A 72,089-nucleotide genomic window follows, 5' to 3' on the forward strand; every position below is an offset into this window, starting at 1 on the left:
TGAGACATCTTCCTTTGTAAATATTGGCGTACTTTTGTATTTGAAAATTTCTCGAAAATACCAGAGAAGACTTATAGAGATGTCTTCTCTGATGAGCAAGCAAGTTTTACAATTGACTAAAATTTTGCAGATTTTTGACATTTTTAGAAGTCTTTTTACAATAACATGAAGTCTTCTCACTGTTGTAAGAAACCTGTTTATTTTAGTTTTGAAATTGACCATATTTGACTTTTTAAGAAAAGACTTCTATATAGAAGTCTTATGCTGGAAGACTTCTATAGAAATCTTCTTTCATAACCAAAAGTTTGACAAAAAAAGAATAAAATTCGAGAAGGTTTCTTGAAAAGTCTTTGTCGAAATATTTCTGAAGAAGTCTTCTAATTATAATCAAATGGTTTACAATTTATTGTCATTTGAAAAAAACTAACCGACGCATATTTCTTAGGAAGTCTTCGGAGGCTTCATGTGACTGCAAGAGAACTTCTCCGAAAGTTTTCTATGAAAATTCAAATATCTACAAAACTTAGGTCAATTGCAAAACAAAAATTTATATGATCTAAACTCCATTTTTTTTGTTATAAAGAAAAGTTAGAATACCTCTAGAGAAGTCTTCTATAAAAAACACAAAAATAGTCAATTGCAAAAGTAGCATATGTTCCTGTTTATCTTTAATATACCATGGATTTTACAAGTTTTCAGCCATGGTATATAACCTTTTAAGAGTCTATTGACTATAAGTCTTCGTCGTTTTTATCGTAAAGTTTCAACGATAACTCCGATCGAGACGAAATAAGAGACAGTTTGATCGAGACCCGAAGGAGGGAGTTCTAGACATGAGAATGCATGGTGCGGGACTGATCTAACTCGGAAAAGGCAGATTTGGACAAGACTGATCCAACTCGCCATTGGGCGAGTTGGAGACGGAACATCCAACTCGCCCAATGGTGAGTTGGATTTTGTTGATCCAACTCGCTGTTGGGCGAGTTGGATTTGGTGCATCCAACTCGCCCAACAGCGAGTTGGATTGATTGGTCTGACTAGCCGTTGGGCGAGTTCGGTGTGGCTTGTCCATTTTGCCTGACGACGGGTCGAACGATCCATGGTTCCGTTTCTTCGATGCTCGGGAATAGTCCGTTCGAGGATTGAATGATCCTTTGAGAGGAGCTTGTCGTGTGATGACAATTTAAAAATAAAAAAGTTTCAGTTTTCTGTATTCTTATTTTCTTTAGAAAGATTTCTCGAGAACTTTCTGACACTGATTTCGTCGTTACCCAATTTGACCTCATCAGTTAGCCCCCCAACTCGCAAGTTTTGAGTTCGATTCTTGTGTGCAGCTAGATAGGTTAGGCAAGTTAGGCGGAATCAATGGTTGAAACTGGTCTGCTCACTTTACTGAAAGTGGAATGCGATAAGATTGGGGCTGCACCTTGAAAAGGCTTCCTACGTACCCTTGTCGAAGGGATCATGTATTTCATAGTTCGTCTTGGAGTTAAGGTTCTTATGACCTGTTTTCCAGTGAGACCTTTACGGTCTAGTTGTGTATCATGTAGAGATTATAGGGCATGTTGTTGCCGATGGCATTCTATATCGGACCTTTGTCGGCCTCGAGAGTAGCCTTGCTTTTGCCGAGTGTGGCCACATTTATGTTTTTTGGATTAGCAGTGTGTGGCTTTGAATCCCTTCCGTTTCACGGCTTCTTTTTAATGAATTTAGTTTAGCATTTTAAGAGCATGTTTGTATTCGAATGAATGTTTAGGGAAGATTAGGAGTTGTCATCTCATATTCTAACTCTTTGATAGATCGTCGTATTTTTCGTTCGTTCTAGGCGAAGGAATTCGCAAAGTTTTAATTTTGTGAAGATTCGTGAATGTCGGAATATACAAAGAGGCAGCTTTTGGGATCTCGTATAGTCAAATACCATGCCTTGAGATGTTAAAGACCAGTGTGCTGAGTTTAGGGTAAGACCTAGGTTTACCGTCGGTTTTAGGGTGTGCGATGACTACTTCAGCTTACGTATTCCCGTATGCGATCTCAACCTTATTCGTACCGATTTAAAGTCCTCGATAGGTTATCGGCTTATTCGACTTGTCTGGTAAGAATCGAGCATCTCTCCACTACAATTTCTAAGTCGAGGAAGTGCTGACCAAATTTCTTGATTTCTTTTATAGCGCTATTATCCTTGTGTCTGATGTCTGAGAGCTATCTCTATGAGATGGCTGGGTCTGTTTAGGACGTTAAGAATTTTTTGTGATCAGAAACAAACATAATGGTAGATATTAACGTTTCGGAGCGTATGACTGATTGGTCTTCCAAGAAGGTGTCTTTATCGAGGAAGGTAATTTTGTCAAAAAACGGTTCTTCAGGCGTCTGCGACATCTCGTGATGCTGAAGATTGGTTTTCTTTCGTATGCCGCGTTTCGTGCTTGAAAGGTTCGCGGGCTTGAAGATGTTTCGGGGTATTGCAAGAGTTTAGTTTTAACCTTGCGTTGGAGAAACATTTTGGTTTGTCTACGGATATTCGCAGCCAAAGTTGTTGTTCATGTTTGGATGTTAAGTATTTTGATTTATGATACAGGAATTAGGACCAAGGGGTCGCGTGAAGTTGTCCCTGAGAAGAAGCGTTTTCCTTCACTATGCTTTGTGAAGAGTTGGTCCCCGGAGATTTATTCGTATATTTTTAAAGATGTTTCGTATAGCTTTAGGAGAGATGTTACGATTTTTTTCCTTACATACCATGTTTTACGAGTAAAACGTTGCGGGCTTAAAGTGAATCGTAGAGTATATGGAACTTGATCGATTTTTGACAAGTTCAAGTTTTTCGTTAACCGTTTGGTTGTTAGGACTGATTTTCTTTGTAAAGTCTTTATCATATGATTTCTGTTTCTGGGTTATATGCTAATTTTTTTTGCGTAATCGTCACTTGGTGTTTTAAACAACTCGTGGATTGTCATTTAGCCAATAAGTGATCGGATGGAGCGGTGGTTGCTCAAATGTTTTGGCTTGGCATGAAGGATGTGGTCAGCCGCATACCCGAGGACATCACAGGTGAAGGATTAGACCGTGGCACATTCGTGTTAACATTTGCGTCATGTTAATTAAAGACGACGCTAGGATTGTGACTTGGTGATTTTCAGGTTGACGACTTGGAATATGTCGGTTTTCAAGAAATTTTTTAGAAATGAATCGATTTTAAGACGACGTTCGTGTCTCTAGTTCTTTCTTTCTTTCTTTAAGAAGAGAGCTGAGAATGTGTGGCGATCGTTTCTCGGTTTTACGAGAGCTTAGATCGGTTTGCAAGATCTGTCTGAAAGGTAAAGGAACAATAGATTAAAAAAATAGCCTAAGACTTAGTTTACTAGACTATCCACCTAGATTCTAAGTTCCCAAGAGTTTATGGCAATCTTCGAAGAGTTTTTATTTCTTAGTACCTTCCTATGAAAATTCCAAGTCTGATTTCAGAAAATTCCAAGTCGGACATACCTTAGCTTTCTCAAAGAATTGGATTTGCCTCTTCTCCGTTTGGCTTACTCATTACCCATTCCTCTTCTCGTGTCTGTCCACCACTTACGGATAGTAAGGATATCGATTCTTCATGGAGTTCTTTACTTTCCTAGCTGTGTTGAGGATGAATCTTGTCTTGCGGTTTTAGTTCAGAAATTCGTATTTTTACGATCTAGATCTCCGTATCATTGGTTTTACGAAAATGAATAGGCGTCTCGTCCAAAGTCTTTTGGCGTTTGCGAGTGGCCAAGGTGACCAGGAGATGCCAAGGGCGATTAGGAAGATTCGTTGGGCGATCGGGAACACTCGTTGGACGTTGAAGCTTTTGTGAGAGGTCACTGGCAATGAAGCAAATGAGAGAGGACGGTGAGACCATGTAGAGAGGTTGATAGGTGGAGTTCACCTTCCAGCTCCCGCTCCATCTCTTTCCTTCTCCGAGAGTCTTTTTGAACGATCTTGTTTGTCTTTACGAATGGTGTTTCGTAAAATATTATCAAGTTTAATCTTATGAAGGTTATTCCGCAAAGTTTTATCGAGTTTAAACTTTCCGAAAGCTATTTCGTAAAATGTTGTCGAGTTTAAGTTTAAGAGGGTTATTTCGTGAATTGTCGTCGAGTTTAATTCTACAAAAGCTGTTTCGTAAAATGTCGTCGAGTTTTAATTTTACGAAAGTTTTTTCGCGAAATGTTATCGAGTTTAATTCAACAAAATATGTTTTGAAGAATGTCGTGTATTTAATTTTACAAAGGCTGTTTCGTGAAATGTTGTCAAGCATTTTACAAAAGTTATTTCATAAAGTTATTTTTGAGTTCGACTGCATGAGAGACGTGACGAGGTTAATTATCGCAACCAAACTTTAATCAGGAGTTTTACTCTTTTCCGTGGGATTGTTCCGTGGAATTTTCGAGTAGTTTTTTCGAAGTAAGATTTAGGTGGCAAACATCAACGATCCACGGAATATGTTACTATTGAAGCGGCACTTGAATTTTTACGAAATCTTAGGTTCCAGAAAACGTTTTAGCTGTGAGGATGCGGTCTCTCGTTTTGCTTTGTTTGTTTTCGTCAGCCGTTTTTAGGTTTCGAGTGATTTTATAGAAATCAACTTCGTTTCTCCGAAAGTTATTCAGAGGAAGTACAGCCATGGGGGATTGTGTAACCGATTTGCTGTGCTTCCTTTTTCCGTTAGTAATCTACAGTTTTTCCGAATGTTATTATGAAAAAGTACAGCGGTGAGTTATGTACCCGATTTGTTGTGCTTCCTTTTTTCACGAGCAATCTAGGTTTTTCCGTGGTATCGGGGAGGGCAATGTTATTTTTCCGAAAAGTTTTCGGAAAACATCCTTTTGTAAAACCCTTATGCATTGAGATTTATTTAGCCCGGTAATGAGACGAATCTTACGGGGTTTGATAAAATTTATCGTTACCCTTTCTGTTTAGACAGAGAAATCCTGAGCTCGTTTCATTGCTCTTCATGTGGCGAAAAGTCGCGACTAGGTTTTTATTTTCTCAAGAACTGCGGCGTTTGCGTAAGCGTTGGCCATAGGCGCAGTCGCTTTTGGAGTTGTTTTACCAGTTTGTTGAGCTGCGAGATTGTCTTTCATATTCCAAGACATCGTTTTGATCAAGCGTTTAGATCAAATTAGGAACCGAAATTCGCACTGTAGATTTCCGTCAAATTAGGAACGTTAGGAAAACCGTAAATTTGCAGAGGTCCCGGATCTCTGCAAGTGCCAACGACAAGTGACCAAACAAATGCGAAAAATATGAAAAGATTACAAAAATAATTTACAGAGAAAGTAGATCTTTATTTCGAATCCGCGTAAGAGCGTTGCGATTATTACAAAAGATTATAAGAGCTTCGGCCGCAAGAGCTGTCAGCGAGTTTCCTAGTTCTAGCCACCAAAAACCTTAAACCACCAAAAATCTTTTTCGATAATAACAAACGAAAAAGATACAAGAAAGGTTTTGATTGATTTCGGACTGAACCTTATGAAAGGCTGCCTACGTACCCCTTTCAAGGATCAAGCCGAACGTAGTACAATTGAAAAGATTTGAACAAGAGATCGAACCGCCTGGGCGAGTTCGTCTAGTATGAGTGCAAGTCATAGAAACCGAACTTGTCAAGAATAAAAGAATTGTCCCCCGCGCTCCCCTCCTTGGCTCCCCTTATATATGCCTTTAAGGTCGGCTGTCTTTCCTTTTCTGCCCCTGATTCGAATTTATCCTCTTGTCGAAATATTCCAATTTTCTTTATCTTCATGATTATCCCTTGAAACTTGACATTTATCTTCGAACTTGACATTTTTCTTCAAACTTTACATTTATCTTCAAACTTTACATTTATCTCTTCTCACGAGTATTCGATAAACCGTGATAGTGACTTTGGGCCGATTCTCGTAAAAAATCATAAGTGGGCTTTTGCCGCGTTTTAGACTTTTTGGGGCCATTTTTCGAGTAAAATGTTTTTACAATTTCTTTCGGAATAATTTCCTTCAGTACGACGTCAGTTTTACGAAATAGTAGAAATCAGTCGTATAGCCGAGATAACCATGGTGTTAAGTTAACCGCTATTGTTTTATACGATTGATTCGAACTTATATGAGAAAATAAGTCTTCGTCGTTTTTATCGTAAAGTTTCAACGGTAACTCCGATCGAGACGAAACACGAGACAGTTTTATCGAGACCCGGAGGAGGGAGTTCCAGAGACGAGAATGCGTGGTGCGGGACTGATCTTACTCGACGAAGGCGGATTTGAACAAGACTGATCCAACTCGTCGTTGGGCGATTTGGATTTGGTTGATACAACTCGCTGTTGGGCGAGTTGGAAGTGGTTCATACAACTCGCCGTTGGGCGAGTTGGATATGGTGCGTCCAACTCGCCCAACGGCGAGTTGGATCGATTGGTCTGACTCGCCATTGGGGGATTTGGGTGTGGCTTGCCCATTTCTCTTGACGACGAGTCGAACGATCCATGGTTATGTTGCTTCGATGCTCGGGAATAGTCCGTTTGAGGATTGAATGATCCGTTGAGAGGAGCTTGTAGTGTGATGACCATTTTAAAATACGAAGTTTTAGTTTTCCGTATTCTTATTTTCTTTAGAAAGATTTCTTGGGAACTTTCCGACATTGATTTTGTCGTTACCGATTTTGACCCCAACAATTTCCTAATCCCTTTAAACTTGCTTCTCAAACTATCTTTAAGCTTAATCCAACAAACTCAATGGGATTAGGAAACTTGCTTCTCAAACTATCTTTAAGCTTAATCGAACATTCTCTCGTTTAAATTTAAAATTCTTCATCTCTATGTTTTTCATGCCGATGTACCCTCTCATTTCTTTAAAACGAATCTGTCCTAGTGCCTTAGTCAGAATGTCTGCTTTTTGCTTGTCTCCTTGTACGCATTCATCTTCTAATTTCCCGTTCTCCACGCACTCTCGAATAAAATGATACCTCTTGCGTATATGTTTGATTTTCCCATGAAATACTGGATTTATCGTCAAAGCGATCGCAGACTGGTTATCAATGCATGTCACTACTACCTTCTCACATAGCTGGCCGATTAGTTCACTCAAAAGACCTTGGAGCCATATTGCTTGTCTTTAAGCTTCTGTACTGGCCATAAATTCGTACCAAAGGTGATCTTTCGAATAAATCGTAAAAACGCTAAGTCAAAATACATCCCGAAAGGGTTTTAGACGCGGTTAAAAAGCTCACTTACGATTTTGGATGAAATTGAGCCCAAGGTTACTATGACGGTCTATCGATTATTCGCAGGAGAAGATAAATGTCAAGTCTCGAAGATAAATGTGAAGTCTCAAGAGATAATCATGAAGATCGAGAAAAATGGAATATTTCCGCAAGAAGATAAACTTGACTCAGGGGCAGAAAAGGAAATCCCCAACTGACCTAGGAGGAGTATATAAGGGATGCCTAGGCGAGAGGCGCAAGGCTGATTATTTTAGATTCTAGAACTCTCTGCACTTAGAAACCTTAGGCTTTATTCTTGACAAGTTTGGTTTCTAGGACTGGCACTCGATTACTAGACGAGCTCGCCCAGGCAGTTCGATCTCTTGTTCAAACTCTTTTATTGAACTACGTTCGGTTTGATCCTCGAAAGGGGTATGTAGACAACCTTTCATAAGGTCCGGTCCGAAATCAATCAAAACCTTTTTTGTATCTTTTTTTTTTTGTTGTTATCGAGCTGCGAGTAAACTAAGTTTAAGGTTTTTGGTGTCTACGACTAGGAAACTCGCTGACAGCTCTTGCGGCCGAAGCCTTTATAATCTTTTGTGACAATCGCAACGCTCTTACTTGGATTCGAAATAAAGATCTATTTTCTCTGTAAATTCGTTTTATTATCTTTTCATATTTTATATTTTACATATCTTCAGAACTCGACAACACTCTAAATCGACCATTTTCTTTCTCTTTTTCTTTCTCTTTCTCTTTCCATCTCTCTCCCTCTCTAGCCACGTTTTTGAACTGGCTTTGGTGTGTAATGGACGTCTGAAAACTGAAGGGAGGCATTGGGTATTTATAGAAATCGCTGGCCAGTGATGAGAGGCCACACGATCGACTGTCTGTCATTCCGCATGCTTCCGATCCCATGCGCGGCGACACATAATGCCCACTTTTCTTGCTGCATGTCTGCGTCGCATGCGTTGCGACACCTCATGCCTCCCTGTCCGACCAGATGTCCATCATCATGTCTTGGTCGCATGCACGGCGACATCAGGTAAATCATTCTAAATCCATGAATTTAACATATAAATTTATCTATTGATCGATTCTAGACATTATTTGAAACAAATTCCACTTCATGTTTAAAGTGATGTGCGCATACCATGTTGTTTGTGGGGGAAGTTTCCTAAGAAAATGGAAACTCATAGAGAGGAAGCACAGTTTGGAGTGGTTGTGTGTTTGATAAAATTTGCAAAAATCGGGTTATTTAGAGGTATGAATTACATACTTTTATTTTATTATATTTATTTTGGATGATTACATTTTATTTTTTCAGGTAATCTACAAATATCAAATGCTTATGATTCCTCAAAATTGGTGTTCAACCCTATCATAAAGGAAGCATAAGAGTTAAAAGAAGTGTAATTTTTTAAAACCTTATAATGATTTATTATTATAAAAGGATTAATCGTTCACTATTACATTGAACCGCTGATTGATTATTCTTATGTGTGTGTCTAATGGAATTTTAGTTACAAACTTAATGATGATTCTATGAATATTGTTGAGACAAATGATGAAGGGGAATAAATCGTTCCTGAAGCAAACACTGAGTGTAACGACCCAAATCTCGGCCCGAAAAAAATTAGCTCAGTAAAACCTAATTACATTGCAGAAAACCATAAAGTTTTCTTATTTAAGATGGGATTTCGTGGTGGCCTCTGACAGAGACTTTTGGGGATGGCAAAGCCCTGCCGAAACGTCACCGTAACAGCCACAAATAGCCACCATGAAAGAGAAGCCATACCACCATCCGAAAAGAGAGAGTAGAGCTCTGCAGACACGTTTTGGGGGAACAGAAGAACGATCGATAAAATATGAGTATTTCGAAGCTAAATTTTGAGGTTTGTTCTACACTCATAGATCTATGTGTATCAGAAAGCAGATCGTCATTTGGAATTTTTATCTAAGAGTTATGGTTGTTTCTTTGGGACTGATATCTACAGATCGGATCCGCGAACAGTCAACTTCATCAACGTTTTACCGTTGATACGGAAGGAACCAGGGAACGGGCGAAATATCTTTGGAAATATCTTGATGCCAGATTTTCAGATCATCTATCCGATCATCAAATCGACTTACGGTTAGAGAGTTATTGATGTTTTTTCTTGGCGAAGAATAAAGCTGTTGAGTTGCAGAGACAGTTCCGACCAGTCTCGGTGTAAGTGAGAAACGGTCAAAAGAAACAAAATCTTTCAGTCTGAAAATTTGTCAGTAAGTAGGTAATTATCTTACCTATCATCTTCTGCAAGCGGATCATTATTCTGAGTTATTTTCTGAGAGTTATGCTTGTTTTCGTGAGAGGTGTTGGTGCAGTTTGCGTTTACGACCAGCCTGGAGATGAAGTTACTTTGGTTAAGCAAATGGTGTCCGATCGGAGTAAACTTGGTGTCTATGGATAGAGGACATATAGGACTACATTATGACTGGGGGGATCTAAAAGTTAATGGTCAATTCTTGAGGTATTCATCTGTTTGTTCTATGGTTCAGCTTTGCCAGAATATCATATTGATCTAGTTTCTGAGAGCTCCGGAGTTGCTTTGTTAGAGCCGTCAAGTTCCATTCGGCGTTTCCCCAGGTTTCTTCAGAACTCGTGGCAAAGTTGAGGGTCTATTCCGTAAATCCCGTACCAGTGTAGAATTCTCTCTATCGTAGTTTAGATTTCGAATCATGATCCGTCTGTTTGAATTGAGTCTTAATTGTTAGTTAATTCATTCATAAACTGGAACTAGAGGTCTAGAGGATTCAACCTTTGATTGGATTGTGTGATGTTAAGAGATGCGATATATATATGTATGTATACATAGTTATTAGTAGGGACTATGTGCGGGGGCGGGGGCTCAGAGATGTCTGGGCTAGCGACGCTACTTTGATTGTGCGGCCGGGGGTTCAGAGACGTCTGGACTTGCGATGCTACTGGTGCGGGCGTGTGGTGCAGAGACGTTTGTACCATGGACGCTACTTGAGAGGGCGGGGGTAGAGAGACAGACTGTACTAGCGACGCTACGTATTATATATCCATATGAGGAGATGTGGGGTTTATGGACTAGCTATATGCTATCATCGCATTGTGTGTGTTTGTGTATTTGATGCTTTAGGCGTCTTGTTTGTTAATGTTAGAGCTAAACTTCCATAGTGGGAGTTCTATTTACTCAAATCAGTGGTTTGCGTGTTTAGCATCCCATACCTCATGGAGTAACTCCCCTGTTACTCACCCCTCCTATTCCTTCCCCTTTCAAATGAGACTAACGAGTAGGAGTGATTGCTATCGGGCTGGTGCTTTGGGAATTTTATTTTTTTCTTTTTCAGACTTGCGGATTTTATGCTTTTATCGATATTTTCGGGATTTGTTATGTTATTTGGAGTTATGGCTATTTATTGGATTTACGACTTTGGAGTTGACTTTTGAGAAGTAATAAATGGAGATTTCAGACTTTTTATTTATTTAAGTTATTTCGAAAAATACGGGTGTTACAATTTGGTATCAGAGCGGGGTTCCATCCCGGCTTAGACCCGGGATGGCGATTTGTTGGGACGTGGTTTCGACTCGGTTTTGACTCAGTTTTTATTCGGTTTAATCGATTTTAAAAGATTTTTGAATCTGGGGATTTGGGAGTTTTAAAAGAAGAAAAATACAGCACCTTTCCGTTCAGTGACTTTTAATCCAATTGTCTTTTTATTGACGATGAGTAAAACTCATCGTCATCTGCTCTCTAGCTAACAGGGTTTCGGCCAGATGTTCGAGAGATGGATGATGTCACAGTTTGATAGATTGCTCAGGTGTGTATCAGTTTCGTCTGTCGTGTTCGAAGATTGTCCGCATGTGGACATGTGATGTTGTTGCCACCACCCAAACTTCAAGCCATCGCTCCACGAGTTTTTGTTATTGGAGATTATGTCGTATGAGATGTGAACCATGAGTTGGCATGTGTTATTCGTGTGTATGAGTATATTTACTGCCTTGGAGGCATGGTTATTTTGTAAACTCGTGGGGATCACTTTTGGATTGGGGTGCGACAGCTTGCGTTGTGTGATATTGGAGTTACGCTTGGTATGTTTTCCAGTTTTTGGCAGTGTTGATCATTTCAGAGATGTGTCACTTCGGACAGCTGACATAGAAACGCTGGGAGCTATTTATATTGATTGCGGTGTACCAGTTATGCTTGGAGGGCCGATTGGTTCAGAGACTCGTTAGATATGGAGTTGTGTTTTGCGATATCATTCTTGGGATGGACTTGTTATCACGACATCGAGTACTGTTGGATTGCCTGAGGGCAAGAATTCACATTTCTGGAGCAGAGCAGATTTTATTTGCATGCATGCTACATGCAGAGGAGTTATTGGATACGGGGAGTAAATGGATTTTGGTGATCATTTCCATGGTCAACATGAGTTGCAGGATCTTCTAGTTATCTCAGAGTATGGAGATGTATTTGAAGCCTTTGGAAGGGCCGTCACCAGCCAGAGGAGATATTCTTACGATCGAGTTGGATTCAGGGACGACACTGGTTTCACGAGTTCTAGACCGATTAGCGCCAGCAAAGATGGCTGAGCTGAAAGAACGTATGGAAGATTCATCCGACAAGAGATTTATCCGGCCGAATAATTCGCCGTGGGGAGCACCAGTGTTGTTTGTAAAGAAAAAAATGATGGAGTTTCAGGCTTTGTATTGACTACATAGACTTGACCATGGTAACCATCATATTGATGAGTTGTTGAATTAGCTGCATGGAGGTTCATGGTTCTCGAGGGTTGTCTTGGCATCAGGTTCATAAGATTGCTATAGTTGAGGAGTATGTACGGAATGTGGGTTTCCGTATACGTTATGGATATTATGAGTTTTGGTGATATCATTTTGGATCGACGAATGCACCGATAGCATTTGAGAAGCTTATGAATGATGTCTTTCCCGAACACTTGGACAAGTGCGCGATTGTACTCATCGACGACCCCATTGAGTTATTCTTGGAGTAGAGGGAGCATGATGAGCATTTGCGGATTGTGTATTGATGCATGAGGATCAGGTCATTCCATATACATTGCATTAGTTGAGACCTCACGAGACCCACTACCATATTCATGATTCGTAGTGGCTACAGTGGTATTTGCGTTATAGTTTTCGGGATTGTAATTGTACAGGAAGGAAGTTCAGATTCTCTGGGATCATTGGAGTCTGAAATCTATCTTCATTCATTAAAACTTCTACTTGGACAGTGCAGTTGGATTGATAGCAGGCTACAGTTTGGATATTGCATACCATCTGGTAATGCCAATCAGGTGGCAGATGCCTTGAGTAGACGCGGTAACGATGTGTCAGGAACCAAGGAGGTTCAGGAGCTTACTGGGACACTTGCTAGTCTCAGATTGTGTGCAGTTACCGCAGAGGGAGAAACTGCTGGTCTTGAAACATTGGAGCAGGCAGATTTATTATGGAGGATACGCAGAGCTCAGGATAGTGATGATGATTTGGTTAAGTAGATTGAGATCGAGAGTATTGGATATCATAAGTGTTGAGCGGGATAGTTTTGAGCGGGATGTACCTGTACCAAAACCGAGTTGTGTGTTGGACGATAAGCTGTTAAGAAAAGGGATCTCACAGTAAATACATCACTTGTGTTTCTCTACCCATCGGGAACACCAAGGGGTACAAAGATATGAAGTTTTAACTATAATTGGTCTAGTATGAAGAGAGTTGTAGCTTCATTACGTCACAGTGTCAGACATGTCAGATGACTATGACAGAGGATCAGTTATCTATCATGTTATTTTTGAGCTTGCTTTTGCCGGAGTGGAAATGAGACATGGTGATTATGGACATTGTTATTGGAATTTAAATCACCATATGTGGAAAGGATGCCACATGGGTAGTCATGGATAGACTTACCAAGTCAGCCGATTTCCTAAGTAATTAAAAAGACAGTCAGAGCTAATCAGTTGGAGCAGACCTACATTATTGAGTTTGGGAGGTTTTATGGATGTCAACATTGTATCGGATTGGTATTCGAAGTTCACTTCTACATTTTTGGAGCATTCAGAAGGAACTTGGGACAAAGTTCCACAGGAATACAACTTATTATCAGCATACAGATGGTTAGTCAAAGAGGACTATTCAGACTTAGAGGACATGCTCAGGGATTGCATCTTCTAGTGTGATGGAAGATCCGAAAGCATTACATCTAGCAGAGTTTGCCTACATCGACAACTATCGTTCGAGCATTGAGATGACACCGTATGAGGCTATTTATGGTAGGCCTTGTCGTATACCACTTTGTTGGACCAAAGTGAGGGAGTGACATGAGTTAGAACTATTAATGGTTCAAGAGATGGTATAGCAAATGGACATGCTTAAGGATTGGCTTTGGGACGCCCATGACGGCAGAGGATTTATGCAGCTAAGCGTCGTAAGGATTTGGAGTTACATATGGGCAATCTAGTATACCTGAAAATAATGACATTTCAGGGAGGACTTAAGACTCATAAGCTGAAGCAACTAAAACCGAGGTATATTGGATTGTATCCTCCGGTGGAGCGAATTGGAGCAGTTGATTGCAGTTATTTTATCAGCACTGTATTAGACTTCCATGACGTGATCCAAGTGAGATCAAATTCAGGTGAGGATTGACTATCCGAAGATTTATTTTTTTAGGACGGTATTGGACAGCCGACTCAGGATTTGAATTCGAGGATGAATTCCTCGTAAGTGGGAAAGAATTGTAACGACCCAAATCTCGGCCCGGAAAAATTTAGCCCAATAAGACTCAATTACATTGCAGAAAACCCTAAAATATCCTTATTTAAGATGGGATTTCGTGGTGGCCTCTGACAGAGACTTTTGGGGATGGCAAAGCCCTGCCGAAACGTCACCGGAACAGCCACAAATAACCACCATGAAAGAGAAGCCATCCCACCATCCGAAAAGAGAGAGTAGAGCTCTGCAGACACGTTTTGGGGGAACAGAAGAACGATCGATCAAATATGAGTATTTCAAAGCTAAATTTTGAGGTTGTTCTAAACTCATAGATCTATGTGTATCAGAATACTGATCGTCATTTGGAATTTTTATCTAAGAGTTATGGTTGTTTCTTTGGGACTGATATCTACAGATCGGATCCGCGAACAGTCAACTTAATCAGTGTTTTACCGTTGATACGGAAGGAACCAGGGACGGGCGGGATATCATTGGAAAGATCTTGATTCCACCTTTTCAGATCATCTATCCGATCGTCAAATCGACTTACAGTTAGAAAGTTATTGACGTTTCTTCTTGGCGAAGAATAAAGCTGTTGAGTTGCAGAGACAGTTCCGACCAATCTCGGAGTAAGTGAGAAACGGTCGAAAGAAACAAAATTTTCAGTCTGAAAATTTGTCAGTAAGTAGGAAATTCTCTTATCTATCATCTCCTGCAAGCGGATCGTTATTCCGAGTTATTTTCTGAGAGTTATGCTTGTTTTCGTGAGAGGTGTTGGTGCAGTTTGTGTTTACCACCAGCCTGGAGATGAAGCTACTTTAGTTAAGCAAATGGTGTCCGATTGGAGTAAACTTGGTGTCTATGAATAGAGGACATATAGGACTACATTATGACCGGAGGGATCTAAAAGGTAACGGTCAATTATTGAGTTATTCATCTGTTTGTTCTATGGTTCAGCTCTGCCAGAATATCATATTGATCTAATTTCAGAGAGCTCCGGAGTTGCTTTGTTAGAGCCGTCAAGGTCCATTCGGTGCTTCCTCAGGTTTCTTCAGAACTCGTGGCAAAGGTGAGGGTCTATTCTGTAAATCTCGTACCAGTGTAGAATTCTCTCTATCGTAGTTTAGATTTCGAATCATGATCCATCTGTTTGAATTGAGTCTTGATTGTTAGTTAGTTAATTCATTGTAAACTGGAACTAGGGGTCTACAGGATTCAAACTTTGGTTGGATTGTGTGATGTTAAGAGATGTGATATATATATATGTATGTATACATAGTTATTAGTAGGGACTATGTGCGGGGGCGGGGGCTCAGAGATGTATGGGCTAGCAACGCTACTTTGATTGTGCGGGCAGGGGTTCAGAGACGTCTGGACTGGCGATACTATTGGTGCGGGCGTGTGGTGCAGAGACGTTTGTACCATGGACGCTACTTGAGAGGGCATGGGTACAGAGACAGACTGTACTAGCGACGCTACGTATTATATATCCATATGAGGAGATGCGGGGTGTATGGACTAGCTATATGCTATCATCGTATTGTGTGTGTTTGTGTATTTGATGCTTTAGGCGTCTTGTTTGTTAATGTTAGAGCTGAACTTCCATAGTGGGAGTTCTATTTACTCAAGTCAGTGGTTTGTGTGTTTAGCATCCTATACCTCTCGGAGTAACTCCCCTGTTACTCACCCCTCCTATTCCTTCCCCCTTCAGATGAGACTGACGAGTAGAAGTGATTGCTCTTGGGCTGGTGCTTTGGAAATTTTATTTCTTTCTTTTTTAGACTTGCGGATATTATGCTTTTATCGATATTTTCGGGATTTATTATGTTATTTGGAGTTATGACTATTTATTGAATTTACGACTTTGGAGTTGACTTTTGAGAAGTAATAAATGAAGATTTCATACTTTTTATTTATTTAATTTATTTCGAAAAATACGGGTGTTACACTCAGACTCCACAGAAAGTGGACACTTGGAAAGAATACGAGGACAAGACAATTTCTGAGATACTAGGATGCACACATGTTTACTTCATGAACGATCAATGTATTGCTAATAGCTAAATGTTTTGTATATTGGTGATTATTAATTGTGTCCATTTGTCTACAGGTTGAAAAGTGCAAGGTTGTTGCTACAATCTATGCTATAGACACATGACTTTTAAAGTCCTCGAGCCAGACATTAACAGATCCATCATATCAAAACCATTATTATGGTGTGAGAATTGCAAAAAGAATGTGATAAATGTTTCACCAAAGTAATTTCCAAATACTTCTATGTTATTTGAAATTGATAAGTACGCATGCGTATGCTTACATTATGGTTATTTCCAATTAGGTTTAAGCACATGTATTAAACCGGTGACCCTATCCTAACTTTGTTCATATTTCTATGTTTGTCCATATTCCATTTATTATTCTATTTGTATAGTATTATATTTATAACTTTGTACTGAAAACAAACCAAACTGAAATATAATATATATCAGAAAATATTTTGAACCATTACACATAAAATATATTAGAAGTCAGAATATAATAAAATTCACTGAGAAAATTATGTAATAATTGTTCAAAAAAATTTAACTTCATAATGTACAAAAAAAAAAATCAAAACCCAAATTTTATAGCAAACTTTGCGTTAGAATAAAAAAACATAATTCAAGTTTGCAAACGAATAAAAACCCGCCCGTCCGGGCGGATCATGATCTAGTTTTTTATTAAATCTTTTAGTATTTTGTTATTAATACTATTAAAACAGAACACCATTTTTTGAGGTGCCCTCCTCTTTTAAAAGTATTTACAACTCTCTACCACTGGTTTAGTTTTAGGCTATGCTTTAAATTAAAATCAGAATTTTTCTATTTTTTTTAATTCAGAAACAACACATAATTTACAGCTACGTAATCATATTAATATCGTAATACATTGGCTGATATCCTGGAAACATATTTTATCATTAAGTATCAAAGTAACAGTTACGTTTTATACAAGCTTCTATTTCATCAACACTGATTTATATGTCTTTAGAGTAGATGTACCATGTCTTTCTATATTGAGGAATGATGTTCCAGCAATACCCAAGCATCAATGTAATAAGGATTCTGCAAGCTTCATAAAAAATGTAGATACATGTGTGTTAATATCAGATTATTTACCATTCATCCCTTCCAAACTATGGTTTGCTTACAAACAATTACACCAGAAGACCTATGTGTTGCATTTTCAAATATAGTCAACCAAATTATTTAAATCCGCATACTTACTCAAATTAAATATCAGCCAATACAAACCAATAGATCAAAACCTATAATCTTGGCAAATAAACTAAATATCCGGAATAACCTACAATATGGAATTTAATAAATTGTTTGTACCGACTTTTGAAGAAACAATATCTATATTTTAGGAGATTTTAAGAAAACCATAAAGAATATACCAAATCATAAATACAAGGGCGATTTTTTTGGATTTTACATGAAAAATATCAATAACAACCAAGCAAAACAAGCAACCGCATAATTTGGAAACTTAAATCTATATTATAATCACTACAAGAAAACGTAGCAGTAACAACGGCGGTTTACGACGAAATTATTTCCTCGTAACTTTACATGGGTTTTACAACGCAATTACGACGAGACATTATTTCGTCGTAAACTCCATGGTAATTTACGACGAAAGGATTTCGTCGTAAAGTCAATGTAAGTTTACGACGAAAGTACGTGGAATGCGAAATAGTTGTAAACGTTACATCGACATTACAACGAATCATGTTACCGTTATATAAAGGTGAAAACGTGCATTCAATGTGCTTTAACTTACCTAAATTCGTTGTAAAGTCGTTGTAAATGTTCCATGTAAAATCCATGTAAAACTTTTCTTGTAAAATCATTGTTATATTTCTCTATATATATATGTCATTTCCCACAACTCTCTTCTTCACAACACACAACTCTCTTCCTCTCGAACCTGATGGCGTTTAGACTATGTTCCTCATTCAGCCACCAATTACTATTTCGAAGATGACGATAAGGAACATGAGTCATTCGTCTGTCTGCCAATTCAGTGGAGCGACAAGGAGAAGTGGACGGAAGTGCAGTTGGTTTATACTTGAAAGGAACCTCCAACCATCGTCAAAGGTTCCTCTCAAGTACAAACCAGCTGCACTTCCGTCCACTTTCTCCTTGTCATTCCACTGAATTGGCAGACAGACGAACGACACAGGTTCCTTATCGTCGTCTTAGAAATAGTAACTGGTGGCTTAACAACGCAATTACGACGAAACCAACGAAACCAAATTTCGTCGTAAACGCCATGTAATATTACGACGCAAGTACGTCGAAAAGTAAACTTTACATCGACATTACAACGAATCATGTTACCGTTATATTTAGGTGAAAACGTGTATTCAATGTGCTTTAACTTACCTAATTTCGTCGTAAATTCGTTGTAAATAATATGTTAAAACCATGTAAAATCCATGTAAAATATTCCTTGTAAAATCGTTGTTATTTTTCAACTACCTAACTCGAAAATTTCTCTATATATATGTCATTTCCCACAACTCTCTTCCTCACAACACACAAACGGGAGAAAAAAAATCCGAAAAAAAATCAGAAAAAAAAAGATTTGAAAAAAAAATCTAAGAAAAAATGGCCGGTGGCGGTAGTATTTACGAGTTACGGAGTTGGATGTATTTGCACAAAGATTCCGACGGGAGGGTGACAAACGCATTTCTGAGCGGGCTAGAGACATTCATGCACCAGGCGGGCTGTACACCGATCACACAGGAAAGCGGTAAGATGTTCTGCCCCTGTCGGAAATGCAAGAATTCAAAATTTGCACGTAGTGAAACTGTATGGAAGCATTTAGTAAACAGAGGATTTACACCACAGTACTACATTTGGTATCAACATGGAGAGGGTTATGGGGGAAATGAAGCTAGTAGTAGTAATAATAATTTTGAGGATGGTCATCATAGTGAAGAACCGAATCATTTGCATAATGGATATAATTATCATCAAGATCATGAGCAGATGGTAGATCATGATAGGGTTCAAGATATGATTAGTGATGCATTTTTAGAAACAACTACAACAATAGCTGATGGAACTGGAAATGTAGAAGAACCTAATTTGGATGCAAAAAGGTTTTATGAAATGCTAGATGCTGCAAATCAACCAATCTACACTGGTTGTAGAGAAGGTCTCTCTAAATTGTCTCTAGCAGCTAGGATGATGAATATTAAAACGGATCATAATTTACCTGAGAATTGCATGGATGCATGGGCGGAGTTGTTTAAAGAGTATTTGCCAGAAGACAACGTGTCTGCTGAATCTTATTATGAGATTCAGAAATTGGTTTATAGTCTTGGGTTGCCTTCGGAGATGATTGATGTTTGCATCGACAACTGCATGATCTACTGGAAAGAAGATGACAAGTTAGAAGAGTGTCGATTCTGCAAAAAACCACGATTCAAACCGCAAGGCCGTGGGAGGAATAGGGTACCGTACCAAAGGATGTGGTACCTACCAATTACAGACAGATTGAAAAGATTATATCAATCTGAGAGGACTGCTGCATCGATGAGGTGGCATGCGGAACATGTCCAGAGAGATGGTGAGGTTGCACATCCATCAGACGCAAGAGCGTGGAAACATTTCAACAAGGTACACGCAGATTTTGCTACAAATATTCGGAATGTCTATCTTGGGTTATGCACCGATGGATTTTCTCCATTTGGAATGTCTGGTAGACAATATTCTTTGTGGCCAGTCATTCTTACGCCGTACAATTTACCGCCGGATATGTGCATGGAACAAGAATTTCTATTTTTGACCATATTAATCCCTGGGCCGAAGCATCCAAAACGGTCTCTTGATGTTTTTCTTCAACCGTTGATAGAAGAGCTAAAGCAATTGTGGTCAGAAGGGGTGTGGACGTACGATTGTTCCTTGAAAAACAATTTTACGATGCGAGCAGTTCTGCTGTGGACGATAAGTGATTTCCCTGCTTATGGGATGTTGTCTGGCTGGACAACACATGGAAGATTATCTTGTCCATATTGTCTTGGATCGACGGATGCTTTTCAACTGAAGAATGGTAGGAAGAGTTGTTGGTTTGACTGTCATCGTCGCTTTCTTCCACTTGCCCATCCGTACAGAAGAAATAAGACATTGTTTCGGCACAAAAAAATTGTCAGAGACGGTCCTCCTCCATATCTCACCGGCCAGCAGATCGAAGCAGACATTGATTATTACGGAGCTCAGGAAACAGTTAAAGTTGGAGGAAATTGGCATGTTCCTGGAAATATGCCTGATGGATATGGTGTGTCTCACAATTGGCATAAGAAGAGTATATTTTGGGAGCTACCCTATTGGAAGGATCTTCTCTTACGCCACAATCTGGATGTCATGCATATTGAGAAGAACTTTTTTGAGAACATCATGAATACATTACTTAACGTCCCTGGGAAGACAAAAGATAACAAAAAGTCAAGGATGGACTTACCTGATATTTGCTCAAGAAGTGAGTTACATATCAAGAGCAATGGAAACGTTCCTGTTCCCATCTTCCGGTTGTCATCAGAAGCCAAAACAACCTTGTTTGACTGGGTTGCATCAGAAGTTAAGTTTCCTGATGGTTATGTTTCAAATCTGTCAAAATGTGTTGAACGAGGTCAAAAGTTCTCCGGAATGAAGAGTCATGATTGTCATGTGTTTATGCAACGACTTCTTCCATTTGCTTTTGCCGAGCTCCTTCCAGCAAATGTCCATGAAGCACTTGCAGGTAATTATAAAACGTTAATATATATACATATGTTATGAAATGTTATTAATTTGATTACTTTTGCAATATACAGCCATCGGCGCTTTTTTCAGAGATCTCAGCACACGTACGTTCAAGGAAGAAGTCATCGAACAACTTCATCATAACATTCCGATCATATTGTGCAACCTGGAGAAGATATTTCCTCCTTCATTTTTTGACGTCATGGAGCATCTAGTTGTCCACCTACCATATGAAGCATTGCTTCGTGGACCTGTTCACAACGGATGGATGTATCCGTATGAGCGACAGATGAAACATTTGAAGGGGAAAGCAAGAAATCTTGCAAAGGTGGAAGGTTCAATAGTTGCGGGAAGTTTGACAGCCGAAACATCTAACTTCACATCATACTACTTTGCTCCAACTGTTCGTACGAGGAAAAGAGTTCCTAGAAGATATGATGATGGTGGAGTACCGACATCATATCCAATTGATGGTGTTCCTGACATTTTCTGCGAAATTGCAAGGTTTGGTGGTAAAACGAAAGAAGTATGGTGGTCATGTGAAGAGGATAAACATAGTGCCCACACTTATATTCTGCTCAACTGCGAGGATGCAATGACCCGTTACTTTGAAAGGTAAATATTTTTGTGAATGTTAATTATATGAATTGCAGTTAATTATGTATGACTTGATTATTTGTTTAATTTGCAGCATGTTTGTATCTCAAGTTGAAGAAGCAATACCAGGAATATCTGCAACTGATGTGGAGACACGTAAAGATAAGCACTTTGTCAAGTGGTTAAAATCACAGGTACGTAATATATCTCATACATTGATTAATTAAGTAAGTGTTTTGATACTTCAATATTAATTAAGAATAACTGCTTTTTGCAGGTTGATTACGACGATCCTTATTATCCCGTATGGTTTCACGAATTGGTTCAAGGTCCAGTTGCAAAGGTCACCACATCACCTATGTATTTCACACGAGGATTTACCTTTCACACATACGAGTATGGGAGACATCGGGCAACGAGTAACTACGGAATATGTGTGAAAGGTGAAACGGACTTTTACGGGATCTTGCAGGAGATTATTGAAGTGGAATTTCCGGGGTTATTGAAGCTAAAATGCGTCCTCTTCAAATGTGAATGGTTCGATCCTGTTGTGAACCGAGGGATTCGGTATAACAAATTTGGTGTTGTGGATGTCAATTTTGGGAGAAGATACAACAAATTTGAGCCTTTCATTTTAGCTTCACAAGCCGAGCAAGTAAGCTTCCTTCCTTATCCTCGGCTTCGAACTTCCGGGATAAACTGGTTAGCTGCTATCAAAATTACACCTCGTGGACGCATTGTCGCTGGAGAAGAACCGCCCTTGCAAGAAGAAGACGCTATCAATGAAGTTGAGGTACCAGAACAACCAACTGATGAAATCCTTTTGATCGACCCGCAAAACTTTCAATATGAAGATATTCCCGAAGATGCGACAGATGAAGCACGTGAAGACGAGTTCGAGAGAAGCGACGATGATGATTGTAATGATAGTGATGAGAACGAAAACGATTTAGAGTGATGTAATATTGATGAGAACGAAAACGATTTAGAGTGATGTAATATATGTCTCTGATGTTGTATTTCTCTATTGTAACGTATGTTTAAAGATATATTGTTTTTTTACCATCCTAATGTATGTGTAACAAATGTTGTTTTATATAATATGTATTTGTGTTAATTTTAAAAAAATTATTTGGAGTTGGAGAAAGAGCACAAAGTAGTAGAGAAGAAGAGATATGATGTTAGATGATATGTGACTTTGGGGTTTAGGGATTTCATTCTCGGTGTTTAGGGTTAAGCGTTGTAAAATCGTCGTAAACCGATTTTTCGACGTAATTTCGTCGTAAATGGAAAAACGCGGGCCTGGTAACTTCGTCGTAAACGTGGGCCTTGTAAATTCGTCGTAAACCAATGTTTCGACGTAATTTCGTCGTAAATCGAAAAACACGGGCCTGGTAACTTCGTCGTAAATGGAAAAACACGGGCCTGGTAACTTCGTCGTAATGTTACGAGGAAGTTACGAGGAAACCGTTTTTATATATATGGGAGAAGTCGAAGATACGAGCAGTGCTCGTATCTTCCTCCCTAACTCCTCTCCCCCTCTAAGGTAACTTTCTCTCTCTATCTTTTTTTTTTTTTTTTTTATAGTTTAGGTTGTTAGTTTAGGTGATTAGTTTAGGGAATTAGTTTAGGTGATTAGTTAACGGAATTAGTTTAGATGATTAGTTTAGAAAATTATTTTAAACAATTCGTTTAGGATATATATTAATTTAATTTTTTTAAATTTTCTAGATGGCTCCTAGACCGAGACCAGCAGCTCCTGCACCTACGTATGCGGATTTGTTTGGCGATGGATCTTCCTCTAGCGGTCCATCGTCTTCTTCCGGGACAGTTCCAGACTCTCACACATCTCGGAGAGTTCCTTCGACCCCTCCTCCTCTTCCATCTCAGATGCCTCCCCCACGAGCTCCACCTGTCGCCCCGGATCAGCCTGCCCCACCGGCTGCAGTTCATCCCGATTTGCGGGTGCCAGCTCATGCACCATTCGCAAGATACACCGTCGAGGATTTGCTTGCCCAGCCCGGACGAGAGGGTTTACACGTTCTGGACCCCGATAGACCCCCGGGTACTTATTGGTAAGTACATAAAATTATTAATTTTAAATTTAAAATCTTTGATCAATTTTTTTAACAAATTTGTTATATTTGCAGGTTTGGGGCTAACAACCGTGTTAGCCGGAGCGTTTCAGAGACGATGAAGGGATATTATGACGGCCCTTATCCCAACTGGACCATGACTCCCGATCACGTCAAGACGACGTGGTTTAAATGTTTTGCGGTAATTATATTTACATATTATTAATATTTATATTGTTAATTAAATAATTATTATTTTTTTTTTCTAATCTTTTAAAATGTTTGTTTTTTCAGCAAAGGTGGAACTGGTCCGTAGGAATCACCGAGAGGGTGAAGAGCGAATTTATTGCAAAGGCGAAAACTCGTCTTTGCAACACCGTCTCCGATTGGAAGGACAAGTGGGAGATTTACGGCTATGAGGGGAAGCCGAGCGGGGTCACAAAGGAAGCATGGGATGGCCTCATCACCTATTGGAACGAACCCAGCTCCATCCGCAAAGCCAACTCCTGCTCCGCTTCCCGAAGAACGAGGGATAAAGATGGCCATTTGCCCATGGTTCATAGATCCGGCCAAAAACCCCATGCCGGAATTCGTCTCGAAGCTGTAAGTTTTATTTAAATTTATAATTTTCATTATTTTAAACTTGTATTTATTAATTATATTTAATTTATTTATTATTGTTGTTTATTAGTTGGAGAAGACGGGAGTTTTGCCATCTCTCTCGGACTTATTCAAGATGACTCACGCCTCACCAGATGGGGTTTTTGTGGATCCTGCATCCGAGAAACTCTTCAACGCTGTGGCGTCTCGGGTTGAAGAGCAAGAGACGCAACTTACCCAACAGTCTGCAGATGGATTACCCGTCAAGTTGTCAACCGTAGAGGTCGACCGGATCTTCGAGGAGGTAAAATTTAATAATTTTAATTTTTTTTCTTTATTTTATTATTAACTCTAAATACGGTTTTATATATATACATATAGGTGGCTCCTAGAAAGAAGGGAAGGACGGTTGGAATAGGTTCCGTTAACGAAGTTGCAAGGGCGACTTCGTCATACTATTCGAGACGGGACCAGGACAACGACCGGATGCAGGCTCGCATGGATACCCAGCAGCAGCGTTTGGACTCTCTCGAGGGTTTGCTGGATGTGATGGCGGTGGGAAATCCAACTTTGCAGAGAGCTTTGGCGGAGAGACGAGCAGCTCTCGGGATGAGCCAGCCGGATCCCGAAGCAGGAACGTCTACAGACCCGAACCCCTCAGCCAACTACTTCGATGACCATGATGTTGGCCTTTAGTTTCCTTTTTTAATTTCTTTTGTTTTGTATAAAAAATTTAAATTCTATTTAATTAATGAATTTATAGTTTTAAAAAAAAATTATTTGGTTTCATATTTAATTTTATTTCAAATATTTTAAATTTTAAAATTATTGTTTTATTAAATTTATATAATTATTATAATTAATTAATATTTTAAATATGGAGATGTAAATTCGTTGTAAAATTCCACGTTAAGTCCTCGTAACGTTTACGAGGAATTTACATGAAGTCGTTGTAAAGTCCTCGTAAAATTTACATCGACTTTACGTGGAAGCCTTACGTGGCTTTTACAACGAACTATTACGAGGTATTTACATCGTCGTTTACGAGGGCATTACGACGAATAGTTTCCTTCCGCTTTACGAGGAATTGACTTCCTCGTAAACGTAACTAGGACTTTACGACGAAACCTCCGTTACGACGAGCGTTTAACAACGAAACGCGTATCGATGTTAATTCGTCGTAAAGCCCCTATTACGACGAATTTACAACGAATACCGCCCTCGTAAAAAATATGTTTTCTTGTAGTGAATAAATCAGATTATACTCCTAACAGTATTGATTTGGAATATCTTTAACCCCCAATCCTTTTTGCTATATATACATCATATTAAACTCATATCAAATACGCAGATTTAAAAAAATAGTAATCATACAATGTCTTCTAAGAAAAAGTTGGTGTACCTTGATGAGATTAGGCCATGGAAAACAACTTGGTTTATTGAAGCCAAAGTCATACACACCTGGAAACCTTCTAATACCGGATTTGGTGAGACTTTAGAGATCATATTGGCAGACAAAAATGTATGACTGCCGTATTTTTAAATGCACAAGAGTAACTGAATAGTTTTTCTTGAATTATGAATAATGTGTTATTCTTAAAAATAACTTCCAGGGTATCAAGGTTCATGCTACTTGTAGGAAGAACTATTTGAAATCTTTGGGGGATCAATGTATTGTTGGCGAATGGAAGAGTATTGAAAACTTCCAAGTTAGTGAACCTGGAAAACATTTCCGACCAACAAAACTCATGTACAAGATAATTTTCATCAACCAGAAGGTTATTAAACCGTATGATTTCGAAGACGATGACATGTTTCTATCCTTAGCAGAATTCGATTCTGTTTTGAGTGGAAGATTAGAGACTGAGTTTTTAATTGGTACTTTTCTTTTTTTTATTCATTTTGCTGTCATCGTCTTCAAAATTCCAGTATATTAATCTTAATTATTTTGGGAAATGTAGACATCGTTGGACAAGCCATAGATGTTGGAGAGCTTCAAATTCTCCAATCTAACGGAAAAGAGTTAAGAAAAATCGAGTTCACCTTGAGAAACATCAGGTAAATCATTCTAAATCCATGAATTTAACATATAAATTTATCTATTGTTCGATTCTAGACATTATTTGAAACAAATTCCATTTCATGTTTATAGTGATGTGCGCATACCATGTTGTTTGTGGGGGAAGTTTGCTGAGAAAATGGAAACTCATAGAGAGGAAGCACAGTTTGGAGTGGTTGTGTGTTTGATAAGATTTGCAAAAATCTGGTCATTTAGAGGTATGAATTACATACTTTTATTTTATTATATTTATTTTGGATGATTACGTTTTCTTTTTCAGGTAATCTACAAATATCAAATTCTTATGATTCCTCAAAATTGGTGTTCAACCTTATCATAAAGGAAGCAGAAGAGTTAAAAGAAGTGGAATTTTTTAAAACCGTATAATGATTTATTGTTATAAAAGGGTTAATCGTTCACTATTTCATTGAACCGCTGATTGATTATTCTTATGTGTGTGTCTAATGGAATTTTAGTTACAAACTTAATGATGATTCTATGAGTATTGTTGAGACAAATGATGAAGGGAAACAAATCGTTCCTGAAGCAAACACTGAGACTCCACAGAAAGTGGACACTTGGAAAGAATACGAGGACAAGACAATTTCTGAGATACTAGGATGCACACAAGTTTACTTCATGAACGATCAATGTATTGTTAATAGCTAAATGTTTTGTATATTGGTGATTATTAATTGTGTCCATTTGTCTACAGGCTCAAAAGTGCAAGGTTGTTGCTACAATCTATGCTATAGGTACTGATTATGCATTGTATTATTTTGGATGTGATGTGTATCAACACATGACTTTTAAAGTCCTCGAGCCAGACAGCAACAGGCCCATCATATCAAAACCATTATTCTGTGTGAGAATTGCAAAAAGAATGTGATAAATGTTTCACCAAAGTAATTTCCAAATACTTCTATGTTATTTGAAATTGATAAGTACGCATGCGTATGCTTACATTATGGTTATTTCCTATCCTAACTTTGTTCATATTTCTATGTTTGTCCATATTCCATATATTATTCTATTTGTATAGTATTATATTTATAACTTTGTACTGAAAACAAACCAAACTGAAATATAATATATATCAGAAAATATTTTGAACCATTACACATAAAATATATTAGACGTCAGAATATAATAAAATTCACTGAGCAAATTATGTAATAATTGTTCAAAAAAATAACTTCATAAGGTACCAAAAAAAAAATCAAAACCCAAGTTTTATAGCAAATTTTGCCTTACAATAAAAAAACATAATTCACGTTTGCAAACGAATAAAAACCTGTCCGCCCAGGCGGGTCATGATCTAGTTTCTTATTAAATCTTTTAGTATTTTGTTAACTAGTTTAAGACATTGACGTTAACTATCCATCATAATTTTAAAGGTTGCACAATTTGTAAATAAATTATTAAAAAAATTATAGGAATTGATTATTATAATTTTTTACAAAATTGAACAATATATTCTTCCTAAACATTTTCTATATAATCGTAGCACGCAAATGACTATATCATCCGCATAATATGACTAGAATGTATTGACAATTTTTGTCATCATTGTTCGTAAGTAATTCATACCTATATACCTACAGATTAGCTAAAGATTGATTGTAGTCAAAAGTTTTAAATTAGCAATGAAGGGTTACAATTATTTGTGTTGCTAATTAATTATTAATAATATATATTTTAACAAATACCGTATCATAATGAGAATTTACGTGATTATATATATATAATATTCATCATCAAATATCACAGTGTTGTAAATTTTAAACAATTGCTTATTTGTTTTATGTTTATATGATTTTGTCACACTATTGAATGAGTGCAGAGAGAAACTCTCTTTATGCATTGTTTATATGGCCCTTAATACTAGGGTGGGCACTTCGGTTAAATTCTCGGTTTGGTTCGGGTTCGATTCGGTTTGGTTAGTTCGGTTCTAGTATAATAAACCATAGTTAGTTTGGTTTGGTTCGGTTTGTGTTCGGTTTGGTTTATATTCGGTTCGGTTTGTATGTGGTTCGATTCAGTTCGCTTTGTTTTTTGGATCAGTTTAATTAGGGTTTTCTTAATTTATTTTTTTAAGAGAAGTTATTTTTTAAAACATAAATTATGTAAACGTAAACTATGTGACGTAAATTCAATATAAAACTGAAATAAAAACCTTTTAAAAAGTCACAAAAATATATAAGAATTCAAACAAATGAAAACAAAATGAATAAAAAAACTGAAATAAAAACCTTTTAAAAAGTCACAAAAATATATAAGAATTAAAACAATGAAAACAAAATAAAAAAACCAACATCATTAGTAATGTCTCTTATATAATTATTAAGTTGATACTAGTAAAAATGTGATCGTTTGATTGCAATTCATCAAACAGTTCCAAACTTTTACCAATTGGCGCTAAACTTTTTATCCAACTTTTGTTTTCTTTCTCCATTTCCGTCGCTTACACCCAAAACTATTTTTAACTAGTGGTTTGTCCGCGCTACGTCAATTGTGTCTATCAAAATTTGTTTGTGTTTGAAATTTTTTTTCTAGGTGATATTGAAACACAAAACTTGTATTTGGGTGGCTTTTCAATAGGGCCGAGAGTTCATGGTTAGTGTAGTAGGTAATGATTGGATGATCTTGAGTGGGTTGATGGCGAGCATCTAGAATTTCAGATTTCTGTGAAGTTTTTCTTCCTCTTCAACCTCAGCAACATGGTGGACGTAGCTCAGGCTTTGGTGAGTGTCAATGTTTGTAAATTGAGCTAATAGCCTCGTCAAATTGGTTACACTGCTTTGAGGTTTATTGGAGAAGATATGATTGTATTAAGGAGCCCATTGTTTTAGTAATTGAGGAAAGTGTTGTGATGATAATGATTAACTCACACTCTGCTATAAAGGAGTCATGGTTGTATTTATAATATTGAACGCCACCGATCTTTAAAGCGTTAAAGCGCGAGGGTGAGTTCAATTATTTATGCCACTCAATTTTGTATTCATAGTGGGCTATTGCAGTCATTAACTGTAAAGATGTATGTTTAAGTAATGTTTTGAAAACCGAACCGATTAATAATTTGGTAATATCACTCGGCAACTTTTCGGACCAGTTCAATGTTTTTGTTAATAATAAATTTAGTATATACATATACAAATATATATATATATGTGGAAATCTACATTATAATGAGCCAGTTTCATCAGTTTCATCACTCCTGATGCGACACGTCAGCAGGAAAGTAGATCTCACTTTTAAAAAGTGTGAAAAAATGTCAAATCTGTGGCTCGAACCCGGGTTATAGTGATGTAAACACCAACATTTATACCACTAAACTAAATGATACTTGTACTTTGATTACCGAAACTAATATATATTTATGAAGGATTTCTTATAGTGGATCCCACACATAACTGTAATATTTTAATACTCACGTGTAACTTTGATCATCGAAACCTATTTAGTAAAATCCGCATTCTGCCCCAATAAAATTTATAAGTGGGCTAAATATCTTTTGTATGTATCTACGATTTTTATAGTACTCTGTCTCCACCGATAAACCGAAGCATTACCTTTTAGCTTATCAAGTTTTTTTTTGAAACTTTTCATCTTTCACCTCTCTATATCTCCAACGATCAGTTATGGTACCGTTTCACCTCTGAAACGATCCGTCTCAGTATATATAATTCCTCAAACAAACCTTGAGACCCATATCTCTTATTAAATTACTCCTAAATTGACCTGTCGCAGCTTTTAGCCAACCTTCGAAGATGTCAGCCTCCAGTGTTGTTGTTGCTTAATCGGTCGTTGTCCCCGCCACCTTTCTCCGCCTAGAACATAGTACCCAGGAAAAGGTATTGACAATTTGACTTTCTATGGAATACTATATACCATATTTGTTTAATCAATATTCAAGCTATCAGTTTAAATACTTTAAGCATATGTTTCTCTGGGCAGAATTTCGAGATCCACGGTTCTATCCCAGTTCGTGTGAATCACTACCATCCATTGCTACGATAGGGGGTCGATCGTGAAAGTTGATTGATCGCTTTGAAGTTGTCCGATTAACTAATATGATGTAAACTCTATTCTGTTGGGCTATAACGGAAAGTTATTTGGTTGCTAGGACTAACAGAGGCTGCAAGGCTGGGTACGTCTCAGGCGGAGCTGAAGGACGGTACAACTAGAGCGCCTATTTTCCAGTTTCTTTTCGTGCCAACGTGCTATGGAACTTAAGCCTTCCTAGGAGAATCCAGATCACTTCGAAACGTCGGCTATCATTTTCAACAGGTACCACCAAGATGTAAAAAAATTTATGTTTGTGGTGTGGTTTGACTCAAGATTGAAACTTTTGCTGATGAAATAATGATTTTGTGGATGCATGTCAATTAGATTTACGAGGCTACAAACTGTACACTGTACATTGGCAGGGAAAAAATGGCTATGTATGGTTCAGCTGTAACACCGGTGTGGTGCAATGGGGATGGACATGGTAACCAAAGGTGTGCATAATGTTATTGAGTTCCTCAGCAATGATTCCCCTGACATGGATGTGATCGAAATCTCTGGTGAGTTCCTTTTGTATGTTATTGGTTTGATTTTAAAACAATGCCTTTTAGCTTAGTGTCATCTTGAGACTTACAAACTTGAAATTTATTGGTGAGATAACTTCTTCTCCGACATTAACAAACCTACTGCGGTGAACTGCATCGAGGGACATGGCATTAATTAGAAGAGAGATAGGGAACAAGGTGTTGAAAACGAGTGTGTCTGGCTTGGTGGAGCTCAATATACTCAAGAACCTCACCGTCTATGTTGTTGCAGGCTCTCTAGATCGATTCAAATCTCATGCCAGCAACATAGTGTTTGATGTATTCATAGCTACTTGCTAAGATCCAGCCCAAAACATGGAGAGCTCTCAAATTTATGGAAGCCATTAATAGCAATCACCGTACCTCCTTCACTATCTCCACCATCACTGAAGATACCATCATAGAGAACCATGGCAAGGTTGTCTAATTTTACTTGTCATCACGTTCATGTATTTCAGGAGCACAGTGAGAACATTCTTCCAAGCAGTGAAGGTGACGTAGGATTGGCAGCATCATCGGGCCCGTCTGTTTTGGGAGACAAGGTCGATGAGGAATGTGCTGCAGCAGATCCTCCAGAGATTTCAGACGCTTAGAACAACCGCAAGCGCTGCCGTGAGTGATTGGAAATATCTATTATATTCCTATCAGCCCGTCAACGTCTTTTCTATGCATTTTTAAAAATTGCTATTATCTTTGTTTCCCATCATAAACTTTGGATATTTTTTTCCTTGCATGTTTTCTCTGTTCGGAGATTTTATATCTATTTTGGATTATTAATGAAACGTCGACGGGTTCTAACTCATACAAGATTTGTCAGTGGTGTATTTTTTTGGTTTACCTATTTCTGACATTTTTTTTGTCCACCATAAACTATTTTAACAAAGTCGAGTAAAACTCTATAAATAAATAATTTTGCAACTGTATAATTTTATAAATTTTTCTAGAGTTATTAATTTTTTTTAAAAAAATAGTTTATTACAATTCTATATTTTTGAAATTAATTTAGGTAAAATAAGAAAATAATTTAATTTATTGTTCGATAAATTGTTTAATTTTTTGAATTCAAACTTTATATTTTGTTCCTTACACTATTTGTTTTATATACTAACAACTACCTAAGTAAATACTAAACAACTTATAAACTTTATCTTTTGAACATGAAAGCGCTAATAACGCTAATGATCGATCAAATCATTACGAAAATAATGCATATGAATTCGCCGGTCATTCTTATATCAACTTAATCAAAATGTGTGACTTCCAAATGTTATGTTCATCACCATTATATACAATACGGAAAAACAAAAGTGGAAAAAAATAAACGACAAAATCCCGTACACAAAACTACACAACGATCAATAACTTATCCGGCTCCGCGCTTGCGCGGGGGCTATACCCCTAGTATGATTAACGGGAGAGTACACCTAGAAACCTTTAATGTTATAAATGAAACATATAATTAAAATAATTTTTAAATAATAATGTTTGTGATCATTATTGTTTTACGCTTTACTGCGATTCCTTTTTTTTATAGTGGTATATATATATATAGTTTATAATAAATCTTATCATCAATAGATAATAATTTGTAGTATATGTGTATAACGAAGAGAAGGAAACAAATGTACCAAAAAAACTAAAAAGGGAAAGAAATGATTTTGGTTTTCAAACAAAACGCTAAGAATCTGTAATCAAATTAATAAGTTATCATTTCTATATCAAAATTAAAAAAACGACGTTTAAGTATTTTTGTTGAACATGTTTTATTTATTGATCCGAGTCGTAGGTTTAGCCGGTTTTTAACCAGTTTTAGCTGTTTAATTCAAATCTGAGTTTTAAATCAACTCGGACTTTGTTTATTTAACGATTCATGGTTGATCTTGTCTGGTTTCTAAAACACTGGTTTAAAGGAATTGTCTGTAGTATGTTACACAAAATCGGAAGCAGGTACGTGGAATCGAAATCGTATAGAAGCGTAGATGCGAGATTTCTTAAAAATTAGGAAGCATGTACGTGTTGGAAGCGTATATTTAAATATATATATATATATATATATATATATATGAACTTACAAATATCTTTATAAAAATTATGACTAAAATATATAAATCAAAATATTAAATCACATATTCTTTTTTAATAATTTTATTCTATTTAGTTGATTCATATTTTAATTATTAAAATACTAACAAATTAAGCTTATAAAATGTTACCAAATATAATTATGTTTAATAGTTCACAAATATCTGTCACCATGTATTTGAATATATATGCTAGATTTCTTACAAAAAGTTATTATGCTCAAAGACAATTTATAGTAATAGTTTTGATATGTGCATGTTTTTATTCTCTCTATCGTTATACTGTTAATTATGAATTTTATATCAAACAAAAAAATATATTTTTTATTTAGTCAGATACTGAGTTTTTAAAATGGTAACATGATTCCTAAATGGAAGCATAAGGTTCCAACATGTTTTTAAATATATATTTTTATAAACATATTGGAAGCGAGATTTCCGTAGCTTCCGAGAGCTTCCGGTTCAAGCGTTTTGACGTAGCTTTTGTGTTACCTACTGTTTCCGTTTGAGTGAACAAATATTTGTTAGAACATGATTATTGGGAGGTTCTTAGGGTGCAGTTTTTAGCGGAATATAAGAACCCGTCTCTTAACTTTTAACTAAAAAAAGCTAAGAACGTCTCTTAAAACTCTTATTTAAGAACCGATTCTTAGCTTTTTTAATTAAAAGTTAAAAGTCAGGTTCTTATATTCTGCTAAAAACCCACCTTAAGACCCATCTAATAATCATGCTCTTGATAACCTCAAAAATATTCGTTAGCGAGATACCTCAGGTGGCCTAGCGGCAGTACTGAAGGGATTCTCACACACGACTGCCAGAGGTCGCGGATTCGATACTCTGTCGGCGGGGTGGTACTGAAACCTCTCCAAAAAAATCCTACGGGGTTTTCCTGGATGCGGGGCCTTTCGGGGTGGGGTCAGTCACTATAAAAAGTTTACCCACAACAGTTTTGAGATACCTCAGGTGGCCTAGCGGTAGTACTGAAGGGATTCTCACACACGACTGCCAGAGGTTGCGGGTTCGATACTCTGTCGGCGGGGTGGTACTGAAACCTCTCCAAAAAAACCCTACGGGGTTTTCTTGGATGCGGGGCCTTTCGGGGTGGGGTCAGTCACTATAAAAAGTTTACCCACAACAGTTTTTAACCGGGCCTCGTGGTCTGGTGGTATAGGAACCTCGGCTGAGGTGCCCGCCATCACGACTTCGAGCCCCGGCCACAGCGGATTTAACATCCCTTCCGTTGGGGCGCTGGACCCCCTACGGGGGATAGTTGGGAATGTGGCTGCCCAGATACCAGAGTTATCAAAAAAAAAATATTCGTTAGCCAACTTTGGTAATAAAAATATTCTTAAAACGTAATAACGGGCCGTTTGCTGGAGCCCACGAAATGGGTGTTGCTAGTTTCAGTTTGTGTTGAGAAAAAGTCGCTAGACAAACTACATGTGAAGGAATGCGGTCTACAGTGGAACATGATACGGTTTGGAGATTAAACAAAAGAAGTTATGATATGTTTGGTACCGTCTATTGAGTTATTCGGTACCCTGGGTTTTTTAAAAGTCATATTAGTGGTCTTGCGGGATTTTGGTCATTTGTATACTCTCAAACGCAGCTATACTGGTGTCATTGAATCAACGCAGAACATGCAGTGGATTCTCTCACTGGGGAAATGATGGGTAGATCCAAAGACCAAGCGCCAGGGGTTTGAGACAATGAAAAGTCCAAAAGAAATGATTGAAACCCCCAAGCGAACGATCCCGTCAACTACATCTTTTCATGTTACAGAAGAATGTTATATGAAAAAGCAAGGAATAAAAATCTCTCTCAAGTAATGAACCCACTTTTTATTATATGATTTCTTCAATATGCTCTCTTCTTTTACTAAACCACATTCTATTCATGGATCTTTGCGAAAGCTTAATGATTCTTTCTACAATTACTCTTTCAGGATACTTCGTATTTGCTTCAGTCCCATCTTGAGGTAGAGACGACTTCAACCAAGCTTGAATATATTTAAAAATCTCTTAGTTGATCAAATTTTGGTATTTTTGTCTTTGTAATTAAATGTAAGTAAGACGTATTGATGGTGATCTAAATATATCAACCAAGCTTGGATTATTTTTATTTTTTGTTCAAGCTTTGGATTAATTAATTAAAGATTTTTTAGTGTGGGAGTTGAATCCAATGGCTAAGATTCTTTAGCTTGATTGTTTTATATCCCTTCTTAATTTAATACGTCCACTCATCGTCAACGTCGTGTAAGAACCACCGCTGGATCAAAACCAAAGAAATACAAACGGATGAAAGAACCGTCGTTGTATGTTTTGGCATAATTGTAGTTATTAACTTTGGTTTGTTACGCTTCTTCACATGAAAATGTAGTAATCTTCTGAAAACCATTTTTCTACCTCGTAATTAGTCATACTATAATCACTGATTTATCCTCATAATTTTCCTTCAAAAGAATGTGAGCATAAGTGTACAAAGAATTCGTATAATACCAATAAGTAGCTTAATATTAATTCGGGTCACTACTGATAAGTAACTCAGGCTGATGGATGAGCTGGAAGTGAAGCTGACATGGCACTGTGTGAAGGTGGCTCAGTTGATTAACCGTTAGAATCAGTTAGCCAACAACTGAATCTTATGTAACGTACTCATCTTCTTCATCTAGGGTTGGCCATTTTCTAGGATTGTATGAAACACTGAGAGAAATCTCTTGTAAATGGGCTCAAGGTCATTAGAAATACTGAGATTGTAATTCCTTCAAAAACAATAATAATACACTGCTTGTGCTCTATCATCTACATATCATTTCTTGAGCCTACCGTTACACTCTTTGTAATTTCCAAAGCTGTCCTCTTGCTTTCTTCACTCGAAACTTTCAGCTGGAACCCTACGGTCTGCATAGAGAAGAAGTGTTTTGATTGTTTTAGGTGTCAATATTCAAGATCATACCTCAAACTGGTGCGACATTTTTGAGGAGGCACAGATGCAACTTCGCCAGCCAGTCCAAAGTCAGCAATCTTGAGGATATTGCTGGTCACCAGCAAATTCTCTCCAGAACAAAAATAAACTAAAACAATTGTTTAAGTAAAAGAGAGGCCATTGAGAATCAGCATGAAAAAGTTTACATACCTGGTTTCAGTTGCCGATGGAAGTAACTATTTTTATGCATGTGTGCGAGGCCTTGAAGCATCTGAGCAGGGCCGGCCCTGGGCTAAAGCCCATAAAGCTAGGGCTTAGGGCGCCACAAATAATAGATAGTTTATGGGCGCCAAAATTGAAAACATTGCTTCTAGTCTAGTGGTCGTAGAGTTCTCCCTATGTCCTTCACCTCACAGGTTCGATCTGTACCCTTTCTAAACTTCTATACTTTTTTTATAGTAACAGCATTTTCCTTTTCTGAAGATAACTACAAAAGATTTCTTCATTCAATGACATGAAATGTTTGGTTATATGTTCCAACGACCCATATGTTATTAGATAAATAATTTAATCAACACAACTTAATTATATCTTTTATTTTTTTAAAACAATTATTCTTCTCTGCTTTTTTTTTCTGTTTTGTTAATTGTTAAACTAGCTTTGTAACTAAAAAAATATCATAAAAGATAATATTAACTTAAAATATCAGTTGCTGATGTTTCACTCTTCCATTGTGATTGAATTTGAAATATCTCAATGGGAATCTCAAATAGGTCTTTTCTTTATTTTATTTTTCTGCAAGTGTTTGTAATTTTGTTAGAAACTTTTGAATTTTAAAAAAAAATTCTTAACATCATAGGGTTTTATTATTATGTGAAAACAATAAAATTTGTGAAGTTGATGTTAGCATACTTTATTATATGTTCTATTTATCTATAAATTATATTTTTGTTCTTTTTGAATTTGTAAAAATGCTGCTAAAAAGATATTTAAAATTAACCAAATAATTAAAAAAAGACTTGAAATTTTTTATTCAAAAATAAGGAAAAAACAGACAATATAAATTAAAAATAATGTTTTAATATTTTTTTTTTAAATATCTCTAATTTTAACACTATCTAGCATTATTTTAATCATATACATAAAAGCATAATAAATGTAGTTATAATAAAGGGGCAACATTTTTTTGGTCCGCTTTAGGCCGCCGACAAGTCCGGACCGGCACTGCATCTGAGACATAAAAGTACTTATTTCTCCCTCAGAGAAAGGTCGTTGTTCCCTTTCTTGCGTTATCTGGTACAGATTGTGGTCCTGATCAAGGAGAACATACCAGTAGGTAAGTAACACATGTTACAAAGGGAAAAGAAAAGCAAATATCATCTCTACTACCATGCACACAAAGATGGAAAGGTGGATTTGGGAATTCGCCATGAGTTGATGATTCAATTCAGAAAGATTTCGTTAGATAAGGAGATGCAGAAACGGGCCATTTCCTCTGGAGGACAGTGACCATATATATACACCAGACTCTACATATATAGAAGGTGTAGGCTGAATTAAATAGCACATAATGGGGGAACTTGATTGCAAACAATTATTAAGATGATTAACTCAGTTGACTGAATGGAGAGGAAACAGAGCCAACGGCAGTTACGCAAGTCTGTTCATACTCGAAACTTGTATTGTTGCTTAGAGCTTCTTGTCTGGACCTGCAACCAAATTACATAATGGGTCATTAGTTCACTGGAAATAAACAGACGTGGCTGGATTGATAATTATTGGACTGATAATTATTTTTAAGCCGAAAACAACCGTGCCTGACGTGTCAATTGAAGAAACTTTGATGAAGCTGAGTTATCTAAGAGTTTCGGTGCAAATCTGTCGTCCGAAAGTAGAGGATTTCGAGAGGCTACACTGGAGGTGTATATATACACTGCATAGAGCTGGTGAACGATGATTTAATGCTGCAGTGAAGAGGAGATAGTGGGATTAGTGGGATTTGATGATCGAAAGGCATTAAAACTGAACGTTACTTTTCGATTGCATAAACCTTCAGACTGCGGCCGAAAAGAGGAAGGAGAAGAAGGGTGATACCTTGATGGGCTCAAATAGACCATAATTGCATAGCTTCCACCATGAGTAAGAATAAGAAGTTTGAAGAATGCTTGCCACGTGTCATAAAAAGGAGCAGTGTACGCTGACGTAGACACAGGAGGAACTTTTCTGCTCAACTTTGTTAATATAGATATTTAGCTTTATCCATTTTAATTATTTAATAGGGATTTGTCTTGCATACGCCCATGATTTCTATTTTGTATTATAATATACTATTTTATAAATATATATATATATATATTATATATATATTATAATTGATTATAAAACAAGTCTGTATACATATTTAAAACTCTTTATATTGATTGTTTTTTGTCTAAATGTTTTGAAATGATAGAATTCATAATTTGTTTTGTGTTCTATTATTTTAATCATAGATGTAATGGCATGAGTTATAAATTAATTGAACATTTAATTTTGATATAAATAATTTATTGTTTTGATTATTTAAGGTTTTATTTGAAACATTTTTATATTTACTTTTGATTTAAATTTTGTTATGAGTTTTCATTTTATTTGTCATCCATCTAAGTATAAACCAACTTTGACTTGGTTTATATCATAAATAAATTTATCAGTCTAACTAAATTCATAGTATGTGATTTTAGTTTAGTATACATAAATTATTTTTTATATTTTTTTGACAACGAAACCAAAATTCTCTAGCTAAATTGTTATGTAGAAAATTATTAATATGATTTTAATTACACTGAAAATTTAAACTTCTTATTTCTTACCAAACCAAATAATATCATCCCGAACTATTTTATGATAGATAAATTGTTAGCAAATGGACCAGAAAAACAAAATGATATTGTCCTCCAAGCCAACTTATGAGGAAACATCTATATACATAAAGAAGACTTTTCTCTCTTCTCCACCTCATTAAATAGGAAAATCCTGGCACGACACATGGCATCTTCAAGTTGTAGTTTCTGTAAAGTTTCACGACAGGGCCTGGGCTATTCTCTATCCAAATTCTGCGATCATTATTTTGGGCTTATCCAGTTTTGGAATTTGAGATATGTATGAAGATTACATGGCCACATTTTTTTGTGTCTTCTCCAAAACCCCGAAGATGAAGCAGTTACGGAGTCACCGCCGGCTAACAGCTACTGTTCTCCCAACCATCAATAATGATCTGAGTGTTTCACTGTCTGCTATTAATTTTGATAAAGAACAACTTGAATCAGTCCTTTCTGTTTTGCCGATTGGAGTTCTTCAACCTGAGAATGAATTCCGGCACCATTACGGTAGTCGACTCGATTCATGCATTGTCATTAACACTAAAATTAACACCAATTTCCCACTCATGACACGATATATCATTCAATGAATTCTCTCATTCAGTTGTGTGAATCCGCTACTATAAATATTTAAATTTTCTTTCTAAACTTCATCAGTTTGTTCCTTTTATTCACTAATGTTTTTAATCTAGCTCTCAATAATTAGAATGGCAAACTCTAGTCTGGTACTTGGTGATTTGAAGGACGGCCAGTTGAAGCTCCACCGTTCACCTGAGATTCTGGGAGGCTCGAAATGTAAAGACAGCAGGTGAGTTTATAGGTATTAACATGTAGAGTTTATATCTTTCAGTTTCATAGAAAAGCCGTCTACTTTGGTTGCTCTTACTTTTCACTTCATCTGTCCGGAACTAAAAAAGACGTGTGTAATTCAAAGTGATACAAAGGTGTGATCACTTCCTTCCATCTCTCCTTCATGGTTCTGTTTCTTGAAACTATAACAACTTTGTTATTGAGCTGGGAAGATGTGTGTTCTTTTGTACACGCCGTCAATGGTTTCGGGCCCTTTTGAATAAAGCCTAAATCTTTGCTTAGATTGTCGAATCAATTGAATGTTTCGTAAAAGCATTGTATAATTGTTGTTGTTATTTCAGTAACTTTGTCTAAGACAAAGAAGAAAGGAAGGAAGGGAGCACATGGATAGTATTGTTGATGGAATCAGAGAGTTTGTCGAGAAATATAATTCTATATCTATGTTTTCTCTTTTGAAAACATGGGAAATATCAAATACACAGAGTTCAGACAACAATTTAGACACAATGAAAGATCGTTTCTTTGTTATTTCTTTTGTTACTATGAGTAGCTGGGTGTTGTTGAAAGTAACTGAGATTAATATATGTTTCACTTAGTCTTTGATTTGTAGTTTGGTCTTTCTTATTGGTTCAGCTTTTTCCTAGGCAAACAAAGTGATGCAGGTTTCTCTTGGTCGTTCTGCTTCTGATGATATCGGTCCTCCTTAAAGCGTTATAGATTGTGTGTTCTGCCTCTTAGAATAGTGTATTTATATTAGTTGGTCTTTTCTCGCCAATTGCGCTTTTACATATGATTTGGAATTTTTTTTTTCCAGTTGCTTCGTGTTGACGTTGGACTTCTTATTATGGATATGAAAAAGGAAAAGGTTGAAAGGTATTATCTTTCTCGAAGCCCTCTTTTTTTTTTCCTTATCTTGCTTTGGTGAAAATAACAGTGAATGGCTTAAACAGTTTCCTTCTCTCTCCTGGCTTTCATGTATCTTTGTTGTAACTGTTTCAAAATACATCTTCTTATTATCGTTAGAGGTCATTTTACGCTTATGAAGATTCTGAATTTGTAAGGACTGAAAGCACTGCAGTAGAAACGGTTTGTGGTTAAAACTATTTGTTGTAGGCTGGACATCAGGGTGGGCATGATGGTTGATGGAAGCTTGGATGGTTCGACCAAAGAGATGATCGGGTGGGCGATATGAGTGGGATGAAGGTTGTAAACCTGAAACAAATGTAAAAAAAATGAGATGCGGTTTATGATATGAATGAAACAATAAAAATGAACAAAGAAAAAGGATTGATATGGCGGAATCAAGCTGTTGGATGTGTATCACTCTCAGCTTGATCAAAGAATGAACTTGAAGTGAATTTGCGGATGAAGGTTTGATTGAATCTCTCAATCTGATGGAATGATGGATCGAATTGATTGACTCTCTCAATCTGTGTACTAAGATTATTTGATTTTCACAAATAAAATAGACTCACAAAATCAATAGAACAACAAAGATTCTATCTTTGAATCCTAAAGACCGATATTTTATACAAATAACAATCTTTGACAAAAACTAATAAACTTTTTATTAAATTGGTGATTGAGGGTCCTCTTTACAATGGACGTGTAGGAGGTTATATAATGCTCAGAGACAAAGGTACTAACATTCTAAAACAAATAGAAAAAGAAAGAAATCAAAACTAAGCAAGAAATTGAAAACTAGCCGTTGGAGCCTTTTGTGGGATTTTTGCTTCAAGTAAAGAATCTGATCTTTTTTTTTGAACCTGGACGGTTTAAGCGGATAAGAGAGCTTCCTTGGGATCCTCTGGATGGCTTGGAAGGTTCTGATGTCGTGTATAAAGTCAAAGAAAAAGAGCTGTTGGAGTTTGAATTCAAGAGCTTCCAAATAAGGCAAGTTGGAGTTTATGGGGATCCTCCTGATCCTATGTTGGCTGGTGCATGGTATGAACTTGTAGAACTCCTCTTGGCCATGCTTCTGGATGGTTAAGATAATTTTGTGGTTCCCATAAATAGCTCTGGGTCGAACCAAGCTGAATTAGTTGAAGACTTTCCGTTAAATGATATCAGTTTGGCCAATTGATGCAAACCGGCTTGATCGTTTGGTTTGATTGGGATTCACCTGATCCAGTGTGGCATTGTGCTTCCTAGGATGTTTTGGAGTGCCTCTCAATGACTTAGAAGGTTGCCTGTTTGCCATTATTGAGGTTGATTTGATGTGAACCCCAGATCTTCCAAATAAGGAAAGTGTAGAACTGGTTTGGTCGGTTTTGGGAAATTGATCATATCTTCCGATTTCCTTGACCATTTCTCATGATCTTGGGCTTTCTGGAAATATTATAAACTCCTTTTGACTTCTACGATCGGCTTTGGTTCAGGCCGCTTTTTAATTGGGCTTGAATCTCCTTCTAAAGTCGGGTACTCGCAGATGGATAGACTGAAAACCTTTGACTTGTAAAATTCATAACTTCTTGCTCCGTGAATATTTTGGCCCGATTCTAATTTTCCAGGACTCCTTATTAAGTTTATAATTCATAACAATTGGCCTAGTGATTTAAAACCTCTTGTTCTGTAAGATATGGCATTTTTAGTTCACGTATGTCCTAGTTGGCGACTTGGCCGGTTGAGTTGGGCTTTGGGTTGACCTCTGGTTCAGTTGCTGATCTGATGACCGCATCATACCCTCCCCCTTGAAAATTTTTCGACCTCAAAACTGGATAACCTTCACCAAGATAGAGCAAGTCAGGTTTCATTCTCTTTTGAGAGTTTAGAACCTTACCTTGGTATAATTTCGGTTTGGTGATGCACGGTGCATCTAGTGGCTCTTTTTGAGAAGATGTGAAAGGATCACACGCCTCTGCTATGGTTATGGACATTTCATCTCTTCTGGACTGGATGGTCCTTCAAATTTTTGGTGGCCACGCTTCTGGTCTCCCTTGGAGTTGATTCTCCTAATAACAAAATATTATCCGGTGGGATTTCTTTGAAGCTTTCTTCTTTGCAACCTGAAATAACCTCAACATTCTAGGCAAGAATCAAGTGCATTATTATTTTCATGGGGTTAATAAGAAAATTATGGTCTGGTGTGAAACATACTTTAAGCCATGGTATTTGAACAACACATTGTTCAATTTCCGGTTTCCACTTGGGAGTGGGTTCATGGCTGAGCTTATGGTCTGGTTCTTTCCTTGGAACTTCAGTAAGCTTAGAGCTTTCATTTGTTCTCCCTGTACCAAGAACACACACGTCAGTACTATTATCTAAAGGTGGTGTTAAACACTTACCTTGGTGGGATACTTTTATGACCGGTTTTGCTTCCTTAAACAACATGGATAGCTTTGTGTCTTGATCCATCTTCTGGTCTATCACAAGGGTGATGCCTGGTGGTTCCTCTCCTTTGAATTCTTTTTTCATAAGTCCTGTTACAACACCTTTTGACAAAGAAAAGTGCATTACACAAGAATTTGGAATCAATAAATCAGATTGAAAAAAACTATCACTTTTCATAGATAAATCTGTTTTCTTTTCTAATGATGTTTCTATCAAAGCTTGCTTAGTAGGACAAACTACAGCCTAGTGTCCTTTCTTATGACAGTTATAACATGTCTGATATTTTAAATCCTCAGAGTTAGAAGACTTACCTTGGCTTGATGGCTCTTCTTTCTTTGGGTTTAAAATCTCTTTGTTTCTTGGACTTAAATCATGGACAACTTTTGATTCCAACAAGAATGTGGAGATCGTGTCTTTCTCAACCTCAGGACCTGTCTTAACATCATTGGACAAAGAAAAGTGACTCATACAAGTGGGAGATGATTTATAAACAAATTTATCAAGTATAGGACTTACCTTGGCATTTTCTTGAAAAATCGGTTTGTCTGATTTTTCTTTGTGTCTGGCCAACGTGTCTTGGCTGACAAGGTTCTTCTTCTCCATGGCCTTTGGGACCTCATAAGGTTGGTATTGATCATATAAAACTGTGGGCATCTGGCTTTGCCGAATATGGTCTTGATAGATCAAGCTCCTACGGCCTTGTTGTGGCACCATTCTCTTTGCCTCTTTGGACCCATGGCTTGAAAATCTCCTTGGGTACCTTTCTCTAATTTCTGGTGATGGAAGTGAGGATACATACTTCCTGATCATGGCCTCTTTAAGGTCTTTCCACGTTTTGATAGCCTCTCTTTGGCTCTTCCATCTTGCACCATCTACACCTTTCCACCATTTGTATCTACTTCCGGTGAGTTGTTTGATGGCATGGCTTAGCTTTTCTTTCTTTGGCACGCCATGGTATAAAAACCAATCATCCATGGTACTTTCCCATGAGAGATAATCATTGTGGGAACCAAAATTCGCACTGTCAATTTACGTTTAAATTAGGAAACTAGGAAAACCCTAATATCCCAGAGGTCCCGGATCTCTGCGAGAGCCAACGGCAAGTAACCAAATATATGCAGAAATCATGAAAAGATAACAAACGAGTTTAGAGAAAACAGTAGATCTTATTTTGAGGCCGCGTGAGAGCGTTGCGATCATTACAAGAGATCATAAAAGCTTTGGCCGCAAAGGCTGTCAGCGAGTTACCTAGTTCTAGCGGCCCAAAAGCTCAAACCTAGTTGACTCGCAGCTCGATAACAAAAGACGAAAAAAATACAGAAAAGGTTTTTGATTGATTTCGGACTGAACCTTATGAAAGGCTGCCTACGTACCCCTTTCGAGGATCAACCCGAACGTAGTTCAAGAGTGAACCAAGAGATCGAACTGCTTGTGCACGTTCATCTGGTAATCGGGTGCCAGTCATGGAAACAGAGCATGTCGAGAATAATGCCTCAGAGTTTCTAAGTGCCGAGAGTTCTGAGTCTAAAAAGTTGTCCCTCATGCCTCTCGCCTAGGACTCCTTATATACTCGCTCCTAGGTCAGTTTACGCTTTTTCCCTTCTGCCCTTAAGCCGTCATAGCATAAAAATGGAAATATTCCATTTTTCCCGATCTTCGTAATTATCTTCAAAATTTCGTATTTATCTGCGGAAACTTGACATTTATCTTTCCTTGCGAACCAAGCGTAAACCGTCCCACGGTTTACGGGCTGCTAGTTAAGAAATCGTAAGGTGGGCTTCGAGTCATGCCTTAGGTCCCTTTGGGCCGTCTTTCGAATTGAAGCATTTATTACGACTTCTTTCGATAAAAACGAACTTTCCGCGGTTTTTATCGTAAAGTTTGATTGATAACTTCGAATGGCGGAAAACATGAAATGGGTTCGCTACGGTCTTCGGGAGACAACATCGAAGGCTAGACAAGAATGAATGGATTCGTGTCGTATCGACGTTTCGGAAGAGCTCGATCGCTACGTAGCGACCGAGCTCGGCTCAAGCTGGGTCGCTACGTAGCGACCGAGCTACGCTTGAGCGCTACGTAGCGACCGAGCGGGACGGACGCTTGGTCGCTACGTAGCGACCGAGTGGGTCGTGTGCTCGGTCGCTACGTGGCGACCGAGCTTTGCTCGATCTCGGTCGCTACGTAGCGACCGTGCGACCTTTTTCGGGCTTTTCTCTGATGTCTCGTGTTTCTTCCGCAGGGCTCTTCCTAAGAATAAATCTTTTCCGAAGATTTATTTTTCGTAAAAACGTTCATGCCGATTTTTACGGACTTTCAGACATTGATTCCGTCGTGACCGATTTTGACCCCAACAGTTAGCCCCCCAACTTGTTAGAACCATGAGCTTCTAGCGTGAGGTTCTAGCGAGTGGCTTGGCAAGTTAGGCAAGTTAGGTGAGTTAGGCAGAATTTATGGTCGAAAAGGTCTGTGGTAAGTGGTCTTCTCGCTCTTCTAAAAGTAGAACGCGATAAGATTGGGGCTGCGCCTTATGACGGCCGCCTACGTACCCTTGTTGAAGGGATCAAGCCTTTCGTAGTTCGTCTTGGAGTTAAGGTTTGTATGACTAGTTTTCCAGCGAGACCTTTACGGTCTGGTTTTTATGTAGAGGTTATCAGGCGTGTTGCTGCCGATGGCATTTTATATGGGTGTAGAAGGAAGGCTACGAGTTGTCATCTCGTAATCTAACTCTATGTGAACTGCTATATCTGTGATCTGTTTCTAGAGTTTTCCGCATGGTGTAAACTTGCGGGATTTCTGAAGACGCTCGAATATTAGCAAAGAGACAAATTTTGGGATCTCGTATCAAAGTTTTTGATACTATGCCTAGAGATGTTAGAGACCAGTGCGCTGGGTTTAGGGCAAGACCTAGGTTTACTCCTGGTTTTAGAGGGTGCGATGACTAATTCGACTTACGTATCCCGTTTCAGTTTCATCCTGATTTCATACCGATTTAAAGTTCGTGATCGGTTCTCGGCTTATACGACTTGTATGGTTGGAACCGAGCATCTCTCCAACGACAATTTTTAAGCCTCCTGGAAGTGCTAACCAAAAATTTTAGGTTTCTTTTATAGCGCTATTATCCTTGTGTCGGATGTACGAGAGTCATCTCTACGAGATGGCTAAGTCTGTTTAGGACGTTAAGAGTTTGTTGTGATCAGCAACAAACTTAATGGTTAAAATTACCGTTTTGAGTCATCGCGAAGGATATGTTTTGAGAAGATGTTAGTGCGTATGACTGTCTGGTCTTCCAAGAAAGTGTTTTTATCGAGGAAGGAAATTTTGTCGAAGAACGAATATTCAGGCGTCTGCGACGTCTCGCGATGCTGAAGATTTGTTATTCTTTCGTATGCCGCGTTTCGTGCTTGAAATGTTCGCGGGCTTGAAGATGTTTTGCGATGTTGCAAGGGATTAGTCTTAGCCCTGCGTTTGGGAAACATTCTGGTTTGACTACGGATGTTCGCAGCCAGAATTGTTGTTCCTGTTTGGATTTGATTTGCGATCGAGGAGTTAGGACCAAGGGGTCGCGTAAATTTGTCCCCGGAAAGCGGCATCCTCCTATACCGTGCTTTGTGTGGTGTTGGCCTTCCGAGATTTCTTTCGTGTCTATTTGAGGATGTTACGTATAGCTATAGGAGCTCTATTACGAGTTTTCCTTACATGCCGCATTTTACGAGTAAAACACAGCGGGCTTAAAGTGAATCGTAGTATAGGGAACTTGGTCGATTTTTGACAAGTGGAACCTTTCTGTTAACTGTTTGGTTGTTAGGACTGAGTTTTGTTATGACGAATTTACCGTAATTCCCGTTTTTGGGTGGTACGATAATTGTTTGTGTAATCGTTACTTGGCGTTTCAAGATAAATTCCGGATTACCGTTTAGCCGTCAAGTTATTGGAGCGGTGGTCGCTCAATTGTTTTGGCTTTGCATGAAGGCTGTGCTCAGCTTTATAGCCAAGGACATTGTTGCCAAAGGATTAGACCATGACACTTTCGTGCTGTCAATAAGGTCATGTCGGTTAGAATCGTCCTTAAAGGGGATCCTGTAATTGGGCAAGTGACGAATGGCGTTTATCGAGATTGATAGGCCGAGTATGCCCATGGTGGTAGAAAACGTTTTTCCACTTTAGGGTTAATTTATACGATGAAAATTTCGTATAATGTTTCCTATATTCGTATGGAAGTTGTTTCATTTGTTTCCGAGGGAGATAAAGCCTAAGAAGCTCGATACAGAGCCCGTGCGGAGTCAGTTGCGGGGTGATTTCCTGCTCGGACGTGACCAAGCGGAATGAGAGCGGATGCGTGAGTCGTGGGGCTAAAGAATGAGACCTTTCAGATCGTGGTGCGAGGAAGTAAAGTTTATATTGGTCGTCCAATGTCGGATCATACATCTTGGTTTTTTGCTATAAGGAAAGTACTTTTTCGTAAAACCTGTTACGTTTACTTTCAAAAGTTACTTCGTATGATATGATCTGATTATACGAAGGATTTTTTGCGTAAGTAACGGGCGACCGGTTTTTACGAATTCATTAAATTGACGCGACATACGGAGATGTCAAAATAATGATGTTTCCGCAGATTTTTGAGAAACGTTTTCGCTTTTGTTTTCATTCTTCGGTGAAAGTTTCTCTGAGTCACTCATGGAGTTTTACTAAAGGTTATTTCACCGAGATCTAGTCGCGAAACGTTTTTGCAGGTTTCTTGAATGAATCAGTTAAACAGTGATAGACTTAGTCGACGAGCAGGGAGGACGTGTTCTCTTTGTCGTATTTTCTGTTACTTTTGTTCTTGATTTTGCTTTGTCGCAAATGTTTTTGATGTTTTTCTGTGAGTCGGTTGGTTCAACGGAAAATGAGAGTGATGCTTTGATTCCTGAAGATTTCTCGTATAATGATTCTTATTTGAAACTCGTTTTATCAAATCGGAAAAGATCTTTATGACTTCAGCAAATCATCGACTTTCATTCTGAAGTTTGGCAGAGGTTTTCTGAACGAATGATTGCGATGATAGATGTTATATAGTCTTTGAGAATTTTTCCAACATGGTTTGGATCAGTTCCTAGCGTTTAGACGAATCTCAGATTGTCGTTTGCTTTTAGGATGATCTTGACGAGACATCGCATTGTATGAATATTTTTCCGCATATTTCTACGAGATTTTTCTTTGTCGAAAGCGTTTTCTCGATCTTGACGAGACATCGCATTGTTTGAATATGTTTTTGAAGTATGGGAGTATACGAATATAGTATACGCACCTACTCCGTCCCTTTTTTCTCGAGGAATAGAATGATCGACAGTCCGAGTCGGTTTGAAGATGACGCTTGGACTGTGATTTGGTTGTTTCCAGGTTGAAGACTTGGAATATGTCGGTTCCGAGAGAATTGCCAGAAACGAATCGGTTTTAAGACGACGTTCATGTCTCTAGTTTTTTCTCTCCTTAGGAAGCGAGCTTGATATGCGTGGCGATCGTTTCTCGATTTTCGGAGAGTTTAGATCGGTTTGCAAGATCTGGACGAACAGTTATGGGACAATATATCGAGACAGGAAAAATCACCTAAGACTTAGTTCGCTAGACTATCCACCTAGGTTTTATGTTCCCTAAAGTTCTATGACAGTCTCAAAGGCGTTTTTATTTCTTAGTAATTTCCTACAAAAACTCCAAGTCTGATTTCAAAAATTTCAAGTCGCAAATACCTTAGTTCTCTCAAAGATGCAGTTTTGTCTCTTCTCAGTTTTGCTTGCTCATTTCCCCTTCCTCTTCTTGTGTATGTTCGCCTTTTTCGATATTGGTGTTTATCTTTTGAAAATTGACATTTATCTTCCGAACTTGACTGATACGAAGTCAATAAAAAGGTTCAACGTAATCGTATAGTTGAGGCGGCTAAGGTGTTAAGTTAACCGTTACCGTATTATACGATTAATCTGAATCCACGCGAAAAAACTATTCTTTGCGGGTTTTTTTTTTTATCGTAAAGTTTCAATGGTAACTCCAATCGAGACGAAACACGAGACGTTTCGATAGAGATTTGAAGGAGAACACAAAGATGGAGGTAAGGGCGAGTAGGAGCAAGCGAAGGAGTTTAGAAGAGTCTTACTTGTTTTCGTCGTAAAATCTCAACGGAAACTCCAATTGAGACGAAATGAAAAGCGTTTCGATCGGGATTCATAAGAAAACACAAAGGAGGAGCTTTTTGAGGCCTGACAGGTCGCTATGTAGCGAGCTGGAGGTCTGACAGGTCGCTACGTAGCAAGTGGAAGCAAGCCAAGAAGAGTCCTACTTGTTTTCATCGTAAAATCTCAATGGAAACTCCGATTGAGACGAAACGAAAAGCGTTATGATGAGGATTCAACAGAGAACGCAAAAGAGGACCCTTTTTAGGCCTGAAAGGTCGCTACGTAGCGAGTGGAGAGTTGGCTTGAGCTCGGTCGCTACGTAGCGACCGAGCCGTGTGCGTACTCGGTCGCTACAAAGCGACCGAGCCGTGTGCGTGCTCGGTCGCCACATAGCGTCCGAGCTGTGTGCGTGCTCGGTCGCTACGTAGTGACCGAGCTTGGCTGGATCTCGGTCCTTACGTCACGACCGAGCTGTGTGCGTGCTCGGTCGCTATGTAGCGACCGAGCTTGGCTTGAGCTTGGTCACTACGTAGCAACCGAGCTGTGTGCTTGCTCGGTCGCTACGTAGCAACCGAGCTGTGTAATCGATTTGTTGCGTTCCTTTTTCTGCGATTAACCTAGGGATTTTCTGCGGTTTTTGGGAGAACAAGTTTTACCGTTCCGAAATGTTTTTGGAAAACGTGTTTTGGTAAAACCTTTACGCATTGAGATTTGTTTTGTTCGGTAATGAGTCAAAATTACGGGGTTTGATAAGATTTATCGTTTCCCCTTATGTTTAAAAGAGAAATCGCGAGCTAGTTTCATTGCACTTCCTGTGGCGAAAATTCGCAGCAAGGTTTTCGATTTTCTCAAGAACTGTGGCGTTTGCATAGGCGTTGGCCATAGGCGCAGTGGCGGCTGGAGTTTTCTTACCAGCGTTGTTGCGAACTACGATTTTCTCTTTCGTATTTCCAGACATTGTTTTGATCAAGCGTTTTGCGGCTATGAGTTAGAGTAATCCGTACCCCCCCCCCTCCTTCTAGCGCCAAACTGTGGAAACCGAAATTCGCACTGTCGATTTACGTTTAAATTAGGAAACTAGGAAAACCTAATTTCCCAGAGGTCCCGGATCTCTGCGAGAGCCAACGGGAAGTGACCAAATATATGCAGAAATCATGAAAAGATAACAAACGAGTTTAGAGAAAACAGTAGATCTTATTTCGAGTCCGCGTTAGAGCGTTGCGATCATTACAAGAGATCATAAAAGCTTTAGCCACAAAGGCTGTCAGCGAGTTACCTATTTCTAGCGGCCTAAAAGCTCAAACCTAGTTGACTCGCAGCTCGATAACAAAAGACGAAGAAAATACAGAAATGGTTTTTGATTGATTTTGGACTGAACCTTATGAAAGGCTGCCTACGTACCCCTTTCGAGGATCAAGCCGAACGCAGTTCAAGAGTGAACCAAGAGATCGAACTGCTTGTGCACGTTCGTCTGGTAATCGGGTGCCAGTCATGGAAACAGAGCATGTCGAGAATAATGCCTCAGAGTTTCTAAGTGCCGAGAGTTCTGAGTCTAAAAAGTTGTCCATCATGCCTCTCGCCTAGGACTCCTTATATACTCGCTCCTAGGTCGGTTTACGCTTTTCTCTTTCTGCCCTTAAGCCGTCATAGCCTAAAAATAGAGATATTCCATTTTTCCCGATCTTCGTAATTATCTTCAAAATTTCGTATTTATCTGCGGAAACTTGACATTTATCTTTCCTTGCGAACCAAGCGTAAACCGTCCCACGGTTAACGGGCTGCTGGTTAACAAATCGTAAGGTGGGCTTCGAGTCATGCCTTAGGTCCCTTTGGGCCGTCTTTCGACTTGAAGCGTTTATTACGACTTCTTTCGATAAAAACGAACTTTCCGCGGTTTTTATCGTAAAGTTTGATTGATGAGTTCGAATGGCGGAAAACATGAAATGGGTTCGCTACGGTCTTCGGGAGACAGCATCGAAGGGTAGACGAGAATGCATGGATACGTGTCGTATCGACGTTTCGGAAGAGCTCGGTCGCTACGTAGCAACCTAGCGGGACGGACGCTCGGTCGCTACGTAGCGACCGAGTTTGGCTCGAGCCCGGTCGCTACGTAGCGACCGAGAGAGACGGACGCTCGGTCGCTACGTAACGACCGAGCTTGGCTCGAGCTCGGTCACTACGTAGCGACCGAGCGAGACGAACGCTCGGTTGCTACGTAGCGACCGAGCTTGGCTTGAGCGCTACGTAGCAACCGAGCGGGATGGACGCTACGTAGCTTGGCTCGAGGTTGGTCGCTACATAGCGACCGAGCGGGTCGTGTGCTCGGTCGCTACGTAGCGACCGTGCGACCTTTTTCGGGCTTTTCTCCGATGTCTCGTGTTTCTTCCGCAGGGCTCTTCGTAAGAATAAATCTTTTCCGAAGATTTATTTTTCGTAAAAACGTTGATGCTGATTTTTACGGATTTTTAGACATTGATTCTGTTGTGACCGATTTTGACCCCAACAATCATCTGGCCAACTGCTTCCTGAAAAAGAATAAATCTTAACATCATTAATAGATTTAAAATTAAGATAAGAATTAGTTAAGTATTCATGAGAGCAAGATGTTTGATGTGGAGTGATCCATGAAGGATCCGGTGGCTTGGGCTCAACATAACCAGCCTCTGGTGCATCTCCAAATCTTCTTTCTCCATGTGGTGATGGTCGGCTTTGTGCCTTATTCCTTTTTCTCAACTGAGCAGTCTTATCATTGAGTTTTTGTATAGATACTAAGTGTTGGCTCAGTCTGGCCTCTAGAGTTAGGCCGTGTGCTTCTCCTTCCATTAATTCCTGAAAACAATCTCAAAGATCAAGTGAAGTATGGGAAGTTTTGGCCGAGCATAAGAACAATGAAACAATGCAAACTATTTTAACCTAAACCAATAAATATGCAAGGAATGGACCGAAATGAAATAATCTAAGATGCAATATATTTCTTTGGTTTTCTGGATGCAATCCCGAAATAAAATAATATGGGATGATCATAAACACACTGATGAGAAATTATGGAAAGAAAACTAATACTGATTTTTGTTTGAATTTTCTTAAGATGCAACAATTAAACCAACAATATGCAAATAATATGAACTATGCTCTTAAATATGTATTTTTCTTTTCTGATGCAATCACGAAATGGATCAACTAATATGCTATGATACAATAACTAGGATGATTTTTTTATTATTTTTGTTTGACTTGATATGCAATGTAAAAGAAAATGGAAACAAATTCAAAACAACAATTTTTATGGGTTTTCGATTATGGAAACAAAACAAAAAAGAAACAAACACTTTTCTTTTCGGATTTTTGATTTTAAATGAATCAAACACAATTTTTTCTTTTATTTTTCGTGGTTTTAAAATATGATGAACAGCAAGAACAAAAATATGCAGAAACAAAATTTGAAACAAAAGAAACAGTTCTTATGGAGTTTTCGTTTTAAGAATGGAAAAACAAATGCAAGCAAGTATGAAATGCAAAGATAGATGTCACCTGAGTCAGGAGCTTAAGCTCTGATACCAAATGTTGCAGGCTGGAGATCAGGGTGAGCAGGATGGTTAATGGAAGCTTGGATGGTTCGACCAAAGAGATGATCGGGTGGGAGATATGAATGGGATGAAGGTTGCGTAACGACCCGAATTCTTAAATTCGGTTTTGGTTTCTTTATGTCCATTAATTAAATTTCTCTAAACCAACTTGATTTATTTTTGGTCTAATTAATTATTTCAACCTTGTGAACCAAACCGTGTATGCATATAATTAAAGCGTATATATTATCTTCTTCTTCTAAACCTAAAAGTCATGCGCCGTATGTAGAAGTTGGGCGTGCTCTTCGAAGCCATGCCATGATCCTTCCGTTCCTTCATCTCCTCCCCATCTCTCTTGCTCATCCCTTGTGCCATTCTCTTCTTCTCCCCCATGTTATTCATGTGTCCGTGTGTTTGATGACTGAGAAGACGTGACGCATCCACCATCGTCACCACCGGAGCCATGTCCTTCACCATCAACCACCGTAAGCCATGCCACTGGAGCCAGCGCCTTCACCGGAGGAGTAGCTCGTGTTGCTAGAGATCCGTTGTCACCGTGGAGAAGAGATGTACGAGCGGGAGCTATCGCATCTTGACGCCACCGGCACGCATCAACACCACCAAGCACCACGACCGGAGCCGTTTCAGTCTGACCAGCCGTGATCCTCAACCGTGAGTCACCGGAGAGGGCAATGCACGTTTGGGCCCGAGATCCGACACTAAGATTCCAAGCCGTGGAAGTTAAGAGAGATTATATTAATTTCTTGTGCTGCAAGTTTCATAATTAAACCCTAGATCTATTATATGATATTTATGTCTCCTATTTCGCGTCTGTTATTTTCCGATCTGGTGTGACATTGTTGAGAGTTCGAGATCCATGGCGAAATCCTAGCTTCTTTGCTGATCAAGTCATCTTGTTTATTGTCGGATTTGTTACTGGTTCTCCGTTATGGATAAGGTGAGGGTCTACTCCGTAAATCCCGTACCAGTGTAGAATTCTCTCTATCGTAGTTTAGATTTTGAATCATGATCCGTCTGTTTGAATCGAGTATGTTTGAGTCTTGATTGTTAGTTAGTTCATTCATTGTAAACTGGAATTATGGGTCTAAAGGATTCAACCATTGATTTAATTGTGTGATGTTAAGAGATGCGATAAATAAATGTATGTATACATAGTTATTAGTAGGGACTATGTGCGCGGGCGGGGGCTCAGAGATGTTTGGGCTAGCGACGCTACTTTGATTGTGCGGGCAGGGGTTCAGAGACGTCTGGACTTGCGATGCTACTGGTGATGGGCGTGTGGTGTATAGACGTTTGTACCATGGACGCTACTTGAGAGGGCGGGGGTACAGAGACATACTTTACCAGCGACGCTACGTATTATATATCCATATGAGGAGATGCGGGGTGTATGGACTAGCTATATGCTATCATCGCATTGTTTGTGTTTGTGTGACGCGCTAGGCGTCGTATGTGTTCATGTTAGAGCTAAACTTCCATAATGGGAGTTCTATTTACTCAATTCAGTGGTTTGCGTGTTTAGCATCCCATACCTCACGGAGTAACTCCCCTGTTGCTCACCCCTCTTTCTTCCCTTGCAGGTGAACTTGATGAGTAGTTGGATATCTGGACGGTTTGGTGTCTTTGGGATCATTGTATTTATTTCGCTTTTAATTAACTTTTCGATTTAAAGTATTTGGTTTTAAATTATAAACTTGTTTATTTGGAGATTATTTGATTAAAAGGTTCAACATTTTATTCGTTTTTATAAATCGGTTTAATGCAATATCTTTGTGGTCAGTAGCACGCCTTTCTCGAGAGAGTAGGAGACGGGTGTTACAGGTTGTAAACCTGAAACAAAAGTAAAACAAATGAGATGCGGTTTATGATATGAATGAAACAATAAAAATGAACAAAGAAAAAGGATAGATATGGCAGCATCAAGCTTCTAGATGTGTATCACTCTCAGCTTGATCAAAGAATGGACTTGAAGTGGATTTGCAGATGAAGGTTTGATTGAATCTCTCAGTCTGATGGAATGATGGATCAAATTGATTGACTCTCTCAATCTGTGTACTGAGCTTATTTGATTTTCACAAATAAACTAGACTCACGAAATCAATAGAACAACTCTTTGAATCCTAAAGACTGATATTTTATACAAATAACAATCTTTGATAAAAACTGAATAATCTTTTTATTAACTTGGTGATTGAGGTCCTCTCTACAATAGACGTCTAGGAGCTTATATAATGCTCAGAGACAAAGGTCCTAACGTTCTAAAACAAATAGAGAAGCAAAGAAATCAAAACTAAGCAAGAAATCGAAAACTAGCCATTGGAGCCTTTTGTGGGATTTTGGCTTCAAGTAAAGAATCTGATTTTTTTTTTTGAACCTGGACGGTTTAAGGGGATAAGAGAGCTTCCTTGGGATCTTCTGGATGGCTTGGAAGGTTTTATGTCGTGCATAAACTCAAAGAAAAAGAGCTGTTGGAGTTTGAATGCAAGAGCTTCCAAATAAGGCAAATTGGAGTTAATGTGGATCCTCCTGATCCTATGTTGGCAGGTGCATTGTATGAACTTGTAGAACTCCTCTTGGCCGTTTATGATGTCTTCTGGATGGTTAAGATGATCTTCTGGTTCCCATAAATAGCTCTGGATCGAACCAATCTGAATTAGTTGAAGACTTTTCTTAAATGATATCGGTTTGGCCAATTGATGCAAACCAGCTTAATCGTTTGGTTTGATTGGGATCCGCCTGATCCAGTGTGGCATGGTGCTTCCTAGGATGTTTTGGAGTGCCAATGAATGACTTAGAAGGTCGCCTGGTTGCCATTTTTGAGGTTGGTTTGATGTGAACCCCAGATCTTCCAAATAAGGCAAGTGTAGAACTGGTTTGGCCGGTTTTGGGAAATTGATCATATATTCTAATTTCCTTGACCATTTCTTGTGATCTTGGGCTTTCTCGAATGATAATAAACTCCTCTTAACTTCTAGGATCGGCTTTGGTTCAGGCCGCTTCTTAATTGGGCTTGAATCTCTTTCTAAAGTCGGGTACTCGCACATGAACGGGCTGAGCAACCTCTGACTTGTAAAATTCGTAACTTCTTTCTCCGTGAATATTTTGGCCCGATTACAATTGGCCTGGACTCTTTCTTGAGTATAGAATCTATACAAATTATCCTCGTGATTTAAACCCTCCTAGTTTGTAAGATATGTCATTTTTAGTGCACGTATGTCCTGGTTGGCGACTTGGCTGATTGAGTAGGGCTTTGGGTTGACCTCTGGGTCAGTTGCTGATCTGATGACTGGATCACTATTGCAGCTTGATAAACAAACAAGCTTGACTGTGTTAGTTGTCATTTCTGATCAACTTTGTTTTGGTACAATTGATTGATCATGTTGAACTGAAGGAAGATCCTCTAGAACAGTTTGCACATGAGATGGAATTGTTTGTAAGGATGCAAGATATGATGTTTGGCTCAACAACTGTTTTATCTTACAACTTTGTTTTCATCATCATCATCATCATCATATCTCTCTCTCTCTCTCTCTCTCTCTCTCTCTCTCTCTCTCTCTCTCTCTCTCTCTCTCTCTCTCTCTCTCAAAATTAATTTCTTTTGTTGATTAATTCACTATAGAGTACACATAATTGATCCGTATTTTGGTAAATAAGAAAATCTCTATTCTAAAAGCTGTTCTTTTTGTATGTTTTTTAAACATTGAATTTTCGATGATGTTATGATATTTTAAGAAATGATTCGGTGAACGAATGTGACTTGGCATATAATATATTTTTAACATGCTATATATTATTTTGAATAAATCTAAAATACTTAATAAAAAGTAAACTATTACTTTTAAAATAAATTGTTTAAATAAAAAAGATTAATTATATATATAATACAATTATTATAATACAATTATTATAAAAACAAATAAAAATAATAGAATAAAAATAAAATAATCACTACTCTGAAAACCAAACGATAATATTATTTTCTGGAAAATCTAATCATTTTCTATATTATGTGTATTTGATATCAAATAAATATGTGTATTTTTAAATAGTAACGAGTAGTATAGTATTTTATACTATCTACCTAATTAAAAAATAGTGAAATGATAATTTTATTTTTGGTGCTATCTAAATCAATATGTTTAAAAGAAAATGTATAAGAGGAACTAAAGTATATTAAAAAAAGGTATAAAAGGTAGACATAATCCAAAATTTATAAGTTGGATTTCAACTACGATTTTGAATCAATTAATGTATTTTACTTACTGAATGTAATAAAGTAGAATAAACATCGAAAAAAATGTAAAATAATGATATTTGCATCAGAATTTATTTCTACTAGACAAGCATATTATTTTTTAGAAAAAAAACAAGCTTAATATTTTCAACAAGAATAACAAAATAATCAAGAGATATTACCCATAATAACACACATTTTGTTGATTAATTCACTATAGAGTACACATAATTAATTCACTCAAGTCCCTAACATATTTCCAATGTGGGATCTTCTCTCCAGCAGTAATATCCATAATCTTGGTTCTGAAACTCGTGAATCCGCCATTATTTTCGTTGAAAGAGTTCCTAAAACAGAAACCATATCTATATAAGTAACAACAGAAGAGAAATAAGACAGAACATAGTTGTTAATTGTTATATTATCAAACCTTTTAAAATTTCGATTGCTCGACCGTTTTGATCGCCTGTTAGATCCCATTACAACATAATCCGAGGTTCCCTAAGGAATATATTTAATTATGTTATCTAATCATATACATCGGTTACAACATCATCTAAGACACCTTCAGATATAATCCTTACTCTCTTGTGAAAACAAGCTAACTCTTTTGCACTGGTAAGGTTGTCTCAGATGCTTGGGAACAACAGGGTGTGAAACTTCAGGCTCATATACTCTCTCCTCAATTGGTTCCAACTCAATCACGTAAGCAAGCAACACATCCATCCATGAGTGTTGATCGATGTTAGGTTTTGGTGAAGTATCAATGTTCTCTCTCGTAGGGCGTCGATCGACGCTAGAGGGGCGTCGATCGATGTTCTGTTCCAGTGTCTATTCCTGACATAGATTTTCAGGCCGTTCTTCATCCTCTAGCTCCAAGATTTTATAGATAAGTTTCTCACGATTTATCTTTAGCCCCTTCATAACCTCAGAAATATGTTGAAACTGAATGTCCAGTTCCTTGTCATGGTCGCAGTAGCAAACTGCAATGAATCATGGATCATCTCCAATATCCATATATCTCGTTTGTTGCTTGACAACTCACACTGGATCACAGTAGACAGTAGGGTCGATGAGTGTCAGACACAACTTGCTTGTCTGCATGTCGTAAACTGCTCCTACAGTAGCCATGAAAGCTCTCCCAGGTAGTAGAGAAGAATTCTAGTGAGCTTGATATCTAGAACATGGAAGTCTACTGGAACTAGGGCAATACCAATCTGCACCTCAAGATTTCTGATGATTCCTCCTGAGTTCCTCTAAGAACAATCCAAAAAAGTGATTGAATCCTCTGAAGGCTCTATCTTCAGACCTATTTGGTTTGCCATCACCTTTGGTAGAATGCTCACTGAAGATCTTGTGCCCTAGAGCACACTAGGGTACTCAATGCCTCCTATCAAGCATGGTACTACAAACTTTCCAGGATAACTCTTCTTGTTCAGTGTAATCCTCTGTCTCATCTTCTCTTTGACCTGGTGGAACATTCTCCTAATGTCTTCTTCAGTCTCTTTGGTCTCTCTGAAGAACATCCACATATGGCTTATCCATTGGGATCCTTAGAATCCTCTTTGTGAAACTATCCATCTCCGTATCATTAACTCCTCTCTTCAGATGCTTAGGAACCTATTCCTTCCTCTTCCTTCCTCTTCCTTAAGGTCTTTCCCACAGTAGCCTGATCAACTTGTATAAGCTCTGGTGCATCTTTAGATTGCTCACTGATGTTGTCTGTTGATGTCTTTGAAGGTTGAGATGAGTTTCTGAGTGTCTTCAATCGTGCTACATCGATTTTGGGTAGTTGCAATTGGTAGTATAGAGGTGCTCGTCGATCGATGCTAGGAGGTGACTGTCGATCGTCGGTTGAGTCTCTCTGTCAATTGGCGGCTGGCTCATTGTGGTTTTACACGATGAGGTTTGGGTTTATGAGGGTTCTTAGTTGTGAACTCTTCATGGGTCATGATTCTTACTGTCTCGCATGATGCTACTGATTCCATATGAACCGTCGATCGATGTTGAGCAGCAGGTATTGATTGGTGTTCATCTGACTCCATCGGTCGATGTTCCTCTCTCTGTGTCGATCGACACCAATGTGAACTTCTGAAACTCATAGAGCTCTCAACTTCAAAATCTCCTTCCTGGAGATTCTCCTCCTTAAATACTTGCCAGAAATCATCCTCTATGATGGCATTCACGTGGTACTTCATTGTTTCATCTCATTTACCCTTGAGGAAGGTCTCTTGCTTCTTAAAAACATCTCATGTCTGAACCACTTGTGTCTCCAACTTCTTCACATGTGTACTCAAAGTTTAAAACTTTGCATTCAGCTCAGTGTAGACAACATCTATCTTCCCATTGACATTTACCATCAGCTTCTACTGGCCCTCAAGAACTTGATCAATCATTGAAGTTGTTGTTGTAGGGTTTATGGTACTGTGAACTCTGGTTGAAGTTACTTATCTGTCCATAAGAGTTTATGTATCCACTCTGGTTTCCAGGTTTCTGATTCTAAAAACCAGTACCACTGATGAAGTTCAGATCCTCCTCGAAATCTCTGTCACTGTTGACATCTACAGCTTGAGTTTTCCTCTGCAAAGCTAACATGCTTCTTGAGAAGCTTGTGAACACTATCCAGCTTAGCCTTAACATCGTCTAGCTCCTCCTTTCCTAGGGTGGCCAATTTTCTCCTCTCAAAATCATGTTCTTGGTACTACTATTGGATGCCAAGTTCTCAATAAGTCTCACAGCCTCTTCTGGATTCCTAGTGTTGAAGTTTCCTTCACTAGCAGTGTCAAGAGCCATCTGATATGCCAGCGCGATACCTCTGAAGAGAGTCCTGAGCAACTGCACTTCGTTGAATCCATGGTGTGGACAGTCTCTCTGATAGGACTTGAATATGATCCAAGAGCTTCTGAATGACTCTGTAGGCTCTTGTGCGAATGTAGTAATCTTGCTCCTTAGGTCCTCAACTTGTGACTGATCAAAGAAATTGCGCAGAAACGCATTCTTGATGTCAGCCCAGGATGTAAGAGATCCTGGTGGTAACTGCTTAAGCCAGCGTGAAGCTTGTCCAGACAGTGAGTACTTGAAAGCTTGCAAAAAAGATAGTCCTCAGGGACTCCATTGGCTTTAATGGCATAAACCAGATCCTCGAACCGCTCCAGATGGTCAATATGATGCTTGTGATAGACCACAATATGATGTATGTGCCATGAGTGTAAAGTACTAGACTTTTAGCTCGAAATCGTTCCTCTGGATAGCTGGAGGACGAATAGCAGATCTGTTGGCCTAGTACTGATCTGGACGGTTGTAGTCAGCCAATATTTTGGGTAGAGAAGTCTCCCCTACAACTTGAGCAGCTGCAGCAATATCAGCATCTTGATCAGGAATTGCAGCCCTCTGATCATCTAACCTTTGACCTGCTGCATTACGCATATGACCCTCCTGGTCATGCAGGTCTCCATTCTCATCTCGCACTAAGATAAGGGTCGCAACCATGTCTCGCGGACAGGTGTCGATCGATATTCTGGTGGAAGTGTAGATCGGCGGTAGCTCACAACTGTCAGTCGACGTTTGCTGAGAAGTGTCGGTTGACGAACTGATGTTGTTGTCGATCGATTCAGATCTCTTCTCTTTACGGATCGTGTGTTCCAAGAGTGCAGGGTCTGAGAATAATAGTGATTTTTCCTTGTTGCTTCTGGTACTGCTGGGCATGCACCTGAAAGAATTCAATAAGAAATTGTTTTATCAGTTTTCTTGAACGGTAGAAAAACCTAGACTAAATCTAACTAGACAAGATCTAATGGCGATCAAAGCTCACCCTAAGGAGTGATTTTACTCTCTCAAATAAGAGGTTCAATTGTAGTATTTAGGGATCGAATCCACAAAGAGCTAGAGCATACAATAGATCTAAGAAGTTTGTGATTAAGCTAGGTAAATAAAGAAAACAGTAAATTGCAAGTAAAGCGAACAAGACATTTGTTCAGTTGATTGGTTTGATGTTTGTAAATAGTTATTAGAAAGCGCTAGATCTAGGGTTTCTATTCAGGTAATTAGGATTATAGAGGTATAAAATACTTAGGCTGTCAATCCTAGAACTCGACTCCTAGTGTAAAGATATCCAGCTTTCGCATGTGATTCTTGTGTTTTGACTAAGTCCAATATCTCAGCTGTCGCTTGTTCATACGGATCGAACGTCGATCGATGTTATGGTAAGAACGTCGATCAATGTTCTCTTAGAAAGGCTTTAGCGAGTTGATCGATAGGTTCACAAGTATCGTCTAAATAAGTTTTCGTTTGTTTCTAGCAATACTAGCTTAAAGGAATTAGTTCTGGTGCAGAACCTACCGTCGTAGTTGTTCACAATCCTAAGTTCAAGGTTCTAGTTAGCTACTCTAAAACACATGCATTAACCACAATTCTTTGAAGGATATTTATTACCTTAGAAATTCTATATTTTGGGATAATCCCTCTTAACCTATTTGAACCCTAAATCTAACAGATGAATTACTCAGACATAGTAAAGCAATTCATAAACATAAACTGAATAAAATGCATAAATAGATTAGAGTTAGAAATACTGGAGTTCCAATACAAATCTCTAAAGGAGTCTTGGATCTTCTATCCAAACCTACTAAAAACCCTAAGTATTGTTTGTTGTGAAAAGTAGAAAATATGAAAGCGTAAGTTGCCTAGAACAATGGAATAACATATAACTATTAGGTTAAAATCGGCCAGAGGTATTTCTGTAATTGTGTCGTGACTTGGGATTTAAGTCGGTTGGAAACCAAGTCGGGTCTTGCGCGCTATGGTGTTGATCAACGGCACAGGATGTGCGTTGATCGATGTTTGTCTCTGGTTGTCGACCTTCTGACTGGTTCGATGGTCAGCTACGAGCTTCTTCTTATTTTATCTCAAAAATTCACCAAAATCACCACTTTCCTCCAAAACACTTCTGAACCTTTAAATATACTAAAAAGACTCTATAACAAAATAAATAGTTCCTAAAAATGGGTAAAATCCATGGTATATCATAAGACCCCATTCTCATCAATACTCAGGATGGGTACTTCAACCATCTTTATCTTTCGTTGAATTGTGCCGATCGATGCTCTTGTGGTGTCGTACGATGTTATGTTTTGAGAGGCGTCGCTCGATGCTCTGTGTGTGTCGTTCGATGCTTGTCATCTGTTCATGTGTTCTAGTTCCAGTAGCTCTTGTATTGAGAGCCCTTTCCCCTTGTTGCTTCAAGTACTAATATGCATGTACCTGGAACCACAAGAGAAAATAAATATACAAAAAGAAAAACATAGTCTAAATCCTACAACTAGTCTAATGGTGACTAGAGTCCCGGGCAACGGCGCGAAATTTGATATGCTCAAATTACCATAGAGCAACTCTCTAAAAAAAGAGATCCATTGCAGTATTTAGGGATCAAATCTACAAAGACTCAGTATTTCACACAATAGACTTATGGTTATCATATTAAGCTAGGTAGTAAATAATATAACATAGTAAACAAAAAAAAAGTAAATCGGTTTGTAAGTTATAAGGAGAAACGTTAGATCTAGGAATTTATCAGACAATGGATTCAAAACTACAATAAATGGTGCCAAGGGTTTGTCAAGTTGGATTCTAGGACTCGAATTCAATAAGTAAGTTATCCAGACCTCGCTGTGTAAACTATATGATGTCTAACTCTAATCTAATACCAACTCTCATTGCGTTTCCGATGAATCAAACAAGCAATAAACAATATTCGATAATTTGCAAATACAATCCTAAAGTAACTCTCGCTGTTAATGGATAACTAGTTCAGCATTATTAGGTTCAAGCAATCAATTACACTCTCGTCTCTCACGGCGATCCTATGATTCAAGGTTCCAGTTAATTACTCTAGATCCTAGTATGATAAAAAATCCTGATGTAGAATATGATGGATAACACTAGCAATTCTATGATTAGCAATTTAACATTAAGCTCATAAAATCCCTAGATCTAACAGGGTCATTACTCACACATGAAAGTAGGAGCACAAATCATAATCTGAATAGGAATCATATAATAAACTCAATAAAAAACCCAAAGGAGTTTCAAAGTAGACTCTCAAGGAGTTCTTGTCCTCTCCAATACAAAAGAAAGCTTAGCCACCAACAATGGATTTACAATAGATAATATAGGTTAAAACACATAGGTACGTCTTTGTAAATAAGGGATATTTCTGGACCAAACTGAAATTCTTGTAACTTGATAAAAACTTGTTGGGTACTTAGCACCATGGATGTCTTTCGGCGCTCATGGGTCGTTAGTCGATGCTTTTAACAGACTTCAATACTCGACCGCTTCTCCTTGCGCGTAAGACGGACCAATCTTCAATATGATTGACTTGAAACTGGTGGAATTGGAAATAAAACTCAAAGCTCTATCTTATGTCAAAATATGAGTTCAATCACACCACGAGAAGGTGTCCATCTGTTGCTAATCTTCTGCGCGACTGCGCAGTTCTGCATCTCAAAAAGCTCATTAATCTTCAAAGTTCTACAAAATGCACATAGACCTGTAAATGACCTAAAACATACTCTAGACTCTAAATATGGCCTATAACATGGCCTATAAGTGATAAATAATGGGACCTATCAAACATCCTTTCACATAAATTCAGTCTTTCTTCTTGTTATATGTATCCAGATCAATGATAAACGTCTTTCAAATAACTCACCATTGAATTCGTTACATTTAATACGTGCCAAATTTAGATTAAACATGTGACAGATGTAATATTTAAAAAAAAAACTGTATTTTGAATTGAACTAAGACTAATTTGTAGTCTATTTATTTAGCAATATCTAAAAAAGTGATCATGTGAATTGGATGAGTGGTGACTGAACTTGAAAAAATCCTAAAAATAGCCGTTTGTTTCTTAATGTTCCACCTCATCCTTTGATATCTCAAAAACGTTTGTCAATTTCTTGTGTGGATGGGGGAGGGAGAAAGGAGAACGTAAAAGAAGGAAGACACGAAATTAACACAAAAGGATTTGGTTGGTTTGCTTTTAAAATGCTAAATGACAGATGAATACGGGTAAAAAGGCGTGACACCCGTATATATTTATTTCAATTTACTCCGGATCTCATCATCTCAAAGCTTCACATCGATGGAGGGCTCGTCTAAAAATAATAAGCGAAAAAAAATAGATGAGCATATGAAGAAAAACAAGAAGAGACATGTGATCAACAATAGTATTAACTTAAATCCTGAGGAAAAGATGATACGCGAAAGAACTGAGAAATCCGGGCAGGAGAGTTTCGGAGTGTTTGAGTTTCCGTGGATGAAAGATAGCATGATCTCCACCTCCCTTGATTGGAGTCTACCGGGATCTCCTTTTCCGTTCATAGATGATGGAAATGACATGTTTGAAGGGAGTAGTGAACTGAGGTTGCCAGTGAAAAGGTTTAGTAATGATATGTTGGAGTTTGAGGCATTTGAATTCATTTGGACTTCTATTTACGATTAGACTGAAATTTTTTTTTTAACGTTGTACTAAGAACAGCGTTGAGGCTGTCCAGAACCAAACAAGATTTCTGAGGATTTTTTTATTTCTTTTCTATTTCGTTTCTATCGTGTTTGTTGATATGTAAAAGAGAGTATATAGGATTTAGTGATTAATAAACAAGTGCATTAATCATATTCGGCAAAGATAATTGTAACACCCGTATTTTTCGAAATAATTTAAATAAATAAAAAATCTGAAATCTTCATTTATTACTTTTCAAAAGTCAACTCCAAAATCGTAAATCCAATAAATAGTCATCAATTAAAATAACATAATAAATCCCGAAAATATCGATAAAAGCATAAAATCCGAAAATCTGAAAAAGACAGAAATAAAACTCCCAAAGCACCAGTCCGATAGCAATCACTCCTGCTCGTCAGTCTCACCTGAACGGGAAAGGAATAGGAGGGGTGAGTAACAGGGGAGTTACTCCGTGAGGTATGGGATGCTAAATACGCAAACCACTGACTTGAGTAATAGAACTCCCACTATAGAAGTTTAGCTCTAACTGATCTTCATGGTGTTCTTCATTGCCACCTTCATCTACCACGTGTGTCCCACTTTGATCAGGATGATCCAAGTCTTGATTATCAGCATCATTTCTGTTCCCTCCCTCATGATCAATATGGGGCTGTTCTTCAGCTTCGTGTACTCCTGATGAGTGCTCCTATTGCTGATCCCGGGATACACCAATCCCAAGTCCTTCCAGTATATGTCTCAAGCATGTAGCTCGATATGATGGACACGAAAGATCCTTCAATTCTTTCCATTCTTTTTCCTCATAATAGCTCTTCTCTTCAAAGAACATGACATCTCTAGATACAAGTACCCTCCTGGTCTCTGCATTGAAGCACTTGTATCCTTTTTGTGTAGTTGAGTACCCAATCATCATAGCCCTCACACTCCTAGCTTCAAGCTTGTTTCTTGTCTCTCCCAGAACCAGAACAAAGCTTACACATCCAAATACCCTCAAATGATCTAAAATTGGCTTGCTCTTGTTTAGAACTTCATAAGGTGGCTGATCCTCCAAGACTCTGGTTGGTATCCTATTTATCAGATAACAAGTAGTAATCATAGCATCACTCCAGAATCTCTTTCCCACACTCATTTGAAATATCATCGACCTTGCCACCTCCATAAGATGCCGGTTCTTTCTCTCGGCAACTCCATTCTGTCGAGGAGTGTAAAGACAACTTGTCTGATGAAGGATTCCATGTTGAGCTAGGTGATTCCTTAATGCATGGCCAATATACTCTCCACCATTATCAGACCTGAAAATCTTAATCTTGGCATTATACTGGTTAAATACATAGGATTGAAAGTTTTTAAATGCATCAAGAACCTTATCCTTAGTTTTAATGAGTGTTATCAAGGTGTATTTCGATTTTTCATCTATGAATGTGACAAAGTACTTGTAATTATCTCTAGATAAACAAGGAGCAGTCCATACATCAGAGTGAATAAGATCAAAGCATTTATCATAGATAGTAGTAGATCTTTTAAATACAGTCTTACAATGTTTTCCCAAAACACAAGCCTCACAATCATTATTTTTAAACATGACATATGGTAACATAAAGCTCAAGGCTCTAACATGTGGATGTCCTAGCCTAGAACGCCATAATGCACCTTTACTTAAAACATAACTCAACAAGCAACTAGAAATAGAAATAGAAATAGAAATAGGGGAAATGTCTTCAAGCAGATAAAGATCTCATTTGGTTACTCCTTGCCCAATCAACTTACTGCTCTCAATATCCTGAAACTTCACATCATTAGGACTAAAGATAACATTGCAATTTAGATCAGTTGCATATCTTAACAGATAAAAGGTTTGAAGTAAACTCAGACATGTAAACAGCTCTAGACTCTTTATCAAACAGTTTCAGGTTTCCAATTCCTTTAATAGGGATTCTATCACCATTAGCTATCATTACATGTCCATGAGTAGGTTATATGTCTTTAATCAGAGAATGATCACTAATCATAGGATAAGATGCACCTGAGTCTATAATCAAAGGTTTAATCATGTTTTGCGCAATGAAAGTCCTAGGTGTTTCAAGTCTCATTCTCATGTCATCAAGATTATCTAGCAAGCTATCACCAATCCTAGACAATTTATGAGCAGTATATGAGTAACCAAGAGTGTTTTCGAGTGTGTTACCAGACTCTTTAAGGGCTTTTATCAGGGCATCAATGCCGGACTTTCTAATCACCTCATGCTCCATGTTCTTCCCGGCTCCTTGGTGATGAGAGCCCAAGGCTCTACCTTCACTTTCACCCGCCTGAGCATTTGCACCAGCTCCTGATGAACCGGCCTCACTTGCCTCAGCAGAAAGGTGATCTCTTCTCTCCCTCTCCTTGTTGAACTTCGCCGGCTTGAGATGGGGATGGAGGATCCAGCATTGACTCCTATTATGCCCCGTTTTCTTGCAGTGGTCAGAGTTGCCACTAAAATTCCTTTCCTCTCCACGGTAAGCAGCTTTGTTGTTTCGACAATCTCGGCCTTGCTGGATAACGCCATGTCTCCTTTCCCACCAAAGAGGCCAAGTGATCCCTCTTCCTTATGTAGCTGCGCACACACCTCCTCCATAGATGGAAGGTTTGAGGACCTAAAAATGTGCTTGATCACATCATTGAACGCCGGATTCAATGTTAACATCAATCCAAAAACTTGATCTTGCTCACGCCTCTCCATGAGTGTCTCTTGATCAGTTGTGTTTGGCCTCAAGGTTTGAAGCTCAGACCATAGTGATCTATACTTACCCAAGTGCTTGGTGAACTCCTCCTCTTCTTGCGCAAGGTTGTTGATGGCTCTCTTGAGCTCAAACACCCGGCTCAGATTGGTAGTGTTCCCAAACGTCTTCAGAAGTGTTTCCCATAGGTGCTTAGGAGTCTCACAGTAGCTGTAAGCTTCGAGGAGATGAACTTCAAGTGATCCTTGTAGTACTGAAAGCACCATTAGATCATCTTGTATCCACTTTTTCTCGGTGGCCGCAGCTAGATCTCCACCACCTTCACCTCCTTCTCCCTCCTTGGCTACTGGCTTTGGCGCCGCATCATCCGTGATATGACTCCACAACCCTAGCCTCCCAATGGTTGTCTTCACCAGCCTGGACCACAACAGGTAGTTGCCACTACCCTTTAGAGCAACAGGAACCGTAATCACCTTGTGATTTCCCTCCATCTTGTCTCGCTAGAACAGACTGAAGAAAAAGTTTGTATCTTGAAATGAAGCTGAAGAACACTCCGAAACTCAATACCAAAGCCAACCTGGCTCTGATACCATATGATTTTAGAAAATAGAAAAGGTATTGAGTGATTTAAGATAGGATTAGAGTAATTTAAAGAGATTAAGAGAGGTTATGAGAGATTATGTATAAAGATATGTGAGATTCATGATGAACATAGGATAAAGAGACTCTCAAACGTGTTAATCATTAATCAAGACAGAGTTTACAATATATAGTTAGAGACATAAGGGTTTTCAGAAGTATAAGCATGTGAAGTCGAGGATAAGGTTGCTTTAATTTAAAACCTAGACAATGGGAGGAGCCACACACTTTTGGCATCTTTTGCTAAAGCTCCTTTTTCTTTGACAGCCTGTTCCAGCCTGTCTGGATAAGGTACAATCCCTTTAGCCATCTCAACGGTCTTCTCCTCAAAGTTTAATCTTCAATGGCCGGTACATCTCTTACTCGGGTAAAACGGTAACTTGGGCGAGTTATGGATTGACCCGGATGGTACGGATGGTGCGGCCTGTACGGCCTTGTACGGTCTGGTCGTTCCATAACACTTCTTCTCCATTCCTTCACATTATCTCATCTCTTGTTCAACTCCTTAAGCCATCTCCTCTCATATACTGATCATCTCATTTCAACATGTCATAGTGGTACTTGAGGATCGTATCCACCGAGACTCAACAATAGACTTGAGTATTTAGATTAAGCTAGGCAAGCAAATAGAAAACAATAAGCAACAGTAAATAAGAAGAGTTGCAAGATCAGATGGAGAAAACGCTAGATCTAGGTAAATCAATCAGGAGATTCAAAACTGCAATCAATAGGTGCCAAGGGTTTATAATCCACGATTCTAGAACTCTAATTCAATAGTAAGTTATCCAACTCTCTCTGCGATAAACTATCAGATGCCTAACTATAATCAAACTACAACTCTCTTTGAGAATTCAATGAATCAAGTAAGGAATAAAACAGATTCGATATTGCTCTACTAAATTCCTGGACTAACTCTCGATGCGATAGGTCATTAAGATTACTTCAGACAATCAATAACACTCTCGTGTCTACCAATTATCCTATGATCTAGAATTCAGAATGTCAATCCAAACCTAGGTTTAAAAGCAATCAAGATAAAAAATTCAGTAGATAAACCAAGAAATTTTGTCAATTAGCAATTTGACATTAAGACTTAGAAATCCCTGAATCTAACATGGTTATTACTCAAACATAAAAATAATAACACAAATCATAGTCTGAATAATATCATTAGTGAATCAACAAGAGTTCCAAGAAAACTCTCAAGGAGTTTTTTCTCTTCTCTCCAATCTAAAAATAAAGCTTAGGTCAAACAGTGGCTGCAAGATAATAAATATATGTCAAAAACACACAAGAGACTTGTTGTAAATAAGAGAAACTTCTGGGCCAAACTGAAATTCTTGGAAATTGATTAAAAATCGCCGGGCACTGTTCTGGAGAAGTGTCGATCAACACTCAGGTGGTGTCAGTCGACACTAGTTGATTCTTGACAGCTTCCTCTTCCCTCGTCAGACGAATCGCTCTTCAGTAATCCGAGCATGACTTTTCATATAGTATCCTGATTGAACTCAAACTGGTGGAACTGGAAAGTTACCTCAAACCTTTATCTTGGTCAAAAGATGAGCTCAATTTCACCATGGGAAGGCCTCCATACGTTGCTAAACTTTTGACGAGACCGAACAGTTCTGCATCTCAAATAGTTCTAGAATCTCCAATGTTGCCAAAAACGTACTTGAACTTGAAAAGACTCCAAAACGACTCCAAACATATATATATATAATAGACTCTAAATATGACTTATAACATGGTCTAAAAGTGTTGAAAACCATGGTATATCCTTTGCTTGTACTCAAACAAAACATAGAATGAACCTTTGGAAGAGGTTTGAAAACGCAAGGACTAACCTTTCTTTAGAGAACCACCTTTACCTCTGCAATATTTCAAGCCACATCAAATTAGTATCAATTTTAGAGGCACTTCGATGTACTTAGCCTCAGCTTAGTAACCTGACATCCAACCACAAATCACCAGACACCATCTGACATAACCCACTATTGACCTCATTTCTTAAGTAAATGTGTAGGGTTTATGATGCAGAATACGAACTGGATAATCAGTTAAATCTAGGGACTTGAAGAAGCACGCTAGAGAATCGCTTCGCTCAATCAAGAGATTCAAATAACCACGCTTGAGACATGCTTCATGTAAGACGAATTGAATCAAATCTATATAGGGAATAGAGGATCTCTCTAGTTTATTAAATATCAAAAAGTTGCTTTCTATTTAAAATACAAAAACTTTAATCTAAGAATACAAAATAGGAAAACTATTACAGTCGTAAAACTTAATCGTATTATCTGTTTTCTTCTTGTCCAAGCATGATGCTGCTGCATCAGGTCCCTCTGCGTTTGAAAGGTTCAACCTCGAATCGAGATGAAAATTGTTGCTCCCAAACCTCCAAGAAAAGCATATCAGTTTCATCTTTTCCATTCCTTTCGAGTTTCCCTTGATCTCATTATTCTCTTTAATCATCCAATGCATAGAGTGCTTTCCCTAACTACACATATAATCACCAGTTTCCAACCAATTGTCTTTGTTGACGTCGAGGAGAAAATTCTTCACCACAAGCCGTAGAGATTGAATGTTATGGTTAAGTCCCACATTGTTCAACACTTTATATGCAAATAACTCAACGCCCAGAAACGTGCACACTAACATGATAATGAACACATCAACCTGATAAAGATCCGTAGCATGTGTTACCATGATATATGGGATGGTTGGGATGCTCAAAAAAAATCTTTCAAGAGCCATTTCACCTTGAATGCAGGGATGTATATCCATGAAAACACATTATTTCTGTAACGACCCGGTTATCCTAAACCGAATTTTAAATTGGATAAATTATTTTGTGCTAGTAACCGTTTTGGTTTGCTCCAATAAATTATTTTTATTACTAAACCAAAGCCTTAACCTTCTTATATTGTACGTGTGTGCAATTATACCTAATTATATAATGATCATCTTCTCTCGATGGCAAGCCGCCATGGTCGTTGCTTGCACCACCCATGTCCTTCTCTTCTTCTCTTCCCTCACGTTCTCTTTGTTTCTTCTTCATTCCCACCTTTCTTCTTCTGTGATTGTTGATATGTTTGTGTATGGAAGAGGAGCGACCAAGCAGGAGCGTTGCCGAGTTCGTTTCCGTTCACCACAGCTGGTTGTGGATCTGTACCGCCGTGAGCTGTGAGTCAGCAGAGGTGGAGCCCATGTCGCCGCAGTTGTGATTCAGTCAAGCCGAAGTGAGGTCTAGAGTGTTAAGCGATGCCTTGCACGTTTATTGGGCAGCAAGCAAGCCATCCTTGAACCATAGTCGAGATCCATGGCGAAACCCTAGCTTTCTTGCTGATCAAGTCAATTCGTTTATAGTCGACTCGGTTCTGGTTTTTCCTTATTGGCTAAGGTGAGGGCTACTCCGTTAAATCCCGAGCTAGTTTAGTTTACTATTATGGAAAGTCTAGTTTCGAAACATGATATGTCTCTGTGAATCGAGTTTGTTTGAGAGTCTTACTTGTTTGTTTATTATTATTTGCTTGTAAAATTGGAAATATGATTAATTGATGATTCAACGGTTGACTGAATTGAATGAATTAAGAACTGCTATATATATATGTATACATAAGTTTGTTATGAGATTGCGGGGCACAAAGATGTTGTGCTAACGGCGCATTGTGTGGAGATTGCGGGACACAGAGACGTTTGTGTTAGCGGCGCATTGTATGGAGATTGCGGGGCATATGGACGTCTATGCTAGCGGCGCATTGTATGGGGATTGCGGGGTACAAAGACGTTTGTACTAGCGGCGCATAGGTGATTGATGGGTACAAGGATGGACTCTTGTACTAGCGGCGCATAGAGATATATATTTATATCCGTATAAGGAGAATGCGGGGTGTGTGATCTAGTTATGCACTATCAGCGCATTTGATGTTTTATGTGGTGTATTAGACACCGTGTTTGTTTCATGCTAGAGCTAGGCCTACATAGTAGTAGTGCTATGTACTGAGTTAGTGGTTTGCAGTTTAGCATCCCATACCTCACGGAGTAACTCCCATGTTGCTCACCCCTCCTTCTTTCCCCCTTTCAGGTGAGACTGACGAGCAGGAGTGATTGCTATCGGATTGGTGCTTTGGGAGTTTTATTTCTTTCATTTTCAGACTTGCGGTTTTTATGATTTTATCGATATTTTCGAGATTTATTATATTATTTGGATTTATGGCCATTTATTGGATTTACGACTTTGAAGTTGATTTTTGAGAAGTAATAAATGGAGATTTCAGACTTATTATTTATTTAAGTTATTTCGGAGGATACGGGTGTTACAATTGGTGACAACTAATCGTGGAGAAGTGTTGTTAAAGGGTGAGGTCATGGGTTCGAGACTCACCAACAACCTAATTATGGAGTCAGAGAGAACTCATAATGGAGAGGTTTGGGTCAGTGCCCTGCAGGGCTGTGAGCCGGATTCCGAGTGAGCGGGATGGGTTGTCACAATTTCGTTAACCAAAACGAAACGCAAGAGGTTGCCTGTATTATAAGAAACATTACATCTAAAAATAATGTCGTGGATCTGCAATTGGAACCCATTGGTA

At 38.3% G+C, this 72,089-nt stretch overlaps 2 protein-coding genes and 1 long non-coding RNA gene across 3 annotated transcripts; all 3 read left to right on the forward strand.

The window, feature by feature from the left end:
* Positions 1-25,372: 25,372 nt before the first annotated feature.
* LOC125583135 lies at positions 25,373-26,818 on the forward strand. Its single transcript, XM_048749713.1, has 5 exons — positions 25,373-25,519; positions 25,611-25,875; positions 25,959-26,055; positions 26,533-26,708; positions 26,772-26,818. The coding sequence occupies exons 1-5, from the start codon at positions 25,373-25,375 to the stop codon at positions 26,816-26,818; spliced, it is 732 nt and encodes a 243-aa protein (XP_048605670.1).
* Positions 26,819-34,473: 7,655 nt separating this feature from the next.
* Positions 34,474-40,842, forward strand: LOC125584468. The gene is made up of 2 exons (XR_007321391.1): positions 34,474-39,022; positions 39,208-40,842. It is a non-coding gene; the product is annotated as an uncharacterized LOC125584468 (long non-coding RNA).
* Positions 40,843-63,558: 22,716 nt separating this feature from the next.
* Positions 63,559-65,441, forward strand: BNAC03G54140D. The gene has a single exon (XM_013846164.3). The coding sequence runs from the start codon at positions 63,767-63,769 to the stop codon at positions 64,124-64,126; it is 360 nt and encodes a 119-aa protein (XP_013701618.1). The 5' UTR covers positions 63,559-63,766; the 3' UTR covers positions 64,127-65,441.
* The last annotated feature ends 6,648 nt before the right edge of the window (positions 65,442-72,089 follow it).

Source organism: Brassica napus, chromosome C3, assembly GCF_020379485.1.
Source record: "Brassica napus cultivar Da-Ae chromosome C3, Da-Ae, whole genome shotgun sequence".
In the NCBI taxonomy this organism is placed as follows: domain Eukaryota; kingdom Viridiplantae; phylum Streptophyta; class Magnoliopsida; order Brassicales; family Brassicaceae; genus Brassica; species Brassica napus.

Bases quoted from the DNA above. Each gene is read 5' to 3' on its own strand.
- BNAC03G54140D (XM_013846164.3), top strand. From the start codon at position 63,767: ATGGAGGGCTCGTCTAAAAATAATAAGCGAAAAAAAATAGATGAGCAT.
- LOC125583135 (XM_048749713.1), top strand. From the start codon at position 25,373: ATGTCTTCTAAGAAAAAGTTGGTGTACCTTGATGAGATTAGGCCATGG. The intron at 25,520-25,610 runs GTATGACTGCCG...AATAACTTCCAG, and splicing joins TCATATTGGCAGACAAAAAT to GGTATCAAGGTTCATGCTAC. The intron at 26,056-26,532 runs GTAAATCATTCT...ATGGAATTTTAG, and splicing joins TTCACCTTGAGAAACATCAG to TTACAAACTTAATGATGATT.